This window comes from Rhipicephalus sanguineus, chromosome 11 (assembly GCF_013339695.2).
Source record: "Rhipicephalus sanguineus isolate Rsan-2018 chromosome 11, BIME_Rsan_1.4, whole genome shotgun sequence".
Taxonomy (NCBI): Eukaryota; Metazoa; Arthropoda; class Arachnida; order Ixodida; family Ixodidae; genus Rhipicephalus; species Rhipicephalus sanguineus.
This window is the reverse complement of record NC_051186.1, coordinates 90,166,778-90,238,866: the sequence shown is the minus strand read 5'-3', so window position 1 is coordinate 90,238,866 and position 72,089 is coordinate 90,166,778. Positions and strand designations below refer to the sequence as shown.

General features: G+C 44.6%; 1 protein-coding gene across 1 annotated transcript; it reads left to right on the top strand.

The window, feature by feature from the left end:
* The first annotated feature begins 22,308 nt into the window (after window positions 1-22,308).
* LOC119373735 (uncharacterized) lies at window positions 22,309-67,536 on the top strand. The gene is made up of 5 exons (XM_037643800.2): window positions 22,309-22,495; window positions 38,313-38,449; window positions 38,515-38,597; window positions 51,172-51,264; window positions 67,267-67,536. Exons 1-5 carry the CDS (start codon window positions 22,319-22,321, stop codon window positions 67,407-67,409), a joined length of 633 nt encoding a protein of 210 aa, XP_037499728.1. The 5' UTR covers window positions 22,309-22,318; the 3' UTR covers window positions 67,410-67,536.
* Window positions 67,537-72,089: the final 4,553 nt, after the last annotated feature.

Below are 72,089 nucleotides of genomic sequence, written 5' to 3'. Positions count from 1 at the left end.
GACAATGCACTCATTGTTGTTTATGTGCACTGCGAGCAGATGACGGATTTACTACTAGTACGTCACGACTTTCTATATCCCCGTGATGTCACACTGCTATGAAACGTCACCGACAAGCAGCGCCCTCGTTATCGAAACTGAAAGCATCTGTTTAAGGTCGCGGTTATATAAAACATTGTCATGTGGTCTTGACGTCGACGAAGGCAGCAGTCAGCACGTCAGAGATGAAACTGTTTATTTGGCCGAACTTGTGGCCGGGAAACTGAAAGTCAAACTACAGCAATACACTGATAGCGGCGAACAGAGCGTCAACCATCGATCAACTAACTAGCGGTGAAGCGCGTCGGCGTTTATACATGTGCCGTCGAATATTCCAGCGTTACCGCTCGTTGCCGCGCAAACTCTAGATAAGCTCGAGTGTTCGCGTCTTGTGCGCAATCTTAACAAATCGATCTATAATAACCGTGAAGCTTCTCGAACAATCAGGCGCGGTTTGCGCTGAACATTGCTGACAGTCTTTGTGGGCGAAAACCGAATGCAGCAAGAGTGATAATAAGAAAGGCACGTGGCAATATATTCGATGCATTCCCAGGCACCAAAGTGCTCGTTTTCGCGACGCCAGTATTCTTGTTTAGAGCAACAATCCGAATTTTTTTTAAGTCGTGTCAGTACTCCTTTAGCACGATGGTTTTGGGTTTCTACCTTAGCGATGAGAATGTTGCTTCATCAAGTTTAATTCACTTCAATTTAGGTCATTATTCATAAAGAACACTTAAACCCTACAAATCTTGTCCCGTATGCTTTTTGGTTTAATTGTCTGTGGGGTTCGTCTGTTCATGCCTAACATAGAAATTAGCCACTCGAGCAATTTCCTGTTCTTGTTGATGATATGTGGTGTTTAATGGCGCAAGGGCCATTGGATGCCCAGTGAGCGCCAATTGATGAGACAAGGAATGTGAACAATGGTTGTGGTCAGTAGCTGTATAGGGGCCTTAAAAATCCTCGCGCTAAAGGCGGGCAAAACATATATATATATATATATATATATATATATATATATATATATATATATATATATATATATATTAAAATCATGAGAGTGACGTGAAATGTGTGTAGTGAAAATGAATGACAAGTCGTAAGAATAAAACGGTGAATATGTGAGTGACATCAGCACGAATGCCTCGTCAACGCCCTTCAGTCCAAGGGCAGCGAGGCAAGTTCTATCGTTAATGTATTCACCACAGCAGTGACCTCTGTTCAGAGGCCGTGCTACGGATCGCCTTGATATAAGACGTGAAAACTAGTACATCGTCTAAAAAAGCAGACAGTGACTGATATGTAAAAAGCGGATCCCTACCGATGAACATTGAAGGATGAAGTGGAAATGGCAGTCGGGAGGGAAATGAAAAGTGCTTAATTTCCTGTTCTTTTGTTAATAAAAACAGCAACGCATGAAGTTTTTTAGCTCAAACTTTCAAACAGAATTTGCTGTGCCAGTAAAGCTGGCTAATATGAAGAAAATCAGCGATGTAAATAGCGTCAAAGAAATAGAGGCGACCGTCAAGAAGGGGACAGTAATATTTAAACTATAAGGGAACTTGCCTGATAAAGGACAGAACTTCACTCTGCAAAAATAAGCAGGATAATGTTATCAGCCATTGCTACTACACAGTGAAAGAAACACATGATTTCCGTTCTTCACTGTATACTTTGGAAATAATGGGGCCATCCTCAAGCGCATGCAAACTCGAGGAAGACGCTGAAATTAAATTTCTAAACCAACTCCCTAGGAGGGTAAAAAAGCCATGCGTGGTAGACGCCGTGGTAAGACGCCCGTGGAAAGCGGCATATCAATGTATTTGATCAAAGCTGCAGTGCATTTTGCACGGAATATTCTTGCGATACATCTTAAAAGCCTCAAGCACCAACACTGCTACCAACTAGCCACAAGAAAGAAAACATAACGTCTTGAATTAATATTACTCTATCAGCTTACAGTTATTACTCTTTACAAACTGTTAGTATGGTGATTTCGAGAAATATAGGAGAAACACTTAAATTTGCCTAACCAAGCGAGTAAAAAGCCAAGTGGTTTCACAAAGAATAAAGCACGACAGATCACTGTCCATATGACGAACCAGGTAAATGAGGAATCTGTATGTAATCGGATGCAAGGTAAGTCAGCAGTAAAGCCCCTCCCAAAATATCGTAACTGCGAGCCACTGTTTCACCGCGAGACTGCAAGTAGTACACAGCTAGAACATTCCTTGCTCAAATATTAGCGGATAATTGCGAAAATAAAGTTACATGTGCAAAAATTTATGTTTTTACTAGTCTGTAGAATGGAACATGGAAAGCCTAATGCATCGATGCACTGAAATGAATGTCTACATAAAAACGGGCGCGCTCGACAGGTTTTCGCAGGACGCAAGAGATACTTTAGTGAACTTTTCTACAACAGTAAAAATAGCCTCACATTCTCAAGCAAAAACATATATATGGTAAATATAGCATTCCTGCTAGAAATTAACACTAAATTAACCTCAATTACACTGGTGGCGTCCGCCTTTCTATTCTCTCATCTTCCCCTTTTCCACCCTTATTCCACTTATTGATGAAAATTGTAACAGAAATGCGTGGTCTCTAAAAGTTGCTGGCTGCACCGAAATATTGCGTTTATACTAGGGACTAAAACTGAAAAGACATCAATGAGGCAGGGCCCTTCTTCCACATTATTCTCACTTCTTCCCCATCTGCCTGTACCTTTATTCGACATATCCATGAAAAATGTCGACCACATGTTTGGTCTTCCAAAGCAGTTGGCTGCGCCAAAGAATAGCGTGCATACTGGGAAATAGCACATGAAAGACGTAACCTCAATGTGACGGGTATTATCTGCTACTTAATTCTGACTTCTTCTGTCTTATTCTCCACTTATTCCAGTTATAGGTAAAATGAGGGCAGCCCACATGCTTCGCCCTCAAAACCGGTTGGCATCGCAAAAAATATGGCGTTAATACAAGCGTCTGACGCATAAAAGGCAGCCTCAAATTGACGGGTGTTGTCTGCCATTTTATTGTCACGTATTTTCCCTCTTCTCCCTTCATTCCACTAAGCGATGATGAATATAACGCACATGCTGCGTCTTCAAAAGTTGTCGGTTGCATCAAAATATCAATGTTCACACTATGAACTAACACAGAATAGGCGTAACCACAAGGGGAAGGGTATCGTCCACCATCTTATTGTCACTTCTTCCCACACTTCTTTCCCATCTTTCTTGCCCTCTTATTCCACATATCGATGAAGAAGGTAATGCACATGCTGGGTCTGCAGAAGCTCTTGCCTGCGCACAAATATACTGTTCATACCAGAAACTAACAGATAAAAGACATAACCTCAACTAGACGCGCGTCGTCTGCCATTCCAGTTAGTTCCTCCTTTGTTTAACCCGATATTCCACTTATCCACGAAAACAACCAGCCAGCTCTAATTCGCGAACACTGTCGAAACAGCGAAGCTAATGCGCCTGCTTCATCAGGCTATATCGTACTTCTATGTTTTTTGAAGTCTTCCCTTCGTTGGCGCTTATCTACTGCCTTTCTTGCGCCAATATCGCAGATCATTCGGCGACGACACGCCCTTTCTCGTGTCAGCTCTAGCTGACGCTCACGTTGGGCGGCTTCTCCAGCTCCAGCTTTCTAATTCCTAGCCATCGGGCAGTGTACAATCGTTCCTTCACATCGAGGCCTAGTTTTATTGAACCACGTCAAATATCAGACCAACGTAGAACAATGTCGTGATTGGAGTTGACCGAAGCCTTACTGCTTTTCAGCTTTTACAGAAAGCATTTTTAGGCTCCTTCGTGCGCAAAGCGGTGCGCCACTTTCAACAGGAATCTACCATAGCCTAGCACCGAGCCTGAATAACCATTTTTGCTAGTTTTAACAGATGTTATCATCACAGGAACCGTCTGTCAGCAAGCTGGTTAAAGTAAAAGTATCTTCACGTAAACAAAGAGCATTTTACTGCGCTAATACATGAACGTGGTCTTCAGGAAGGTATAAAACCCTACTTTTCTCACATACGCTGCAGTTATTAGCAATGTGGGAATATTCGTCAGAATAACAGTACTGATTCTTGAACCCTATGAGCTGTCATCATGTTTAGCTGCCTTTGAATTTTATTCACACATTTGATAGTTTCATACAGAAAACAAAAAGGGGTGAGGGCTGAAGGTGCAAGCATGCGCCTGATTGAGGCCCTGACCGCTGTACAGTCATTGCTCGGCGAAGCAACATAATTAAAGACAAAACACATGATCGAGTAACATAGTCAACAAGATTAACATTAGTAGAATAAATAACATAAGTGACGGAAGTGGCATATTATTAATGCGAAGTAACACACTATAATGCCAAGGAAAGTATAGGAGATGTTATTTGTAATAATTGGGATATAAATTTGAAGAAAGTAAATTGGACAAAAAGATAACTTGCCGCCGGCAGAGACCGTACCTGCGACCTCCGAAGAACGCGTCCGATGCTCTACCACTGAGCTACGGCGGCGGTCATCCCCCCGTCCACTTTATAGGGTATATATGTGCATTTAAACCTAGGAGTGTAAGTCAGCGCCGATCGCAGCCATGGCGGCGAGTGTCGAACACTCTTTTCTATGCATGTTGGCGTCACGTAGCACGTGACCTTTTTACGAACTGGCAGCTGACCAATAATACCTCGCATACCATAATACCTCGCAATACCATAATACCTCGCAAGCCGGACAAAATTTGTCCGGCTTTCCTTAACTTGCGTGAACATATAAAGTGAGAGCTCATCTGTGTAAACAACAGCTTGGTGAAACTAGTTTATATTTAACTTTATAAGGAGATGTGGTATCATTGAAAGGGGTGCGTTCAAGAGCACGAACGGCTATCTTTTGAAAAATTTCTAGTTTACTTAAATTAGTTTTCGTAGTAGATCCCCAAATCAATAGACAGTAGTGCAGATGTGACTGAGCTAGAGTATGATATATAATTGGTTTCACTCTGTTTGGAATTAAAGATCCTACTTTCCATAGTGCACGAATTGTACGAGGTAGTTTGTTTTAGAGGTGAGATATGTGGTCATTCCACGATAAATGTTCTTGAAAAAATACTCTCTAAAGTTTAACACTGCTCATCTTTTCAAGCAATGAGTCTTGAAAACGTAGGCTGAAAGTAGTATTTATACGCGAGTTTCGAGCTCTGAAAAAGAGATATTTAGTTTTACAGCGAAAGCTGCTATGAGATCATTTCAGCGGCCGTTGTCCGCCGGCGCCGGTGTCCGTAACCACTATCGCTCGAAATAAGAAAAAAATTCCAGGATGGAACGAGGTTCTAACCTGGGCCTTCTGCGTGGGAGCCCAGTATTCAACGTCTGAGCCATGCCGGTGCTTGAAACTTTGCAAAAAGGTCCTATACAGGCTTCATGCCGGGAAGGAACCACATTAACATATACAATATAGCTTGGTAGAAGAGTAAAATAAGCACCAAGCGTCGCACAACGCGGATGCTGTAACCAGGCGCCACACAATGCGAATTACGCAACGAGTGGGTTGTTGAATGCTTCCAACCCATTACAAAAGGCTCAGCCATAATTGTTCATCGTCATCAGGCACAGCATCAACAAAGTGCGCATAATGCCTTACATGCGTTTAGCAGGTACCATGGCTCTCCGTAGAATGAAGAAAAATGGCATAGTGCCTGCTTCCGTAATTCTCAAAAATTACAATGTTTTATAGCGTAGCTGGTTCCTCGCAAGTGCACTTGTATTGGGTGCTTCTATTTCCTCGGGGTCGCAATAAAGTTATTCGCCCCCCCCCCCTCTCTCTAACACGTCAACGTATGTTATACAGCATGGCGCGAGAGAGAAATAGCGACCTGGCGTCACCCGGCAAATGCAAATTACATAACTGCTGGGCCATTTAAAGCTCCCAACCCATTACAAAGTGCGGAGCCATAATTATTCTTCGTCATCAGCCGTCGCTTCAACAAAGTGCACATAACGTCTTACAGACGTGTAGCTGCTGCCTCGGTTCTCCGCAGAATTATGAATAATGGCTTAGCAGGTGCTTCCAAATTTCACAAAATTGTGATTTATGGCGTAGTGGGTACCTTGCTAATGTACTTGTCTTAGTAGCCCCAAGAAAGCTTACAAAGGGCTCTAGAAGTGAGTGTGCTGCGGTTTCAGCGCGGGTCTGGCATTTTTTTTTCGTGCTTAGCTGTAACTCATTTGCATCTAACCACAGGGAAATCTGTCTGGGCTATATATTTGCTTTTATTCCGGCATCTTCCAAACTTCTACTGCGAAAAAAAAAACGTTTGTATCTTGAGCGAAAAGTACCATTTCCTCAGTGTGGCGTATATTGCAGGTGTCATTCACATACAAAAGAAATAAAAGGGGATCGAGTATCGAGCCCTGTGGAACTCCCGCAGTGATTAGACTGTGGTCTGAAGAACAGCTGTTTACTGTTACATACTCTTTGCGATTTTCTAGACAGCTGTTTATTAACAGATGAGCCTGGCCCCTCAATCCAAAATAAGTCAAACGCCTGCTTTAAAGCTCAGAATATTTCAACCGTAAACTGCTTCTTTTCAACGATTTCAACCGATTTTTCGTTAATGCATACTAGTGCTAACTCAGTGGATTTCATTTCATCAGGGATAGTAACAGTGCGCTTTCAATAAGAGATTTCCTTAGATACATGCCATAGTTTGATCGCATGTTCAACACCATCAAATTTATTACAATAGTAATTGTCTTTTGCTTTCCTGATTGCCTTATTTAGTTAATTTCGATATTTTTTGTACTCATTGAATTTATGAACATCTTTCAGTCTCAAAAACTTTGCAAATGCTTGTTCTGTGTTGTATATGTTTATAGATTGAGGGGTCATCCATGGTTTTCTAACTTCTTTTTTCGTTTTTTCCCAAATAACTACAGGGAACGCCTGGTATGACATCTTGAACTAGCCCAAACTAGGCCAAATGGCGCTCTTGGTAGTACAAGTCCAGTATTTTTCCATAAAATCTTGTAAAACAGACCGACGCGCATTCCTTGTTCAGGACATCGGACCAGTCTGCATCATGCACGCTCCGCTTGAACATATCAATTATAAATTCGTCTGTTCTTCTAAATGTATGACATTTGTAGTAGTTTTTCCTTCTCACTGTTTTTTTCTAAAATACAAAACATCGCAAATGATCACTGACATCGATAGATAGCACCCAAGAAGCTGTGTTTTGGCACGCTATTTGTATAAAAAATATGTAACATAGATTCATTGGTAGCAGTGATTCGTGGAGCAATTTTCACGAGATTTGCACAACAGTAACTAGACATAAGGGTTGAAAATTATTTTGCCGCAGAACATTCTGACAAGACATTTATATTAACCTCAGCAGTAAGTAAAACTTTTGTCGATGTAATTGACAGGCACGCAAAGACACGATCAAGATGTTCAATTAGCCGCATGACATTTCCCGATGGAGGCCTGTATACATTCATAATGTAAGTACCACGAACAGTTATTGTAATGATTTCATAGTCCGTTGTCATCACTGAGTATTCTTTTTTCACAGAGCAGTCAACATCGTCCTTTGCGTAAACGGCAACTCCACCACCCCGTTTTCGTTTGCGAAATACACTGAATTCTTTGTAGCCACTGAACAAGCAGACATCTGTATCACTTGTAAAGCAGGTTTCAGTAAGACATAACTCATTAAAGTTCAGAGATACATTTTCTAATTGACGCTCGATTTGCTCCTTCTTGTTTTTCAAGCTTCGTGCATTGAAGTGTAGCACAGACAGTGCGTTGTGTGTACATGCATTTTCTCGTGTGTGCTGGTTGTGGTAATCTGGACTATACACTAAGCCCTGCATCGTATTCACTTGATCATCGAAGGAACTGCTTTGTTATACAGAAGCGAATACTTATACCATCTTTTCAATTTCCCTCTCACTTGAAATTTTTATTGCAGAGTTCCGCGGTTTCTTGCACGCTAGAACTGTTCCGCGATTTTCCCAAACGAACTGGTCGCCTCTTTTCGCTGCCTTTAAAGTACAAGATGCAGAGGCTTCTTATTTAGCGGAGTCAAGTTTTTAACAAACCTGATATCTTACTCTATCCCTCTCTTTCTCAGTACCTCAGCCTTTGCCTTCCAGTGTTCCTTTGTTTTACGTGTGGGAAAACGCATGTTGATGAGTGGCACACAGTTCGGCCGTGAGGGCAAGCTGTGAATCCTGTCAGTATCAGATTCAGTCAATTCCTGTAGCCCCAGTGGCTCACCCACGGTGTTTACTACAGCCAATAAGTTCTCATTTGTTTTCACTTGAATGCCGTGAATCTCGAGGTTCTGCCGCCTACTATACTCCTGAAGTTCATTTAAATCTTTCTTCAACCGCGTTACTTCTTCCCTTAAATTTTCTGCTTCGATTTTGGTCACTCTTTTCTCAAGATTATTTATTGCCTGCTCTTGCTTGTCCAATCGCATTACAAATTCATCATACTTATTAGAGAGCATTTCCCCAGAATTCTTATTGCTATCAATGGTTTTTTTCATTTCAAGCACTAATTCCATTTGCTCGGAGAGGGCCAGCAAAGCAGTTGGCATTTTCTGCATATCGCTCAATTTATCAGCACTATTTGGCTCTTCTGTTGCCTTATGGTCACCATATGATGGCCTTCTTTGGTCAAAATTTGCGCAAGCACTGCACTGCCAGTCATCTTGTACCTGCGTGTTCATCTGCTTGAACGCCCTTGCTGTCACTCCCGAGAATTTTGCTACATGAAAATGTTTTTCATACTCACTGCATTTCAGTGATTGCTGATTATCTGAACATTGTTTCATTCAAGGTGGTAGGCCACCTTCAAAAATCAAATTTTTTTCACGAGGTCGATTTTTAGTTTTTTGCTTTTTGTGAACGCCCGAACATTCAAAAATAGGCTGCAACAAAAAATTGTCCTCCTATCATCATTAGTTTGCAAGTTACACCAAGTTTTACATACCCCATGCTTGTATAGCGAAACCGAAATAACACAGTGTTTTTTTTTCGGAAGTACGTGTTGTTTCGTCTATATTAATGATATTCAAAATACTTTATAAATTTTATAGTGACTGTTACATAAGAGGATGTGATTTAATATAACTTTGTGTTTCTAATTGTTTTTAAATCTCTAAAAACGGCCACAGGGGGACGCACGCCTCTTGCAAGCTCAGAAATCTTTCTTTGCGTTTTTCTCAATATAAGAATTTGCTCCAAGTCATGTGACGCCAACATTAATAAATTTTCTCAGTGTTACTTCGAACTGAAATTTTGTAGAATAGTTTACAACGTATATATTTGTGCAATTAACTAGAATAAATGAAATTGATGGAATATATTTAAATTCACAGGCAATTTTGCAAAAAGGTTCTGTCTAAACTGGCTGTTTTTTCCCGTCTTTTTGGTTATTTTAACATTACTTCCTTGATATTTGCTGCATAATATTTATCCTAGTTCATTTCACAGCTCCATCCTTTAGTTACACAAATACCAAATCTTTACTGAATTAAGCCACCCATTAGTCACTTATCACTGCTGGCGTGACTACCACTTTTAAGGCTATTTTTGACAAAGATCACCTCCCAAAAATAAATAATCCATATTTTGTATTATAAATGGCTGGCCAAGTTAAATAAGACATGCTTGTTTTGAAGAAAAAGTTACTTGAAAGCTGGCTGTTGCTAAAAAATGTTTTTTTGAATGGCCTACCACCTCAAATGCCACAAACATCACTTCCCTTAAACGAACCTTCTGCCCCGCCATTTATACATAGAAATGACACTGTTACAATATCCCAATGCAACGGCAGAGGCAGCAGCAGTGCTGTGTTGGAACTGCCTTACGAAATAGCAACCGCAGGAAACCGGCGGTATCCAACTACACGTAGTTTTAGCAGCCCCTTAAGGACCTTGCCACTTCAAACTGCATACATGGATAAACAACTGGCTTAGCTCACCTTACGCTATGATGACTCGAAGTTGGTGTTCCTCGTACGGCAATGGTGCTCGTCAGTGTCGACCGCCTTGGAAACTTTCAAACCAATCAGGGCAGTCGCTGAAAAAGGTGTCGCCACCAGGCCTACATTAAGCCGCCTAGTTTCTCTGTTTTCAAAATGCGTTGAAGACAATCTTGATTCGTATTTCTCATGTAAAAAGTGACAAGTGAATGACACGCGCAAATATGTGAAATTACCGAATGCGCCAATCCCAAAAGGACGGAGATGTTACAGAACGCATCCCGCCTCAAAGCTAGTTTTTTTTTTTGGTCTCTTGTTTGGCTGTCGTCCCAGTTTCAACTTTGGGACTAAGCTATCATCAGCTATCCAAAATTACACTGTGTACAATCTTGAGGTTGAGCATGGCCTCAATATGCTCGCCTGATTGCCAGCTGGCGATCAGGAGAGCATAACAGGGTCATTTGTATGTATTAATGGCGGGGTCAGAAGGTTCAGTTAAGGGAAGTGATGTTTGTGGAATTTGCATGAAACAATGTTCAGATAATCAGCAATCACTGAAATTGGACAAGCAAGAGCAGGCAATAAATAATCTTGAGAAAAAAGTGACCAAAATTGAAGCGGAAAATTCAAGGGCAGAAGTAACGCGGTTGAAGAAAGATTTAAATGAACTTCAGCAGTATAGTAGGCGGCAGAACCTGAAATTCACGGCATTGAAGTGACAACAAATGAGAACTTCTCGGCTGTTACTGACAGGATTCATCTGATACTGATACTGAATCTGATACTGACAGGATTCACAGCTTGCCCTCACGCCCCAACTGTGTACCACTCATCATCATTCGTTTTGCCACTCGTGAAACAAAAGAACACTTGAAGGGCAAAGGCTAAGCTACTGAGAGAGAGAGTCAGAAACTTCAGAGATATATATTCTAATTGGCACTCCATTTGGTCCCCGTGTTTTTGAAGCTGCGTGCATTGAAGTGTAGCACAGATAGTGCGTTGTGTGTCCATGATTTTTTTTCGTGTGTGCTGGTTGAGGTAATCTGGACTATACGCTAAGCCCTCCATTGTATTCACAAGTTCATCGAGGCAACTGCTTTGTTATACAGATGAGAATACTAATACCACCTTTTCAATTTCGCTCTGACTTGAAATTTTTATGGCAGAGTTCCCTGGTTTTTTGCGTGCCAGAACTGTTTCGCATGGCCATTCCAATAATTTCAAATGTTTCCGTATCTTACGGAAACATGGAAAATATATGGAAAACATACGAAAAATATATGTATTCCGTATGGAACATATGGAAGTATTGGAATGGCATACGGAACGTTTGAATAGGGATGGACTGAATTCTTCAAAATCGGAATTTTTTGGTGCGGCTGACAAGGTGTATGTATCGCCAGGTGAACGCCAAAAATATTAAAATTTGCAGCAGCAAGCTTGTATAAGCTTGTACTGCCTCCTTTCTATGGTGGATGGCTCGAGTACACGAATGCGACAGGCAAAATGACTTGGCAATGCTTCAGATGCTGAGTCATCTCTTGATGCACCATACAGAATAGGGCATTATTGTGTAGTAATCGCGCTTGATGCAAGCCATAATATAAGTTATTCGCGAATTGCAGGTTTTGGAGCTGTTATAGAAATAATTTCATCGAAATGGGGGCAAGAGTAACGCTGACGAACACCATAGAATGGCTTTCCATTTTCGAGATGGAACACTTAAGGCTCAAACTCTGATGTCAACTGTTTCATTTGTGCCCGGGCCATCCAGAGCAGTTTATTGGCGAGTTTCTATTACGGTTTTGGGAGGCCTCCTAACTCTGGCGCGCGAACGTGCAGATGTCTGCGCACAACTGGCCAACGCTTGTCATCGTAATGCGCGCTTCGGATGATGAAGACGTGCGGTTACGGGTACCGAAGAAACTTCGCATCACGTCAAGAATTATTCGTGGAGGAAATGACGACGCAGCGCTACATAGTAGTCCGAAGCCAATATCCGCAGTATCACGCTATTGATACACAGCCATCACTTACACGGGAACTACACAGCAGCACCCGTTACAATAAACTGTCCTTCCTGTTGGAACTGTTCTTATACTAGCTCCTGATTCACGATAGACATTTTCTCGCAGTGGATTGTATTCGATCAAAGTACAGAGCAGTCCTCAAGATACGCTGAAAATTAAAAACTGCAAGCTTCGTGGCGAAAACCGAGAAATAGAGAAAAACACATACTGTTCATCATTATGCTTACGGATGTCCTGAAAATGGCTCACCGCATCCCAACAAGCGAAAAATAGTTCCTCGTACGCAGTGTATGTGTGGGATGCCGTATCGATGGAAGGACGCATCCCAACATAAAACATAACGACTGTTTATTAGCGTAGTAGCATCAGCGGGGCGAGCATACCGACGCTGCGGTCGCATGGTTAGCGAAGGTATGATAAATTCCGAGCTTGGCAGCTTGGGTTTATAGCCACCGTCGGTGACGTAAGCCTCTGGTGACGTTGCGGTGGCGCTGTCCCTTATCGGAGGCGTGGTGCAGCATGCAGCCGTGTCACGCCTGGCTAGCTAGTGACGAGGCGGAGGCTGCGCAGTGAGTCTCCACATATGTATTACTGGAATTGCAATCATAAGGACAAGCTCGGCTGGTTTTTGCCGTCAGCGTCAACATGATGTCCCCTTTGTATATGTATAGGCAAGTATGTACACATAAAAACCACAAATAAAAATGGTCCGGAAGACAATTTTTCCAAAGCACGCGGCCGGCGATTGGGAACAGCGACCCTCCATTCCGCGGCGCTGCGCGTTATAGCCTACGGCGACGCACACATAGGTACTCGCCAGGGCAAGTGGCGAGCTATTTTAGACATTTCTCTACAGTTGGCCGTACGCACAGCTGCGTACCTTCAAAACATCGCAGCGCCTTGATTACTTGCCTGCGAGATGGTGCAAATCATCTTAGGGCGCGGGAAAGTGCAGTTGCCCTTCGCGTCTTTCGTAGCGGCGCTTCGAGATGGGAGCCGTACGGTGGGATGCGCGCCTCTAGGAGGAAATATTTCACCTAAAAGGCCAAGGTAGCGTGTGGTCGCTCGCATATCTCTAGAGGGGATCAGAAGACGGTTCATTGCTTTCTACATGTTGTGCTCTCATCACAAATTTTGCAATGAAGCCATAGGCAGCACGAAGATCACTCCACTCGCTGCAGTGGAAGCGTTTGCAGAACAATTCACCAGCTGGTATTTTTTGTGGAGCATTTGTATTCCCTGCTCTCGCATTCTGTTCTTCGCCCTTGCGGCTAAACTGTTACTTGTTTATCCGAAGGATAACGGTGAACTGAGCATTTACTTTTTTTTTGGGGAGAAAATTTGTGCATGACTTATTCTTGAAATGTATATTCTCAATTTCCTATGATGTTGATATTTTTTTCTCTACATATGGCGTTTTCTCTTGTTGGTTTTCGACAACGCACAAGAGTGCAGATTTTCGTATCACGAATGCACCTGTTTTTATTTTCACATTTGTTTTTTTTTTTCGAAAGAGCACATACGCTGTCTACAATTTGCGGTTCTACAGCGTGTGGGAGGGTGAAATATATTTACGTTACTTTTCATTTCTGAGCGTTGTAAGAAAAAGTACTCCGTCGCGGTGAACAATGGGTGAAAGTATTGAATATTCTTATGCAATATCATTTCCCAAATTCCCACTGCATCACACCAACTTTCGGTGATGGGTACTTCATTGATTTTTTATTACCTGAGCCCGTAACGCACTTGTTGAGTCTTCTACCAGAGGCGACATGCTTTTGTAATAACAGCAGAGCTGTTTGACGCCGAGGTGAATCCATAGGGTTCACCGTCCGCACTTCCTAGCCCAGCTGCGAGAGCGAAGCCTGAAGAGAGAGAGAGCATGGAAAATGCTAAGTGGATTATAGGAAAGTCTGGCGTAGCGAGTTGAGCCTGGTAGATAACGGGTAGCGGCGTGGAGAGCCACAGCATAGGCATAAAACTCTTATTATTTATGCGAGATTGTTGTATGTGTCCGTAGTAAAAAATAAAATTGCAGTTTCGTCGCATTGTCGAAGCAATGAATGCGATAGCAACAAATTGGAATGACATACGAAGAAAGGCTAGCGGCTCACTAATTTAGCAAATGCCGCCGCTGTAGCGCGCGAAATGACTTTCATGCGGTCTATAGCTTCAACGCAAACGTTTCGATGAAAGCACAGCATGTACGAAGCTAGGAGCCGTCTGTTGAACCTTCCTCAAGAGATGCGCGCGCACAGGCACCAACGCCATGTAGGTAACGTACAGGATCACACGTGCGCAGTACAACTCCGGCGAAAGACGAGCCGGGCGACGCTCTTCAAAGCGAGCACTTTGGCCCTTTGAGCCACCTCGCAGGTGATGCTGAACAAGTTTCTGCCACACTGGAGCACCTCAGAGACGTACGTACCACGAACGGTAAATAGTGTACATAAATAGCTCATCTGTAATGTGCTGGCGGTTGTGTGGCTTCTTGGCATAGTCGTTGCTTGCGTCTCGCTGGGGGGCGAGGGTTCGCATGTTCTTATTCCCGGTCGCGCGCTTCGGAAAAGTTTTGTCCTGGGAGATTTTTCTTTGTGGGTCTTATATACAGACACACATATCTCTCCATATACGGGACAGCACGGCGACGGCAAAAAGCCGCCGAGGGTGTCCATATAATTGATATTCCTATAAAAATGTAGCGTCCGGCATTAGCGACACGAACGGTACCAAAAATGCGCCGCAGGTCGTGATCAGTGATATTTGATGAAGTCGTAAGATCGCATTACTCCAACCTCACTCCTCACCAGCATTTATGACGTCATCACGTGACATCGCCGCTTAGTGAAATAGAGATATAAAGCACGGATAAGAGGAAGGCAGGGTGTTTAAAAAGGCTGAATCCGATGCGCAGGAGGAAGGGAAATAAAAATTAAAGATGACGGAAATGTTACTATTTTTTCCGCCTACACGGTCATAGTTCTGTTTCATGTCAAGATGGTCAGTTAGCACCGCAGCTTTCAGAAATTTCAGCATCACTTTCGCTCATTTCACAACTATGAAATGCTGTCCCTTGTTCCAAGAATGTTGTCGATCATAATGGCTTATGATTTTTGGGAGATGGGTTTCACAAAGTTTAAGCCTTTCGTCTTCCAGCGATGGGCAGTAGTACAGGTGGTGCTTGACAGTACCATTCAAGGGAAAGTCATTGCTCGTGGTAGTTTTGATCACATCCAGCTTCAATAAGTATGCCTTCATGAACGATACACCCGGGCGTAGACAGTACTTGACGAAAGCACGCAAAAGAACGGGACACGAGAAAGAGGCAGACACAAACATCGCTGGAACTAACAACTGTGACTTTATTGAAGAAAAACATTCATCCAAGAAACCTCGCAACGCATGTGCAGCACGTCTGTATCACCTGCAACGTCACCCGATAGAAGAATACGCAATCATCTTTCTTGTCATCGTTACAACACACTAAATTGTGTGTCAATGAGGCAAATTGACGGTGCGCTTATACATCTATCTCCGCTTTTCCTAATGTAGTATGCCTCCACAATTTCCCGTTCTTCTTTGTCCTTTCATCTTCCCAGATAAATGACATTAGTGAAGAGCGGGTGGCAGCCGCATTCCCGACAGTGACGTGCAAGATTAGCCCCATCATTTGAACTCAAAGAAGCGTGATGCTCACGCAGTCTAGTATTAATACATCGGCCGGTTTGGCCGATGCATACCTAATCAAAAGTCAACAGAATGTCGTGGAGGCCTTTGAGGCTTCTTCTGACGCTCTTAGCTTCACCCATCAACTTCCATGTAAACCGTCCATCAGATTTTTAGAGCTTCAATTAACCTTCCATGGTGATGACCATCCTTGTTGGTGTTTTATGCCTAGGAGTAAGAAAGCGCTTTTGCCGTTTCGGTCAGCACATTCAAAGATCCTTAAAGAGGCATTACATCAAAGTGTTTCGGTCAGCACATTCAAAGATCCTTAAAGAGGCATTACATCAAAGTGTTTTTTAAATGCTCTGAAAAAGTTGCCCTCTCGTTACGAAGACCAACTTAGACAACCAGTTCGGAAGGCTGGAAGCTGCAGCTTACCTTAAGGCTCTGCTGTACGTGGTGGCAGAATCTGTACTACAAAAAATTAATGGCCGCAAGATAGCATTGGTCTGCCAGCACAACGCATTCAGGAGAAACCGTTTGAAATCCTACCTTACGTACATAATGTTTCACATATCAAAAAGGTTACCGCGCGACAGGGCATAAATATTGTTCTTTCAGCTCCCTGCAAACTTGCTAGCCTATGATCACGTGTGTCTTGTGTAAAGAATGGCAATCCGGTGTGCACTACGAAACACGAGCGTTGTTTCACGAAATGTGCGACACGTGTTGTGTATAACATTCCGTTGACTTGTGATAATGTATACATCGGCCAAACCGGCCAATGTATTATTACTAGGTTGCGTGAGCATCACGCTTCTTTGAGTTCAAATAATGGGGATAATCTTGCACGTCACTGTCGGGAATGCGGCTGCCACCCGCTCTTCAGTATTGACACTTATCTGGGAAGAGGAAAGGGCAAAGAAGAAGGGGAAATTGTGGAGGCATACTACATTAGGAAAAGCGTAGATAGATGTATAACCACGCCGTCAATTTGTCTCATTGACAAGGAATTTAGTGTATTGCAACGATGGCAAGACAGATGATTGCGTAGTCTTTCACCGGGTGACGTTGTAGGTGATACCGACGTGCTGCACATGCGTTGTGAGGTTTCTTCGTTGAATGTTTTTCTTCAATAAAATCACAGCTGTTAGTTCAAGCGATGTTATAGTGTCTGCCTTTTTCTCGTGTCCCGTTCTTTTGCTGGCTTTCGTCAAGTATCATGAACCAAATGGCCCAGATCTCAACTCTTCTGCAGCGTAGACAGCATAACGCTGTTTGTTCACCTCATGAAACATTGGAAGCTCAAGTTTCTAAGCAACAGTACGTTTCATTGACACGTAACAGTCCTTATTGGAACCCGTTTTAGTGTATTAGTGTCAGCGTCACCGACCGGGGGAGCGTGGTTCTTCAGGTATCCATCTGCAGTATATTCAGGTTCTGAATCGCCCGGCTGCTGTACGTCGATGTGCCCACCAGGTGTTCGGTGCTGTTGGCGCTTCTTGATCTATCGGACTCTGCATCGGCAAAGCGCATGGGAAAGCGAAAAACAAGGAAAATCTTAGTGACGAAAGTTTGCTTCGAAGGAGCGAGCCCAGGCATACACGGCCCGCTGCATCTTCGTTTCATCCCACGCACGTAGAGAAGACTGGAGGGAAGATTGGGCGTGTTCCCGAAACATTACCTTTTCTCTCTGCGGCGCCGTTACTCAGGCGCCGTCTATAAGTGGGGGTAATAGTAACGCCATAATAAGCATGTGAGCAAGTATCCCTATCACTTCCGATAGACTTGATTATGGGTTGAAATATGCTTCAAAATGGCCAGTTGCTTACGAGACCAAGTAAGCCTGACCGTATGCAACTTACGAGACCTCCAGAGCTCGTTGCTTAGTAGGTGTGAACGGCAATCGTGGAGCATCATCACGCTTAGCATAAGTGTGTAAAAACTGCTAGATCATGTTTAGGTAAGCGTACATTTTTCAGAATGTGCTGCACGTTTACTGATACAATAATGGTTTGCAGTTCTGTGAAAACGCCCCCTTTTATCTTCGAGCCAGGTACTTCACTTTGCATGCAAAAACACCAAGCGCTCCAGATTATTGTGGACCACAGAACCCTTGCATTCACGCAGATTGTTACCTTTTGCAACGTACCTTTTATGCGAAGCACTGCATGACTCAATCTTTGTTGTTTGGAGTGTGCAGCTTCTAGACTATTTCGGGTCGATCTAAACGCCAATGAGGAAAGGCAATGGTGATTCCACTTTCGTTTGAGCGTCTATTTTTAGGCAGGGCAGCTTAATGTTTTTTTTCTAATGAGGCCACGAATACATTTTTCGTTCTTCCCGTATGCTATGTCACACTAGTGCTCATAAGCAACGAATAAAGAACACATTGTCCACCTTGAACAGCACAAATAAATACTTTGCGCAAACGATTTTCACTTTTTAGCTTTTCTTATCTCGACAAAACAAGCATTGTCCCATGCTCATTCAGCCTACGCCGTCCATTGCATGGGCTCTGCATACGCAAACAATTCCTTGCAGCTGCGTGATTGCGTACTGTGTTTCAGGGCACCAAGGTCGCAAGGTTTCTGCGCATTTTCGCAGAAATGAATACTTGCCATCTGTATTGCCCTCACACAGGCAGTCTTATTCGAATGTTTACTTTCATTGGACCACATTGATGTCCTCATGTGGGAGCTACAAATATTATACATGATTTTTTTTACAATTTGAACGGCGAAATTAAGTCACCGAAAAGAAAAAATAAATAGAAATTTCCGTACTCAATATAGCGAAATTATTCGGGATACAATGCAACTGCAGGCAGCGCCAAATTTGTTTAAGAGAGCGGAACGCTATAGAGGACATTTGCCTGCGAATAAAAGAAAACGCTTGTAGGCTTCCCTTTGTAAATTTGTGGTGTCTCTTTCGCAGGACAAATCTCAGAAGGTAACAAAATGAAGTTTGTGGGGCGCAGAAAAAAAATAAAGGCATGAGATATTTTCCCATTTTCTCAAGTCTATACGAAACACGATTCAGGCAGGGTACGATTGCGCCTTCTTCCTTTCTCCCGGCTTTCTTCACACATTCGACGGTCTCACAGCCGCTGTCTTAGTAGACACCGGGGCTGAGAACTCTGTCACGTGTCAAGCCTTGCCGGTACAAATCAGCAAAGATTTGACTTCACGGGAATGTCTGCAAAATCAGTAAGTCTGGAGGGCTCCTAATAACGTCCACTGGAATCTGCACTGGAACAGCCACTATTTATCAACAGATTTATCCTGCCACATTTCTTGTCTTGAATGCGTGATCATTAGGCGTAATTCATGCCAAAAAATTCCTAATCTACCACGGCACAGTCATTAACGTCAATAACCGCTATCCTCAGTTCGAGCATTCACGCCAGGCACGACACCGGATGCCTTGGCTTAAGCATGCATGCAGATCAAATCATTGGGTCCAGTTCGTTTCAGCATCGTAATCTTCGTCGATGCACGTATCAAGTAGTCCTGTAATACCTCACTGAGGGCGCCTAGCACATTCAGCTCAATCATAATATTTGCATCACAAGAGGCACAGCTGAGTAGCACTGACGAAAAGCGAAAGTGATGCTGACATCGTACAGCCAGTAATAGTACGACTAATACCACCATACTAATACTCACGCACTTAAGTACGAGCACCACAGTCGTCGTCGTCTTCCTCTTCTGACAAATGACACAGAGACACTATGAATGTTCTGCGGCAACATCAGAGACGACTTCGGACGGCCTTGGCCGTCCGAGGTCGTCTCTGCAACAGACGCATACTGCAAGGATCACGTGCGCGTCAACATATGCGTGCGCAGGGTTCCCTTTCAATGGTGGGAGGCGAAGGTTCATTGCAGCGTCCCCCTCCCTCCTAGGTGAAAGTATTGAGCAGATTTTGCGCCTCCCCCGTCTTAGATGACTAGAGGGGGGCACATGCGTCCCCCTCCGTGCGCACGCCTATGCTCGTCACCACATATTGTCGACGAGCCACCGCGTAGACCGTTAAATCCTGGGCTCCACGAGAGAGATAGACGGAAGAAACAGCGACGTGTCAGACTACGTTATATTCTCGTTGAAATTCTAGGAAGGGGAAGCGCGTATCAGTGGAGCTACCGTGCACATGCGGACAAGTGCGTCTTTGTTATGAATGGCTAGGTCGCCTTCGCTGTTTTCATCAGACGAAAATGGCGCCGCCTTTAAACATTTTACGGCTAAATTTTGATTGAGGTACATTAAAAAGCAAAATAGCCATTTAGTCCTCTTTGAGTAAAACATCCTGCATTTGAAATACGTTTATTTGCTGCCATAGTAACAGCGAAGTGAAGATCTGGAAGCTCTATAGATTACTTAACTTTCACAAATCGCACCGCTAAATCCACTAATCCTTAAAACCCCACTTAACAAGATGTTGCTTCACTGTCGCCTGCATGTGCCGCGCATCTCGAGCAGTCATTTTAATAAAGTTGCACTGAACTTCCAAAGTGTAAGAAGTGCGGAGCAGTGATTTACCTGGCCTTCAGCGAGGCTCGCGTTCACGGGCAAGTGTGTGCTGGCGTTCCAAACGAGCAGCCAGCCAGGCGTCCATGGCAGGAAAGGAAACCTTCATTTGGGATGCAGTGGCGCCCTATGTCGTCCACAGCACGCTCACATCTCTCCTCCTCGCCCTCACTTCCCTTTCCAATCCCCTTCCTCTACTGGATTCTACACGGCTCTGATATGATATACTCTCCCCTCCTCCTTACCCTCGCACCACTTCTCACGCTCACTTACCTTCCCACCCCATGGTATATTGTACTACTCATCAGATGCCTTACCCTCACCTCCCCCTTTACTTCCTCCATACCCTCACATTCCTTTCCTACCCCTTGCTTACTGTACTGCACATGACTATGCTTTGCTTTACCTTGTCTTCTCCTTTCTGTCCTCCTCACCCTTACTTTCCCCGCAACATTGCTCTGCCGTACTATACCTGGCTATGGTATACATGGTTTTGCCTGCGTGACGCCTTACATGGCTGTGCATCGTATTACCCTGTTTCTTCCTCCTTTCCCTCCACTTCACCCTCACATAGCTCGTCACTGTCACTTTTCTTTGCAGCCTCTGTGCCATACTATTCCATACATGACTATGTATCCTAGCCATGTATAAATGCCCACGTATAGTAACGTACGGGTAATCGTATGAAGTGATCCACACATAACAGGATTACCAGTACGTTACTTGAGATTGTAACTGTAGAAGAGTGCTCTAAATTTACCATTAAAATGTGGGAATTCCAACGTATTATACGAAGAAACAAATTTTATCAAACTTCATGCGGTAATATACAGTTGATATACAAGTTGCTCGAAATTATGCTTTACGGTTCTCTCAATATTCACTATTGGGAGGTACGTGAAAACTATCTTTGGAGATAAGGTATGTATTCAGGGGAACCCCAAGTGAGGCCTTAATTGCCGCTGTCAGCCGTTCAATCATTTGAGATGGAATAATTACATTTTTCTTCACTGCTGTAAGCGGGCATATATATATTGAAAAGTTGAGGTAGTCGCGTTTTTGCAGTTACACTTACAATAATTTTCCTAACATGTCTGTACTACGAGGTGCACCGCTGCAAAGTTTTATTGCCTTGAGTGATTACGCATTCAATACAGTGTGCACTGGAGCAAAGCTTACCTTTGATGTGCCGCGGCAGTTGCGTGCGGCGTTTAATGTGACAAAAGGTTGAAGGCGCAAGCAAGGATGATGACGGTTTGCCCATTTACTACCCAATGGCGATAGCGAGCAATGACTCCTCGTCACAACAAGGATAAACATTGCGCGGATGTTCACCGTCTTGCATGCGCAATCATGGAAACCGCAATGAAACGTTCCAGCGGGATATGTCGGAACACAAATATGGTAGAATTCCCCAAAGTGGAACTGTGTAGAAATGCGACTGTCTCCAAATTTTCTGTGCAGACATGCTCGCTGCTGCAGTCACTGAAAAGTTTATTATTTATTCTTAGTTAAATGGGCAGCGGACAGCGATAATTATTGTACCTCTGGACGCAGAACTTGCAAGGTTGTATCTGCAAGGTTGGTTTGTACTTTCTCCCTAGTGCTGCAATATAAGAAAACCATAAAGCTCAACTTTGAACACCCGGTATAACGATCAGTTTTTCTAATTTCACGAGATCGTAAGCTTGATGCCATTGCAAGCTGTATCTTTTTTTTTTATTGGTAGAAGAAGATGAAAATGCTTACAAGATTTGCCAAAAGTTATTTCTTTTTAAATACGAGAGACTTCATAAAAACATATGCAGTAGTTGGCGATGAGGACGAGTTCCTGGCGTCTGTGTTTTTAAATTGCACGTACCAAGAAAGTTACTTTAAAGACAAAATTGTGCCATTGTGCAATTTTGCTATTATTTCACGTTTTTAAATTCCCTATACGTACTGAAATACATTATGACAAAATCCCAGGTGGAATCGTTGCGCTGAACACCTGTGTCGGCTGTTGTAGACAAATGACGTTTCATAAATTGGAGATAAAAAGCGCATAGAATGGCGACCTGCGTTTTTGAGCTTAGAGTGCAGTTCTCTGTGGTATACATGAAAAGCAACATGTCCAAAGAAACTGAAAAACCAAAACCTGTATTTGTTTTATCTGTGCTTCTCATTTTGTTAAAATGCAAATATTTCTCCTGTTTGCCTCAGACGGAACCTCCAGATGTCACGAAGGTAAGTTCGTGATCTTCACTTCAATCTCCAAATTTACTACTATACTTCCACGACCTACTATAGATACTGGCTGTGATGCGAATTATGGAGCTTACAAAACGTTTAAGGGGACTGCTGTTGTATTTCGGTATATAGGTCTCTAAGCTACCCTAACAAAGCAGTGAGCGCTATTTTCTTCTGCTTTTTGCAGAACGGGGCTTCACAAAATAAAATGCTTATGAGTAGTATGTTAAGTAACGTGGCGTTTTGGGCGTTCAGTAGTATCTATCCGTAAACTTCAGTAGTATGCTAAGTCACTATGTTGCAAGGTGTGACAATATTACCATACTACTGAGCAAATAAACACCCAAATTCTGAGGCCAACCTTTCCTCACTTTTAAGTTATTTGCTGCGATGTCATTGTATCTAGCATGCTTAGAAATTCCTGTGGTGGTATCACATGCTAAAGAAGTGAATGGCAGCAAAACTAGTAATTACCGCGCTGTTTTTTGCATACTGCGAATAAAATTGTTTTCGAAGAGAAAAAGTTTTTTTCCAAAAGGATACTTCATGATATATGTTTTATGTGACCTGTACTAAGCAACACCGCTTCCGACCAACGTATTGTACTCGTACCGAAGATTTAATATAACACCAATTAATGTTGTTGCCTTGAAGTGGAAGAAGCCATGAATAGAATGAAGAATATGCTGTTAAATAAACTGCAGCATTACGCATTTATTCGGGCAACTGAGACCCTGTCTACGACTTACGTGCAAAATCGATGCAATCACCAACATAAGGCTGCATCGACCGCTGCGCCAAAGGCCGCGGGATCAAATCCCGGTCGTCGCGGCCGCATTTTGAAGGTGCCGAAATGCTACAGGCCCGTGACACTAGATTTTAGTGGAAGGTTAAAAACCAACAGGTGGTCGGAATTTACGGAGCCCTACTCTACGGCGTCTCCTATAATGATAATGTGGTTTTGGGACGTAAAACCCCAGCAAGTCTTATTGTGTTCATATAGATTTCAGGAGAATCCGAACACGATTTTCTCTTCTTGGCGCTACTGCACTCTTTGTGTTCGAATAATCCACCTTCTCCAGTGTGCTGAAGTACTAACGTATAGCGAAAATATATGCTTTGTTAGAGCAAGAAGCGTCGTCGGATAAAGAGCACAGCCCTAAGAAAGTGTTTAGAATAGTTCATTGTGAGGAAACTTAATTCAAAATACGTTTTTTCGCAAGAACCGCTTGAGCAATTACCATAGATATTTTATTTTTGAAATACGATCCTCATTTACGCACCGGGATTACTTTCGATGAGGTTGTGCACGAACAAGTGCATATTCACAAATAACCTTTCCCAAATAACCTCAGGTTCCAAATAACCTAAGGTTCTTTACAGGTATGCAGTCTCTTTATTGCTTCGACAATTCCACAGACAGTATTTGAATCTGCGCATTCATTAAACGCCGTCTGTCATAATGCATTGATTTGAAGTTTAGCACACTATAGCTTTGTTCGCATTCATTTCTGCACAATTACTTTGCAACAGCGATATCCCAATCGAAGAGGACTGCAAAATAACATAGGTATTTTGTAAAAAAAAGTAGTAGTGCTTGCTAACTTCGCGTAGTAACTGCTTGTCACATAGGTTGCTACCATGCAGTTAATAGCGGCAAAGGTAGCAATTGTTCCCACCCTTGCCGTCACTAGCAGCAAATAATAACAATTACTACCCTAGTCGTTACTACCTGCAGGCACTAAAATAAAGGTTGTAAGATAAAAAAGCAGTAACCGTTACAAACGTGTTAATTTTCCCAAACAATTCTTAAAAATAGTTAAATTCACAAGGTCGACATTCCGACACAAACTACGGGTAATGATGCACGGACCATCATGAATAGGAAGAGCACACATGCGTAACGACAACTTCACTATGCGACACACATTTATTAAGCGATTCCAGGACGGTTTACAGGCGTATCTTCGGGGTACACATCTGGTACCACTGAGAAACTGGTTTCAGGATGAATAATTTTAAATGTTTACCTAGAGTACTATACCCCATTACCTGATTACGAGTGCTCGGGGACGTAGAAGAAAACTGTTATTCAACCCTATGCAAAAAAAAACACCACCTCATATCTACTTACCACGAAACTACCAACACAAGGTATTGCATACAATGGCCGAGGCAAGGTATTGACTATGATTTTTGTTTGATCCAAGGACTGATCATTATACCTATATGGTTAGGTAGTGCACGTTGGACGATCCCTTCGTTCCTTCGTTCCAGATCCCTTTGTTCGTCAAAACTCCGAGGCGTTAGTTGCGTATTTAGGCACTCATAATCCGAGTAAATGCAGTTTCTTCAGTATTGATGTGCAGGATATGTATTACAACATTCCGCATGGTCCTTTATTGTCAAGTGTAAGACACTGTATAACAGATGAAAACGATGAGTTAGAGTTCGTGAATAATGTGGTGTGTCGGTTGATGATTTTCTTGAATTGTTATCCTTTTACCTGAGGTCGCCATTTGTAATGTGGAACAATATTTTGTACCGTCAAAAATCGGGCATTACTATAGGCTCGAAAGTAGCCCCGGTTTTGAGCACAATTTACTTAGCTAGCCTGGACAAGACAATAGATTTGAACCTCAACGGACTTACACTCAGGGTGTTCCGCTTTGTCGATCATTTTTTGGTATTTGTTAAACCGGGTGATCTAGAAAAAAGAGCGTCAGAAGTTTTAAAAATCTTTGGGAACAAGAATCATGGGCTGGAATTCACTGCTGAGTTACCAAATAATGACAAACTGCAGTTTTTGGATGCTGAAATAGCTGCCACAGATGGACATGTATGCTGGTCGTACAATCCACGAACGGAAAAACCGTTACTTAGTTATAGTTCGGCTCATTCTAAGGTCGTAAAGAGTGGCATAGCATTTTCATGTCTGAGAGCAGCCCTGACGAAGTCGTGCCCAGAAAAGATTAGTGAAAGCTTCCGTCAACAAATTAGCAGGTTAAAAAATGCGGGGTATGAAAAACACGTGCTGTGTAGATCAGCAAACAAGCTGATTAGTTGCGTACGAGATAACTCCCGGAACAAAATGAAAATAAAAAATGAAAACAGGAAAAAGATGGTGTCTATACCATATGCGCACAAGATTGCACATAACTTAAAGAATGTAAGCAATAGGTTTGACCTACAAGTAGTTTTCTCGGCACCCAACAAGCTTGGTAAAAGATATGCAAGATTAGACCGCAAGCTTTCCTCAGCAGAAGAGACTAACAACAGATGCACGATAAATCACAAAACAAAGTTTGTTAGATGTAAATTATCCGTTGTATATTGTTTACCCCTATCTTGTGGGAAAGTGTACATCGGCCAAACAGGTCGGTGTCAGAACACCAGGCTGTCAGAGCATAAGAGGGCCTTGGAAAAAAATGATCAATCCCACATAAAGAGACACTGTTCTCAGTGTGGCTGCTTGCCACTGTTTGATGACACCTCCGTCGTTTTCCATCATGTGAACCAACTAACCAGGGAAATAGCTGAAGCGTTTCACCTTAATAAAAGAAAAGACTGCTGCATTAGTCAACCATGAGTTTCATTAAGTCATCGGGAAGCCACCTTCCTGGAAAGGACTTAAAGTTGTAGGATTGCTTCTGTTACGCCCTCATTCTTGCTCCTATTTCTGTTTTAAGCGAGTGTAGATTTCTTGCTGAGCGTCTTGCAATAACCCTAGATTGTGCATGGTTTTTTTTAAGTGTAGAAGCTGCACGTTTTTCGTTAACTTTTGGTTTTTGTATCGCTTGAGTGTGCGCAGATAGTTAGGTCGTCGATAAGAATACATGGACCGTCGGTTTATCTTCACACGTGCATAAATAATCCTTTCACAGGAGTGTGCAAAATTTTGTCTTTGATCAGGTGATATTCAGGGTTGGTTCATTTCTGTGTCGCTCGGGGGTGCTTGGGTGCATATATATTGAAGTATTTTTCCTGAAATAAATTCAGTTGCAAGTGTAGCGAGTGTCGTGTCCTTCTTGTTTCTTTTGTCCCCGTCCAAAGTGCGCTACCTAACCATATAGGTATAATGATCAGTCACCAACTAGCCCAGTTCTCAACCTTATTGATCCATGGACATTTTCTTCAGCAGTTCCTGCCTAAAAGGCATATGTCTAAACGGTTCATGTGACAACTTCTACACTAGGTATTAACTACAATTGTCGGTAAAGTATTTACCGGCTGGGTAGCAAGAAGTTTGTAACGGTGCAACACAGGTAGTAACCGGTGCAGTTGCTACCTGCTTCCTTGCAGTTGCTAACCGTGTACTGATGTAGGTAGTAAACAGGTAGAAAAAAGTCAGTAACTGTTGCCGCTACTAACTCCAAAATGATGTAGGTAGTAAATGGGTAGCGCTGGTGACAAACGCGGCTGAGGGAGCGATAAAAGGGACCAGCCATCTACGTCTCTCAGAGGGCGCATGCGAAAACAATACCCCGCGCGCGATGCCTGCCGTCGATTGCTCCTCCTTCATAGCAGCTAAATAAAACAAATTCCCCCACCTCCCCGAAGGGAATCGTGAGGAAATGCGAATGCATTTCTTGCGCCGAGAGTACACGGCGCAGTAATTTTAATGGCGTAAATTAATGACGAGACGAGGATTTGTACCGTAACCATTTATTTACACATTCATCAGCACCTGTTTGTGTTGTCATTGTACCTGACGGCCATAATCTCAGCCTTGTGGTCGCCGTTGGCGTTTCACAGCGGCGTCTCGAGCACACATTTCGAGAGGCGCCCAGCCAGCGGACGGGAGAGTGGGGCGCAGGGAGGAGAGAGAGCGAACGGCGAGAGAAGGAGCGGCGAAGCACTGCACCCAATGCCACCTAGAAGAGCGGTGCGGAGCAACGCCACCTAGACAAACTTCTAGGTGGCGTTGGGCTATGGTGGCTAGATGGGGAGGTGTGCGAAACGGAGCGCCGTGGAGAGAGCGGACCTTCAGGACGCTGCGGCGGCGCTGCTGTCGGCACGGAGATGCGAAAGACGCGCGACCGGTCGCCTCCGCTGCGAAATAGCGGACTTCGCACGCTCTGTAATCGAGCTATCTGCCAGAAATTTGTAAGCTCAATGGCAGCGCGCATGTCGTACAGTTCATCTTCCACTAAATACACTTTCACGTCGACATCATGCGAGGTAAAAAAACATACGGTCGCCTTCTTCTCCGTGTGTTAGACAACGGTGAAACAAGGTGGTTGGAACCCCGTCGTAACTTTCAACTTCGCATGAGTATATATACACGCACGGACCATTGGCGTAGCAGGGGGTGGCACACCTGGCCCGTGCACCCCCCCCCCCCGATTTTTTTTCTGCCATGGGATGCGGAGCACAAAATGACGCTCGACCACATCTGCCTGCCCGGTACGCACATCATTCAAGGAGGTGCCTCCCCTCCTGGCACGGACAAGGGTGCTTGAACACCCTTACCCACCCCGGAAAAGGTTTCTGGCTACGCCACTGGTGTTAGACAAGCTGGTTCTGTACACTAGGGCTGTCCCTTGAAAATATTATAACAGGGTGAGAACGCCTGTTAGCCATTAAAGTGGTGAGTGCATGCAATTCTCATAAAATTAAGTTCTGGCAAGGAATGGCTGCCTTACCTTTCAAAGTACACAACGAGCAACATGTTCGCTTGGAAGAGCTCAGGACAGGGCCATGCTTAAAATGAACATTTATTCAAAAATCTATAAATCTTCAGCAAAGTACAACTACATAACATGAAAAAAAAATATTTACAAATTCACATAATGCACAAAATTTTAACTTTTACAACTGGAATAATATAGCAAAGCATCACATTTATGAGGTAAGACTTCACATTCGCAGTAAGGAATGTTGAATGCTTCTGGGCAGCAGAACTTCTTAATTATCAACTCTTCGAGTTCACATAAAATAAGGCAAAATGGAACTTCATATTTATACAAACACTGAAATGTTCACAAGATAAATGCATTCCATCATGTTGTTCGCCTCATCTTAAGGTGCTTCATCTTGTCTCTTAGCCTGTCTTGATGCGTTCTCATCTGCCACTAGAAAATGAAGCCTAGTTATCACATAAAATATGATCACTTCATTTGTGACCTATACATTGTGCTGTGAGCCAACCGTGTTAAGCTTGTTAATAGAGAGGCAGGAGATGAGATCTCTTATGCTGTTGCTCTTCAGCTTGTTAAAGCTAAAGCAGTGCGTAAAGGCATCTTCCATTTTCAAGACCAGCTCAGTGCTTGTGAAGGGTACATCAGTCCTCTATCCATGTGATTTGTTAAACATGACTATCTTGGACGCGGGCCCTGGCTGACCCCTTGTAGCAACAACTCTGCACAGTCACCACATTTGGTTTTCTTTAGCATTCTTCGAGCTACATACCCACAAACATAGTATGTTACACGCGAGTCACTTTTTCCCCCAACCAAATCACGGTGGTCTGGAAGGACATCACATGCATTTAACATCTCATGGACCTCATTGAGCTGCCATACATCTAAGAGATCATCAAGCTTGTTTTGCACAAATTTTAGGTCGCAACTGTTGCTCGGACCCAAAAGGCTATTTAACAGGCCCTCTGAAACATTGCCACGCGAGGGAGACCGTGCCAAGGTCTGAAAACTGAGGCAACCATTCGAAGCTGCTGTTTTCCTTTTCGGTGGGAGCTTCTTCGTAAGGTACGACGGAACATTCGTTAAAACAGTCCGTATGTAGTCGGGAGTCAGGCAGGGATGGTCTCGGCGAATTTGTACGGTTTCACCATTGATCACATGTTTGTACGTCCGAACGATTAATCGCTCATCTAAATGCGCTTCGCAAACGACACAGTTTTTCTCCAGTGACTTGTCTACACGCGGGATCAAGCCTTGCTTCGTTCGTCGTCTTCAGGAGCGGTGAAAAGGGACGCCTTGTTACCTTTCTTTCTGGCGGAAACATACCAGTGCATCCTGGAGCAAAGCAGTGTCTCTGTCTCTTTTCAGTCACCGTAGCTATAAACGAGCACAGCCACATTGCAAAAAGAAATCACTGAAGGCAGCGGCAGCACGGCAGCATTTCGCTAAAACATACGTGTTCCCCGATGCACCACGAGCATGAAGGCATCTCCGTGGCGACAAGCGCGCCACCTAGCAGCGTCATGGAGCACTGGCGCGCCTCCTCTCGCAGCGCAGGCTGCCCGATGCTGACACCTCCCCATCTAGCCACCATAGTTGGGCGGAGCCGGCGCGCGCCCGCGCGCAAACCACGGTGAGGAGGCGGAGCGCGCGCAGTCACGTGGGGTGTGACGTCGCTGCGCCGTTGCTACAGACGCTCCTCTCCTTTCCTCGCGCCGTTGCTATGGGACGGCGGATTCAGGGTCGCTTATAAAGTGCATTCGCACTTAAAAAAAACAGTGGTGCCTGCCGAGCGCTCTTTTGCGCCGGTCAGAGCGCTAGTTCTTGATCTCACCGCCGCAGCGCTGCACAACGGTAAAGGAAAACCGCTTGCACAGGCAGCCAGCCGGCTGCGCGCATTCGTTTTTGTGGTCAGTATAGCGGCCTTGCCTTAACCTGTAACTGCATATCGGCTATTTATGTGAAGAGACAGCAGATGGCATTCCAGTATGGTTTTCATTGCGGTTATTGCTACTGTACGCGAGGAGATATTGCTCCCGTGAAAAAAAAAAAAAAAACTTGCAAGTGCGTGGCATAGCGCTGTGGCCGAGGAGGGATGGATGAATGAATGTATAGGTAGCGGCTGTGGTAAAACTTTATTGAACAATCGACTTTTTGTGCTGCTGGGAAAAAAAGTGGTTCACTGCTACTCGTTGATGTTCTCAGTCGTTTGAATGTTCTATCTTTTGTTATATGCGTGGACGACTTCATCATTGCGAGGGCTTCTTCAGAAATAGATGGACAATTACTTTCTGTACTTCAAAATAAGATAACGTGGCATGGAATATCTGCCACGCATATAATTGCAAAATCTGGCGTATTGCTACTTCGCACTGCACTAATAAGTGGCATTTTAAATGACACCCGATTCAAACATGAGTTGAACCACTGAGCTACATTACTGAAACACAGTAAGTGCAAACGTCTTGCCTAAATATTGATACCAAACAGCGTGGCTGTATGAAAGAGGAAGACCACGTCGCTTTCTGGTTGTTGCTGGACTGCCGCCATCTTGTCCACCCTGCGCTGTGCATTGTGAATAGTTATTAAACAAGCTACCCGTAACATTATTGGTGGAGGTGCGGGGTACGTAACATTATTGTTCCAAAATGGCAAGCTGGGCGAGTTGGTGCGTACTCACGTCTTGAAGAAACAGCGCAGATGAAACACGAACACAAGAAATGGCGGGAAGACACACAGCGCTGCACACCGAACTGAATGCTTATTGGATTTTAACTCGCGTTTTAACGCGGTCTCCCACGGCAGGGCTGCGTAGGCTGTCGTCCAATACAGAGAATCGTTTCGCGTTCCACGTCGTTCCACTGACCACGCTTTCCTTTTCAGCAAATTTGCACGCAAGTGATAGAAAACGTCTTACCTTGAGCTTTGCGCTCGTCTTCTCAATCTTGTTTGCTATTCGATATGGAAGGAGTAGCCGAAAGACGAACAAGTGGTCTAGCTTTCAATGACGGCGCGCGTAACTTATACGCTGGATAAGATGAAAATATGGTCGGCACGGCTGTCAGTCCCAACACCTTCCGCTCTACCTTGAAGTCGTCCTGCTTGAAGTGAACGAAGTGAATGTCCGGCTTGTTCGCAGTTACTGATCTTCAACGCGGCACACAAGAGACCTTGGGAATCGCGTTTGTCGTGAAATGTGCCATCACATAAAGCACTCACTGATAGAGCCAACGCAACAAAAAGCACATTTTTCTACCTCGTAAACAAACTTACGGCTCCTTCTTTCCAGCAAGAGTGTTCGCTTGCGCTCGCCCAAGCCAATGTCCAGAAAGTTCGCTTACTAGCGGCCGTGGTTTACCGATGTGCAGCGCCCCTTCATTAGCACATCGAAACTCTGCATGTCACGCGTTCCCCCGTTGAAAACGCACCCATTCGGCAGGCCGCACCTTTCTTTTTATTTTATTTTATTGTATTACATATACCTACAGCGCCCGAATTGGGCATTATCGTAGGCGATTATTACACGCATAATATTGTAATACAAATATCACAAAAAATAATATAATAACTATACACTAGCTGAACAGACATCACGGCAAAAGAGACAACACAGTATTACCGAGCTTAAAACAGTCTATTTTACTGATTTTACTTATTTTATTTAGCAGGCGTGGCTCACCATACAGAGAGGAAACGCCCCGCCCGCCTTTCGTGCCTAAAGAGAGCAGGGGGAATGGGATGGAAGAGAAATTTCGGGAAATCGACAAAATGAACGGAAGCATGAGATGGTGCGGCTGCCAGATCAATATATTTGGACAGATAGTTCACAGCTACAATGATGTAGCGCTTTCCAGCAGGGGTGGCGGGTAGCGGCCCTATGTAGTTGATGTCAACCGTATGAAACATTCGATCGAATATCAGAACGGGTATTACCACCCCGCGTCGCAGCTGGCGACGTAAGAGCGCACATTGCTCTGCATCTTCGGACACCAGAAGCTTCAATGTAGCTTGTGGAGCGTGGCTAACTTCGCATAACATACCGATTTGTTGCTATCGCATTCATGGCTTCGCACTTGCGGCGAAGCTATTACTTTCTTTTGGACAATCCACAGACGTTGCTGGTAGAAATTATCATTCCACGATTTTTTTATCAGAATCACTTGTACAACTTATAAAAGCTTAGGCCTTGTACAGCGCACTCAGCACCAGGTGCACGCCGCCTTTTTTTTTTTTTTTGTACGAGCTGCTGAAGTTGACTTCTGTTGATCGCTCTTGGCGTATGTGTGAAGGAGACACTGCACGAGGCGAATCTAGTTCTCGATGATGCCGAGCCGTTTTGCTGTTCTGTAGGCGGAACTATGCTTCACATCCACGGACGTGCACAGATAGCGATGTTGATAAGGGGTAGCAGTCAACAAGCGTATACCAACGCATTTTCATTACAAGCGTCACATCCTGAGCAAGGCATTTCGTTTGTTGCGTCACTAAACGACAACGGTCTTATTCTCCCGACAAAATATTTAGTAGATATCTTCTTTCGTTCCCTCTCATCACTCCACAATGGGTGCAAATGGTGACGAAGCAGTTTTATGGCACATTCAGCTGTACAATTATAATATAAAAACAAGGACGCATAATTCTCTACCGCATACGCGAAGCCTATATACGTGCTTCGTGCGCGCGTGACAGAAGTCGAGCGTCGCATGCTCCCACTCACATTACCAAGCTGGTGCCGGCGGTTTTAATGCTGCCTACATGATGGCGCTGCGCGTAGCGCAAAGCCCTATTCTAATCACGCAGATGCGTCTCTTCTATTGTTTCTTTACATTTATTGGTGTGTGTACTTGTACGGATATATACATTTGCACTAAATGCTCATCTCCATCAAATGAACCATTTAGATATAACCGTTCAGTAAACGCAAAGTGCGTCCATTTTAAAACTATTAATGTTCCAGCCACCCTCCTATATAGCAGGGCTATTCAAAAAGGAGGCGTCGCTTGCTAATATTTAAATATTTACACGTCAGAAAAAAGATTAATTTATGCAGCGCAGTCTATTAATTCTTCGCTAAGCTACTGAAGCTTTTGTTCTGGTTCAGTAGTCTTCTGCTTGCAGAGAAATGCAAACGACAATGTCTACGAAAATAAGTTGCTCCCGCCTGTTGTGAAGTGCGAGCTATCGATTTACGCATGCAAAAGGATCATCAACTTATCAAATTAATGGGAAGTTGTGCCTAGTTTATCGACCTAAAGTGATTAGTGATGGAAATGTCAGAAAATGATGTCGAGACTTCACAAATGGCAACGCAAATGTGCACGGCGAAGAGTGGACTGGCAGGCCCAAAATCCAGACCGATGAAACTGTTCAACAAGTGGACCGGGAATTGCGATTAGATCGACGACGGACAGTAAGTGATATGTCGGATGAATTTCCTCTTGTCGTCCGCACTACAATTGGCACGATTGTATCTGAAAACCTTGGATATCACTAATAGTGTGCAAGGTCGGTGTCAAAAATGCTTACCGACCAATTGAAACAGCGAAGAGTTCCCAGGCGGGGAATTTCAATGCAGAAGGACTAAAGAAACTGGTGCAGTGTTATGAAAAGTGCTTGGAAGTTAACTTTTGGAAGTTAACTAAACCAGCCAATACAAATTTTTCCTTACGAATATTTATTTTATGAAGAAAAACGTCCCTTACTTTTTGAATAGCCATCGTATTTTACTTTCATACATTGACAAATTTAATATCTAACGTTGCACTCTAAGCAATTCAGGAACTAGCACTCCAAAATATGTATAGTTAAACGAATACGCTTAAAACTCAATATTCTATAAGTACTTGCATGAAATGAAATGGGTAGTTAGTCGTTGATGAGGGTAACAATATATTCTGCAAGCCATTTGTGTACTTCAGAGGTAACTTAAAGACATACGAATAACGCAAAATGATTGAGCCATTTTTGTTCTACCTTGCGACAAGTCATCATTATGACTACGTGCAGCGATGAAAGCATATATCATACCGATCTGACTAGCGCGTGGTAATGTATATGCGCTCACAACGCCTCGAATCTGTTCTCATGAAGTTACACCATTCAATATTGTGGCTCAGACTGCAGCAGAAACAATACTTTTAAAATGCGCGAAGTGGCACATTGAGCGTTTTATCTATCTATCTATCTATCTATCTATCTATCTATCTATCTATCTATCTATCTATCTATCTATCTATCTATCTATCTATCTATATATATATATATATATATATATATATATATATATATATATATATATATGTGTGACGTATAAAGGTAGTGATGTCTGGTAGAAGCCGACGAAGAAGAAGTGCGCGTGAATGGAATAAATGCATGGCGTATGAGCCACGGCACGTCTCTCATTCATAGCGTCACACAAGTCGACAGGATGAAGACCTGGCAGCCACTTCATCAGCCGCACATCATCGACGAGCAGTAACAAGACGCCCTGACCACACATGGAATGCCGAAGTAGGTCCTAGCTGCACACGGCGACCACCACCATGGCAGCATCATCGACAGACCTTGCCATCCCACAGTACGCCGGATCAGCGGGCGATGGAGCCGTCGAGGACTGGTTCAACCTCTTCGAACGCCACGCTACCGCTGCATCATGGACAGAACGGGACATGGTCAAAAACTTCAACGACTACGTCACCGGTGAGGCCTTCCGCTTTTACCTCACGCACATCTTCCAAAACAACGAATCTTGGAAAAAAATCAAAGTAGAAATGATCATTCGATTTAAAGACTACAATGAAGATTTGCTTATAACGCACCGTCTGCAGACAATCGAACTCAGTCGTCCTTTTCACAAACAATCTTCATGCATTCGAACACCGAGCATGAATCGGCCACTCCCACAAGACAAAGCGAAGCATCAGCTGACTGAAAGTAACCCAAGACGTTTTCCCACAAGAACCGACCCTCCACAACGCTTTCCTTCGGCACAAAAATCGGGATTTTCTACCTCTTCAAAGCAGTGTAGGACTCGAGGTGTTACTGACCCAACCCATGCACCTGATTCTTCGTTTAGCGTACGCGGCCCACCACCGGGTTTTCCATCACGCAGCTCTTCAGTTGTTCATAATGCTCACCGCCTGCCTTATAAGGTCGCTGCTTTAATGATAAGCGAGCTGAAGCATCGGGAGAATATCCAACGACGTCAGGACGAGTCCAAGAGGTGCTTTTTACCGCAAGGTTCTATTTCAGTAGTTCCGCAGCCTTGCCAAAATTCGAAAATGGAACCTGATCAAGCCATACCTGTTGCGGTAATTTCCAGTACTCAACTACCTGAATGTCGAAGCGTTACAGACTCAATATTCAGCACGAACTCCAACATCGAAAACGAATGGCCACCCGTTACGTCTGATGACAGAAGGTCCCTTCAGGAGACTAGCTGTCAAGAACCTCGTATTAATACCAAAATTTCCAATGCAACAGACCTTGCATGTTGCTGGGTACCAGAAGCGTCCGCAAATGACATCGCAGAGGCCCTTGAAGAGCGTGTCAGCAATTCTGGCCCACTATCTTCACTGCCCGGCAAGCATCACAACAGCCCACAGTGCAACTGCTGCCTCCTGGACACCACATCACATTGCCAAGAAGATCAATGTCCTGTTCCAAAAGGGCTGCCACCTCAGCAATTTCTGCAGAACCATGAGCAAGGCCAGCACAAGCAAATCGATCGACTTAAGCAACGAAAAGTACTCCGACAAGGACAACTGCAACCATCGAAGCTTAAAGAAAAGCGTCTGAATGCAAATCAACTGAATTTAAGAAAAATTCAAGACGCCTCGCTCAAGACAGAGAGGACATCAAATTCAAGACAACTTCGCCGAAAGGAACGTCGCCAGAGACGCCTTCAATGTCAGGTATCAAGACTGTGCCTACGAATGAACCACCTGAGACAGAACCACAGAAAACCACGGAAGTGGCCAGAAGCTATAACGCAAGAACACAGAAATCACCCTATCAGCCTTGATCATCGCACACTCAAACTGGAAGCAAAGTGTCCGTGCCAGCCACGGCACAGAATCCGACTCATGCGATATCCGACCATCTACTACAAGGGCTCTCAACCTTATTCGTTCTTCCCAAGAACCGTGTCATCATCAGTGTCCACGAGCCGGGCCCACTTATGTCATCCAATGTGGAACAGCCAGCCTCGCCCGCCAGAGCTGTGTTTAATATCACCGGACTGCTGGACTCGGTTTGAAAGTTTTAGTGGTTTTACGGAGCTCTCTTGTGGCATGGAACTACTCCGCGTTTTGACATTTTAGCTTTAACACTCTGCTTGTTCATGTTTTGTTGTTAAACTCGCGCATTCTTTCGGGGGGAGGGGGAATCCTGTGACGTATAAAGGTAGTGATGTCTGGTAGAAGCCGACGAAGAAGAAGTGCGCGTGAATGGAACGTGGCTGCCATGGACAACCTCCTAAACTGGGTTTTCACCAAAATTGGCATGGGGGGGGAAAGAGGCTTTACGAATATCACTGTCGGGTCACGACATTAATAACACCAAAATCCTGTCTTGTACGTCGTCAAAGCCTTTCCTCCTGACACATACCCGTTTACCACGGCCGCGATGTACGGGTATGCGCCACAGGTGATTGACAGTTTATATCTACCCAGGGACGTCGAGAACAGATATTGGTAATTTACACCCGAGAGTGTTAAGAAAAACCGACATCGGCACCGTTGACCCGACGAATGCAAATGATAACAATAGCAATCGCAGCAGCAATCAAACCCAGGCATTCTGCGTAGCAGTCAGGTATTCTACCACAGTGCCACGCCAAGTCCGTAAACTGGTTTGGAAAAACAGCCTATGCAGGCGTAATGCCGGTGAAACGTCAATAGTGGTGGTGGTGCTGGCTATCTAATTTTACAAGAAAGCAATGAACACCACACACGTACTCCTACGATACAGGCGTCATACCATATTAACGTCGGTGGTTCCAGAGTTGGCTCCGCTTTTCAAGCAGTCAAATGAACATTACATTTGTATTCCTATAATTCAGCAAGCTATATTCAAGCATTGCTCGACCCCGCAGGAGTACATTAAAGGAAGTTACGCATGATATTCACATGATTGCACCATACAGTGCACTTAGTGTCGGAACTGACGTGTGTGCTCTAACGTGAGGGTGACTTTACGTCGCACCACATGCTACCCTTTAAATATGACAGTGTTGTCGACGTGCCTGGTAAGCCCACGATGTGCACACAGCTACTACACGTACAAAAACACGTTGATCGACCTCGTAACGCTTGGCTCAAAGCCATAATATCCAGCATACAAGTACTCGATGACTGCCTCGCATAAAACCAATTCCCACAACGCGTCGGATCTGCTGAATTTTTTCGTGTAGTTTATTTTACAAAGGAGCAGAAACAGTGGCAAATAGCAGTACAATAATCTTGCTTTTGATTAAAATGACATCTATATTCGTTAATAGGTATGAACTACACATACATTTCTGCCTATAACTTTTGCTTGAGCCGGAGTGGACCTACCACGGCACAGCATTATTATGAAAGAGCACACTTCATAAAAAAGGAATTACTCTTCCCAGGAATCTGTTATCAGCTAAAATTCGTTGTATGCTCTTTGATTATATTAAGTATGGAAATCAATGCCATAAAAAATTGAAGACATACCTCTTTTTGTACGATCCGATTTGTATGATCCGATTTCTGTCGGAATCTTTTTTCTATGGTTAAGGGAAGTCACATTGAAAGCCACAAGGAATAAGATAATTTTTTGATAAACGCACTCAGACAATGATTTTTCAATGTGAAAAGGCGCAGTTGGCTACAGCAGCTTCGGCAATGTCTCTTTGCTTCGCATGCAATAAAGATCATGCTGGAAATAAGAAAAATAAGAGTGCGCGTATGGTGATGCTAATGTACAGTAAATTAGGCACATTTCATGGGCACACTCGAAATGAAAATGTTTAACTGTTTACGAAATGCCTTCATTACGAAAGGCGCCTTCCATTGTCTTCTCAATGTGTTGTCTATATATCGTAATATTTGTAGGCTGAACATGCTACGTAAATGTGCATTGTATGATACGACACCCTGTGCACGTGTGCTTCATCGAAGGGAATCTTTTTGTGTGATTTGCAGTTTTACGTCAAGGACGCAAAGATATGGATAGTAAACACGACGATGTTCACATCTAAATTCTGTGAAATGGATTTCGTTTGGACAACAAGCATGAAATACGCCTTTTTTGACAGAAGCTATTTAGGGAATCACACCACGTAAGCTTCAAAAATCTCACCTTCAAAATTTTATGTATATGTACTGATGCGAATAATTTAAACAGGCACAAGGAGAAACTATTGGGACAGTTTAAGAAGACTGATATCAGCAAAGTGTATGACGCAATGATGGTAGCCCAGTACCATGGTAATGTACTGCCACAAACTTTGACGTTTCCTTGTAGAAATGATTAGATTTTGTGCGAAAATGGCGCAACTATCGTTTTTCTCAAGTATTACTCAGTGACATAAGCAACTTACGAACTGTCAAGTGCCTCCTAACAGACAGCAGGTCTCATAAATGAATTCTGAAATGCTATGGGTTGTCATAAAAAATCACTTCGTCCGTTATGTTACTGCAGACACATCAGACCACTGTCCATTGCTTTTTGTGTTTCTTATTTGTGCAACACAATAGCTACGCAATCAGCTGTGCGAGACGCCACGAGCGAGCACCTGTACGCACACTGCAACCGGAAGTAATAATGTGCAGCCTGCACATTACGGCATTGACTCATCATTTCTCAATTATTCAGAATTATTATTAAGAAGCATATTATTATTATTTATTTATTAGTGGAAATAGTACCCAGCAACACCCTTTGCAATCTTCCAGACCACCTTGTCAAGCGCCAATGCGAGTCCTTCGAAAACCATGATAATGTTTTTAAAATATTTAAACTAGAGGCAATGGGTTAACCTAAGGATTTATATAATAGCCTGGGCATTGGGGTACGCCACGAAATAGAATTAGTCATATAGCTAGTAGAAATTAGTAAAAACGGCGATTACGTAAACACTTCAGCAAACTGCTACGAAATTCGAGGTTTTCCGGATTAAGTGAAGAGTTATTTTTCAAGAAAGAGGTCTTAGATGCATCGTCAAGAGGGGAAAAGTAACCATCAGCGTCGGCGGCGGTGTCCGCACAAATGACATTAGAACCCACGCGAACAGGAATTACGACTTCATAAAATCACAATTTCACCTCATTACTACGTCATCTTGAAGCCACGATGACGCCACATGACATGAGATCACGTGTCGAAGTCATCGCACGAAATCGTTGCATAGATGCACCGATCCCGGAGCGAGCGCACTACCAAATGAGGTGCAGAAAGCTTGCAAAGCTTCCGACAGTGGGGTCAGTGCAAGACCACGTCAGGTGCAAAAGGCCTTCGAGAGGAGGGGGGGGGGGGCGATTGCAAGGATCGACTGAGCAAAGAAATATGGCCGACTGGTAATCAGTAGTTTACCAGCACGGTCAGTGCGAGTGACAGTCTTAGGCCCCTCAGTCTTGTATTAGGGTCGCTTTACATTATTTTTATTTAGTTAGACTCTGAACGTAAGAATATATCATTAGACTGGAATAAAAATAGCGAAATGATTAATACTGCCACAATACATTTCCAAGCTGCGAAAACGAAAACACTACTAGTGATATAGTATAAAAAACCAAAGTAAACTTTCGGCACATATCTGCCTGCTTCGAAACAGCGGAGATTAAAGGCAACTAAAGGTCAAATCATAGCATATTCGGAAATTCTTAACGTTTTCAGGACTGACCGGCTTATTCTTAAGGGGTGAGAAGGCTTGAGGTGGCAGCGCTTATATACGCTTTCGGTACATTCCACGTATACATGCGTCAAGCTTCGCATAAACTTGTAGCATGCCTTGACAATACGTTTCAATGTCTGAAAATACGATGGATGGCAGAGCTCCCGTGGAACAGTTGATATTTCCTGACGTCAGCTGAATGTCTCAGGATTCCGAAACGTGTAAGGGTAGGTAGTTTCTGTCTTTTGCCAAGACAAAAGGACCGCATTGGCTAATACGATGGTCAAACTTTTGTGCCTTCTCACCCCTGAAGAAACCATTCACACATGAAGAAAGTATCGAGTGAAAGTGCTGTCCTTCTGTGCCCCAGCAGTAAGTTTTATCTTGGTTGCTTGTGTCTAATTTCTTGAATACTCTGATCTCGCCACTTTCCCCTGAAGAATTCTATGCCACGCTGATATTGCTTAGAAGAACAGACTGTTGGACGAGTTGGTAATGCATTATGTGGAAACTGGGCGAAAAACTTGGACAAAGGAAGAAATGGACGACACAAGCGCTGATATCGCGCATTCTGTTTGTGACTTCGAAGTACCGGGCGCACGTAGAGGAAAGACACGCGAGATAGACGACGATTATTATTGCGGCACAAAAAGATATCTATTTTGTTCGATCATTTTTTAGTGTGCTGGCTTGGAAGCGCCGAAAGTTTTCAATAAACTTTGGTTGGCGTTTTCATTCCCTTTAAACTCAAGATAACTGCTGCACACGCACAGTAATATTTACTTTTTCCGAATTGCACGAACATTTCCATGGCTGATCATCGAGGTGTGGCTGCAGCGCCAACATCCCGAATAAGCAAAACACATAACCAGTGTGAATTTAACTAGATCTCATGTTCCAATTGTTTTTATGGCTATCACTTCTGCATATTTCGAGCAAGGGCTACTTGTGTACTACCGTGTTGCCACCTGGTGTGTTCTACATATGCGTGACCTTCCAAAAAATTCGCTCTGGAAACAGCGAAATCGGCCTTTGTACTATTGTGCATCAGTTCAGAAAAGAGCACCTTCCGTTCGTCGAGGTAAATGTCTGTAGATTTTAGTTTCGCTGTACTATTCGCCAGCCCATTCTCAATGTCAGCACTACCGAAAACAAAACAAAGTACAGTTGAACCTTCGTGTAACAAATATTGATACGGCGAACTATTGGTTATAACGAACTAAACACTCTTTCGCTGGTCATACCTCGTTTCAGCCTCATTTATTCTTTTAATTACGTAGCCAAAAACGCGAGAGTCACCGTGATATCGCCTGTAAGGAAGAAATGTTTGGTTCACATGCTCAATCCTCGAAAGGTAACATAAAACCTCAATAAATATTGCAATACAGTCCACAACTACATTTTTGATCGTTTAATAAGTTTCGGAATTTCGGCCATCCAGCTGAAAAAGCACATTTCTTTGGTCGCGTCATATATATGAATCGAAGTTTTAAATGCCACACGGAGACAGGTAAAAATGAGGTCGTTTATAGTAGCTTTGAAAGCCAGAATAATGCGTTGTCGTATCTTGGATTTTTGTGCGAGCCAGGTATTCGATTTTGCAAACCGATACTTTTCCCCACTGTTAAAACAAAGGTCGCATAAAAAGAACTTGTTTGGGGTCGCGTTGTCACTCATTTATAACCAACTTCGACTGCAGAGGTTTTTATTGGCCTTAGTGTGATCGTTGCTATGCATGCCAATGATATCTTGGATAACAAGACAAAGAACCATTGGGCTTTCAAACAATCTTTAGATCCTAATGTGGGCGGCCCGACACGTGTATATGTAGTTCAGAAGGGGAGTGATAACCTTCCAATTTTTTAGCAAATTTAGTGCATGCCGCTGGATAATGTGATATTTTATTATAGCAAAAATTATGGCTTGAATGAGAAAGACTGCATTTATATGAACCAGGTAGTTCTTATGGGAATATTTTCATGTGAATCGTAGAGAGGTTGCTTGGTCCTTAAGGGCGAAGTGGAAAACGCTTGATTGCCTGGAAGATATTATACAGGTCGTGGCTTTTTCCATTACTCAAAAAACACCCTAGAATTTAACGTACAGGAACGCCGAACAATGAGCACTCGAAAACCATGAAATGTAGTACAAAACCAGTCGAACTTTTTTCTGAAAAACGAATGTTCGACTAACCAATACAGATGTGTCTGCATTAGCTTGTCACATTTTTTTTTTCAAATGCCACCTTCAGTTGCGGTGTTTGGCGACATATAAGACAGGCCTGGATAGTAAAAGTTTACTGCTTCATCCCAAATGTGAGGCGTTCTGATGCTCCGCGTCAGAACTGACATACGGACTGACTTGACTTAAGGAAACTGAAACTGTAACATGCAGAAAAAAATGCATTAGGTATTTCATCATTTCTGTTGGCTCGTTTAAAGTGACCCTACGTTTGCCGGTAAAGAACAGGTTGAGCAATTATCTATGAACAACGCGTGAATTAGGTTTTACTCGTTCTCTTCTTTTTGTTACACAAAGAATGTCAAACACTAGTTTTGTTGGTATATAACCATGAAACATCTAAATATCTTTATTCCGCCCATAAACAGTGGAGACGTGGTACATGTGCTTTCAAATTTTTTTATTGCGATAACAATTATACGGACACTATCAACTTGACGCCGCTGCCGTTGGCGGCATGTTAAGTATAAAGTCCGCGTCGATCGAGCAGCAACTGTGCACTTCAATTCTAGGGGAACAGTCGCGCTCGCTCGCACGTGCGCAATCTCGGCAGGCATCAGCGGACTGCTTGTATACCATTCTACGTGCTGCGCTCTCACGCGAAGAGAATGTGCGACATCCGCTTCCCTCGCTGCAACGGCCGCATTCTCTTACAACATCGTTTTGTAGAGTTACGCGAGACTGGATCTCAAAGAGTTAGCTGCCAGCCTTACTTCGTGTAACGTTACAATGTGTGACTATCGCAATCATTGCTTCGCCCTTGCGGTGAAACTGCGGTGTTTTTTGTTCGCACTGCGAGATTCAGGGAATTGACGTGCCCTACATAAACATGCTGCTTTGCAATTTGCTTACTGTCCTGACGAAGGTGGTCAACATGCCGAAACCTCGACTGCAGAGAAATGTACTGGTCACCAATTTTTCATCACGTCAGGCCACATTCATGATAAATTATCTCATGTTCGCATGCATAGGTTGTTAGCCGCACAATGCAGATCTATATTCGGTGAACGAAAAGGGCTTCATCAGCATGATACGTAGACCGAATGCATGACACTCGATACTCAACGCCCACGCAGTGCCGTTTCGTACGCATAATTGCTATTAGAGCTAGGAAAATCTCTTCATCATGTCAGCTGACCAAAAACCGGTCGCATCTACTATCGCAAGCAGTATAAGTGGTACCACGCGAGCGCGTGGCAATGAACCTCGAACCTGACGTTGGACGATTTGCGGCGGCGGCTGACAGAAATAATGTGTTCTGCAAGTTGTTGGCACTACCGCCTCGCTATTACTGTTAGAAAACGGCAGCTGGTGGTGTGTCACCAGCCGCTTGCGATGATAAGGCGGGAAAACAAAGCAGAGGGCGAAGGTATACCACCGCTGACTGCTATCTCTGCTATTTGCTATCGATAGTTGTGCTGCGCCAAATACCGCTGTCTATATGTTCATCCATTAGTTTCGTCGTCTGTGTGTGTGTGTGTGTGTGTGTGTGTGTGTGTGTGTGTGTGTGTGTGTGTGTGTGTGTGTGTGTGTGTGTGTGTGTGTGTGTGTGTTTGTGTGTGTGTGCGTGCGTGTGTGTGTGTGCTTGTACGCGTGTACGCCTGTGTCACACAACAAAATCGAGACAGTAATATGGGAACAAAGAAGTGCAGTTTGCTGCGCCTGAGAACAACAGGCGCACAAATTTCGAGCCGTTATCTGTCATACGTTCACTGTTTCGTAAAAGCAAGCACGTGGTGGGGGTAGTAACAGTGCTCAGAAAAGCGCTGCCTTTCCATCTTATTTTTAACAGTCATCCGAGTGCCCATCGAATGCAGATTTCAGTATATTCGGCGCGCGCTGCTCGCGTGTTAATGCTCATACTGCTTACGATAGTACTGCTAAATCAATGAAATAACATCTATCTAATGCTTTGATTTTGCTATTCATGTAGGTTTTAACGTCCCACTATTATTCTATGTGTTATTTGAAGTTTTCTTTCCTCCTATTGAACATAATTTAGATAATATAGAGCGGTTCCCTGAGATGTGCGCCTGCAGGCCTATTAGATATCGCTCTGCTGAAGGAACAACCGCAATGGAGCATATAAAATAAGACAGCCGATTTTAGATGCGTAGCAGCTCTTTGACTAGTCTGTGTAACGCTGTCCGTCCGTCCGCACAAACGCGAGGCAACGCGCTTCCCTCGGAGCAGGTGTTGGAGCGGTGCCAAGTAGGTCACGCACCCCTCGCACGCTTCCCTCGCAAGTGCACGCGTACGTCACTCTCTCCCTCACCCGCCGGAGTGCCGCAGCTGCCGGCTGCCTCCCGTGTCTGCGTTTCAAACAAACGTTTACACCAGTAAACGCTACACCGAGTTTCGCTTCAAACGAATCTTCCAGCGCTAACCGCAGCAGCCGCGTTAGCGCCGTTCAACCCGTGACGCCACCCGTGCGCAACGCTGCTGCTTCGCATCCCATCAGCGTTCCCTTCGGGGAGATGGTCCAATTTTTTTTCTTCTCCTCTGAACGATGATCAGAGACCCCCATGCTCATTCAACACATGAGCACGTGAACGATACCAACGTTTTTTTTTATTCCCCTTGGCATTTTTACCTCCCTCCCGCAGGTTATTCCAAGCGGGTAATCATATATGATTGCGGGTAGGCTTAATGCAGTACCTCCTGACGACGGTGATGCCGATGTCAAATTTCAGCCTGACGAATAGCTATGACAGCTCTCCTTGAGGCGCTTATACGGGTTTTAACCAAAGGCTAGGGGAGGACATATGTGAGGCAACTCACCACCGTCGATGATAGTGGCGGCATAATTTTCTTGTACCACGTGTTTTGCAAAGCGTTCTGGTGCAGCTTACTTGTACCTAAGGATTCCGCGTTCAAAAAAAGAGGCAGCTAATTCGCAGCTATATGATACCGCGGAAGCGAGTGCTTGACGTGGTTGAATCCACAGAATTCCGCCTATGTTCAACAACGTTTCGGTATAGATGACCACGGCAGAGCACATAAAGAAGGACGCCCGACGCGTAAGCTGCAAAGCTCATAACTGGAGTTATTAATGATATTGGTCCATAAATTGTAGGCACCTACCCTTTTGAGATATTCGCCAAGAAATGTGGTCTACTTCTTCCTACACCCCTTAAGTGCCTTCGTTCTGCTTGCGAGAGTGTAGTGTATCTACCGCATCCAGGAGATGAAGACGCTGCACTACCTTTGATTCATTGAAATAGCTAATTGTTTTCGCAGTCTAACTCCTTTTCCTGTCTGCTACACTCAGCTGCAGTTAACTCAACACCTTTACAGGGATAGACGTTGCTTTATTAAGGCTACTAACCCCGAGGGGATTTTGACCGCCTGCTTTCAGCTGTTCTGGTAACAAGTTCGAGATTCAAGTTCTAGAAGTTGAACCGTGGCACGTCGCACAAATGACGGAAGTTAATTATTCGGTAAACACGCCTCACAGAGTCACTTGTCCGAAGCTACATTTCACTTGAACACATTCCAGCAGACCGTTCTCATGTTCTGTTCACGTGGTGTGCGACCCAGTGCGGCACAAGGCTTCTGCCAAGCAATATATTTGCATCGCTGCTAACATGACTCTTCACTACATATGACGCCTTGGTAGGGTTTACTCACAAATATTGCAAGCACAGGTGTGCCTCTGCACAGGCCTGTAGCCAGGGGGGGGGGGATTACTATCCCCCCCCTCCGAGATTTCGGTAAAGTAGGTGTTTTTACCAAAAATAATGAATGAAAATAGGTATTTTCCTCAGATAGTCGAGGTTTTCACCAGGTGCCCCCCCCCCCCCCCCCCGGAAAAAATATTTGGCTACGGGCCTGCCTCTGCAGTAGAATACCTTGCTTCTACACATTACACGTGGGTTCGATTCTCACTGGCACCTTGTTTCTTTACTGCGAAGCTGTTTTAGCTTGGCGTAATGTGTCATGACCCAAAATTGTCCTCATTATGAACCATGACGCCCTCCATTCGTCCCCTTGTTCCTCTTCATCCTCTTCACCTTATGCTTCGCTCCCAGAACACGTGCGCCGATTTGTATGGCGAATAGCAAAGGAGAAGCACACAGTGAAGGATATATCTGAAGGTCAGAATGAGGGCGAAAAAAGAAACGGAGAAAGAAGTAGAGAGACAACAAAGAAAAACAAACTGGGGAGGTGCGAATCATGCAGGCAAGGATGTTTCAGCTCCGTTAACGTGATATCTGGGGAGGTGCGAAGCATGCAGTGTTTCGAGAGATGCAGCGCTTGTGGTGCCCAGTCTGACACCGGTAATGTAGGGAAGGGTGGTTCCGCTCCACTAACGCCGCTGGAAAACTGGGTCTGAAGGCAGCATAGTTTGTTTAATTGTAACCCTAAGGTGTTTATTCTTCTTTTTCTTCTTGTTCTTCTTCGTTTGCTTCTTCTTCTTATTCCCCCTTTTCTTTTTTTCTCTACTTTTTCTTCTCTTCTACTTCTTCCCTACATGCTCGGTTTCAGTTCAGCACTAAAGTGCTTCTTCTCCGCACACGCCCGGCTTCGGTTCACTACGGCATGTAGGGAAGGCGGTTTCAGGGCCACTAACGATATCGGCTATTTGTTGGGCTTTACCCCATTTTGTGGATCAGGATTTACCCCCCAGTAGCGGGATTTACCCAACGTTTGTGGTGCATAACCGTTTTATGATGGACCGTGACTACATGACACACCGTGACGACATCAGTCAGTGACAACCCGAGCTCCTATGGTGCTTCGCACATAAAATATACAGGGTGTCCCAGCTATCACGCAGCACGATTTAAAAAAAGAGGAACGGCGTTACGCGAAGCAAACCTACTGCATATTGTTCCTAGTGCACTGGAGTAGCCACTACTATTTTTTTCGTTAATGAGGTTTAATGAATTAGTCATAATTATATTTGTGACTCTAGAAGTACTCACCTAATTGTCAAAATGTCAATGAGGCGTATGTAGGCATGTTCAAATGGCATCTAACTGCGCTACTTTCAACAACGTGCTAACTGCGCGCTCATTTTTTCCGCTTTATCAAGAAAGCCCACGAATTATGAAAAGTGACACGTGACTAGACTGTTGCGCGCATCGAGAACCAGCCCCCTCAAACAGGCTCCGTATGAGGTAGACAGAATCAAGGAAAAAATGCAGAAAGAAAAAAAAAAAACGCATCGCCCTATCGCCACTCACTCCCCGGCCTAAGAAACACACCGCTTGGTTTTACAGAGTCAGGCCGTAATCAGAACACCTGCCGCGTTATCAATGAGAACAGTCGGCCGTGAGATATGGATGATTGTGGCGTACTATTGAACGGAATGAATCCCAGCGAAATTGCGCGCATATCGTTGGCGCCCGACCTCTACCCTTGCCAAAATGCGGAACGCTGCCAAAATGCGGAACGGACAACAGGCAAAGCAGTTGTTTGCACTAAGCTTATTTGAGGGCGCTGGTTTCCTTTGCGGGTGGGAGCGTAGTCACGTGTTATTTTTCATATTTCGCGGGCTTTCTTTACCAGCTGGGAAAAATGAGCATGTAATTAGTACGTTGTTAAAAATTGTGCAGTTAGATGTCCTTTGAAGATCCCTACGTACGCCTCATTGACATTTTGACAATTCGGTGAGTACTTGTCGAGTTACAAATATAGTTATGACTAATTAATTAAACCTCAATAAATAAAAAATAGCAGTGTTTGCTTCATTGTACAAGAAGCAATATGCAGTACGTTTGCTTCGCGTAACGCCATTCCTCTGTTTTTAAATCGTGCTGCGTGATAGCTGGGATACCCTGCATAAGAAAAAAGATAATGTGGGCGAAAAAAATTCTTCATGATGCGGCGTGATTCGAACGCGCGTACCCACATCCGAAGGCGAGCGCCCTTAACCACTTGTCTATCCACATACGCTGACAGAACATAGCAAGCCCTTGTATCGGATAGCATAGCCTTATATAGTATCTTATAGCATGTGGATAGAAAAGAGAAGTGGTTGTGAGGAGGAGGGAGATATGAAGGGTTGAGAGTAAAGCATAGCGTACAAAGAATCCGAAAGAGACAAATAGATAGACAGAAATGCAGAAAGAGAAAGAAAGAGAAAGAATCAAGGAAACAGAAAGAAACAAACTGATATATAGAAAAAGAAAGGAAGAGGATGGAAGCGAGAAATAGAAGAGTCGGACAAAGATTGGAATGAAAGAAAGAAAAATAAAGATGGAAAGAGAAAAAATAGAAAGAAGTAAAAAAAGATAGAGAGAAAGAAAGAAATAGAAATAAAACAGACAAAGACGATAGAAAAAGCTGTGAGAAGAGAAGAAAAAAAGCGGGAGAAAGAAAGAGAGAGCTAAATGAAAAGAGAAGGCCGCCCAGCTCTATAGAGAAGTAAAGAGAAATAGAGAAATAGGTTTCCCAGCGCGCGCGGATGGCCCGTGCTTTGCTCTGGCAAACTTTGTGCGACGTCCCACATTTTTTTAGGTCATGGGGGTTTCCGTGCCACACACCACGTTTTTATAGGTCACTGCCTGATCTCACAATTAAGGTTTTCATCTTAAGAGAATTAGCTGAGGTGCGAGAACGAATAAAGATTAGCAAACATAGCGACGTACAAAACCTCAACATCAAGAAGGTAGATATAACAGTAAAGCAAGTATGTCGCTGTCTAACACGGTTACACCAAGTTCTTCTTTTTAGGGGAGTTCGTTATATGGAGAAAGGAAGTACCGGCTTGAACTGACACCCACAAGAGAAATGACACGTACACATGAACGCTACCCAGAGCTTGCGTGGGTTTATCGTTTGTCTTGTGTGTGTCTATTTGCGCTGGTGCTAAATTCATACACCAAGTTTTTCTAGGAATAGCACCATTTTGCTTTCTTTGGGAAGCACGAGATCATTGCTGCACAGATATTAAACTTTAGTGCATGTCTTAATTTACCAAGGACGATGAGAGGTCTACGCTCAGTGACAAGTGAACTAGCATGTTGCACTACAAGTCAACACACACGCTGATTAGCGCCATCGGCGTGCTCTGTGCGAAGGCGCAGTGAACAAGAATGCAGCCAGCGCATCTCGCGGTGGCGGAGTTTCGCTGACGTTTTTTTACCGGCGCTGGCCTTGGCTGAACATAGTTATATTCGCGGGACCAAGTGTTTTTTTTTTTCCGTTTCGCAGCTGGAGTAGTAGAGCCATGACTCTAAAGCAGTGGCAACATCAAGGCAGCTCAAGCACCCACTGTATGGGCAGGACAGTTACGCATGCCATGAAAATAAGCAATGTAACATTAGTAACAATTTTGATGACGCAGTGATAGTAATTCAAGACTTTTACTCAGAACTGCACAGCTGAAATGTATGTCACCGCACATCGAGTGAAACGAAAATGAAATGTAACACCAAACTTACAAGCGCAATCGAGGAGGTGAAAAAGACCGAACAAGACAAGCCGCGCGGAAAAGTGGCCGGAGAAGTTGGCATGATACGCCATTAGATCAAAGTTGGCTGAGCTATAATATTTAAGAAACTTGCGACATGCACATTATGCATTTCCAATTCGATTGTGCCAGCGATTTAGAAGAACGACGCGACATTAGAAATGCACAAAAAGGGAGACGTTAATGCCTTGAATAACTGACGACAGACTAGTCGTACTGAAGCAAGTATCCATTAAGGTAACTTGAAATAGGATAAGAGTAACACTTTACAATAATCCACATAGAGAACAAGCGGGCTTCAGCTAACCTCAAGTTACCATAGATGACCAGCATGTGATTAGTCAAATAATTACAAAATCTACCGAAAAAGAGAACGCTTCATACGGCATTCACAAATTACGAAATAACTTTCGACCAGGGTAGAGATATCAGCGGTTTGGAGACGTTACTTCGAGAAGGAGTATTACACCCTTATGCAAATGACACAGTCACTAGGGACCACAAATAGTATTTTCCACAGCTACGCTGTTTCAACTGAACAATAGCGTGAACCAATCCCAATCAAGAAAGGGGTCGGTCAAGCATTGTTTGTTCAGAAGAAGCATTGAAAGGGCAATATTGGGAGTAAAGAGGAACAATGATTACTGCAGTATACCTCAGCAATTGACGGTTTGCACAAAACATCATACTATCCAGCAATGAAGGTGACGATCTGCGAAAAAAAAGGTCATTGATGAATAAACTACGAACACTCTCTACTACTGTTGGAGATGCATATGCAGAAGGCAATGATAATGATAGCTGCACCGGCAATGGAGCGTCACTTTGTAATAAATAACCGGAGCATTCAATCATTAGCACAGTATGCATATCTAGGCAGAATAATAAGAGGGAAGCCTGGCCATGTAAAGTAAAGTCACCAAAGAATAAGGATGGAATGGTGATGGTAAGCATTCTCCAATACTGGCCGGTAAGTTACCAATGCCATTCAAACGGAGTGTACAATCTTTGTATTTTGCCACTAACACTAGCATATTGAGCAGAAACTTGGAGAATAACAAGAGAACTCGATATAAAGCTAAGGAACACGCACTTTATAATGTAACGAAAGAAACTAGGCGTAATTTTGGCGATGGAAAAACTGAAGTCTATAGGAGACCAAACAAGGGTTGTGGATATCTTAGTAGGTATCAAGAAACAAAAAATGGACCTGGCCAAGCGCCGTCCTGAGAAGGGCAGATAATGGATTGCCGTTTAGAATGTCGGAATGGATACCAAGAGATCTGAAGCACGGCCGACGAAGGGAAAAGGTCAGGTGGAGAGAAGAAAATAAGAAACTTGGAGGCATACAACGAATCACCTTGCGCATGATAGGGTAGGCTGAAAACGATTTAAAGAAGTATTCGTACTGTAGTACACATACGAAAGGCTAAGGACGATGATGATGATATAAAGCACCAGATAACAACTTGCGTATTTTGAAATATGTATATTTTTTCAATTGCAGGCACATCTTTTCAATCGATGGACCAGCTTCTTTACTCGTATCAAAGCTATACTTGTGGTATCTTCAATGTGACATTGTTCACCGAGCCGCGAGGTATGCGCGATTTCAAATATTCTTTTTATTCATTTGTTACAGGCCTCACGAAATATAAACTATGCACTGAGACGTGTGGCGATAGCATTTACGATCGTCCGGGAACTAATATTGACAGCACGATGCATGGGAGGCATCTTGTTTATATTTCCATTCTTTCGCGGCAATTAACTGCATTTATATACCAGTGATACATATCAATGGCTTATTTGACAAATTGATGTTCTGCATCACTTTGGTTTACGGCGACTCGGCCTGCTCACGCTTTTCTGGTGTAATTTATAGCAGAGCTGTTATGATAGAGGTTTGCTGTGTGTCGTGCAAACAAAATTGTCATCATCATGATCCGGCACGCGCTATCTGTCATCTTCTTCCTCTTCGTCCTCTTCTTCATCTTCTGCTTCGCTCCCACAACACGTGCGCCGATTTGTCCGCCGTGGGATGCAATAACTCTGATGGGCAAGATAACGAGTAGAGAAAGGGAGATAAAAAGGAAGAGAAGGATATCAATTCGCGGCGATATTCGAACCCGCGTACCCACGATCCGAAGGCGAGCATCGTAACCACTCGGCTATCGAGGCACGCTGACAGAACCTACAATAGTCTTGTATTGTACAGCATATCAAGGATGTGAAAGAGGGAAGTGAGGGTAAAGAGGCGAGATGTGGCGGTGAGAACGGGTACAGAGACAAAGAGAATGAAATAGACAGAATCAAAGTAAAGGAAGGGAGCACAAGATAGAAGGCGAGATAACTACTACAGAGAGAGAGAGGGGGGAGAGAAAGACTAGAAAGGAAGGGAAAGATAGAGAGAAATAAAGAGAAAAAAGTTCGAAAGTAAGAGACAGAAATAGACAGAGAAAGATGAAGACAGAAAGAAACAAAAAAAAGGACAAAAATATTTAGGAGCCCCCAAACCTTCAGGGAAACGGGGTCAAGCGGAACTTGGCGGTCTCTTGCCTAACGTACTGCTTTTCTTTGTAGAAAAACCTGTAGGTGGGCAAGTTGTTTTGGGTTCATAATGATATATAGTGATTCATTAGAAAGAAGAAAAAAGCGCTAATATCTGTCTCCTATGAAAGGGCACGGCTAAGTGCCTAATAATGATGGAAACGGAGCGCGAGAACGAATACAAATGAAACGAGAAGAACCCAGATGATGGCCTTTTCTTTCTGTCTTGCTTCAAAGACGATGCGCTTGAAACATGCGGGTGGATGGAGCATTGTCCAAGTCTCCTCTGCTTGTGAGACCACTACCTGTCTTCATGTCAGCGTATGCTTACCCCCCCCTCCCCTTTCCTCGGTAAGGGCAAGCCCAGCTCACTGTCCCCATTTAAAAAGCTATGAGCGTCAAAGCAGAGAGCCTCTCTATGGCTAAACACTTGTGATTGCCTCTCGCAATCTACGGGAGGGGGGGGGGGGGGGTCTGATTAACGTCTGGAAGTGGCGATGGTGCTGAAGGAGAGGGTTGCGGAACGGCTTCAACAAGGCTTCGTTGGGCAAAAGTACTGGTGTCTCTCGGCTAAGCTTTCTTTGGTGTTCGCCAGCTGTGAGTGAACAGGGTTTCTTGTTCATCGCCACCTCGCCAGCTTGAGAGGTCAGTTATTGCAAGCTTCGCATTAAAACACAGAAAGCATAGCCATGTATTCTAAAGTATAGCAAGGGGTAAAAAACATGGCTGATACCTCTGTCATAGGAATCGGTATAACACGAAAGTGAAACGTGTCTTCACAGACGCAGTTGAGCGTTTGTTGCGCATTCTTTCGCCCCAAGGACGAAGGATTGAATGCTACACCAACAAATTGTAATGTCACGCGAAGAACGGCAAGAAGCTCGAAACTTGCAACGCGCTGCTCAAGCAGAAAGGACGCGCGGAATGAAGATACACGGGATGAGAGCGGACTAACTGTCACATTTGTAACTTATTTCTGCGTGAGCACCGCGCTCCTTTCGCAAAAGCGGCCGCTACAGTGAGCCAAGTGAGCTTCGTGCTCTCAACGTGAGACGTACAAACCACCGCGATCACGAGATAAGCGCACGCACAAGCGTCCACGCCCTGTAGACGAGGGCGCTCGTCGCATCGGCGACCACCTTTCAAGCGCGCTCTTCGAGCCCTTCACGCCATCTCGCTAGTGTTAACGAAAACACGCTATAACACAGATCTCTTAGTACAGCCACCGGCAAATGGTGTATACAAATAGCTCGCCGTTAGCACTGCGAAGAACCTGCCGTCCGTGGCCGAATCGTTTCACGCTGCGCGCTGCGGAGCGAGGGGTCGTAACTTCGATTCTCGGTGACGGAACTTATTGTAGTGTTTTTTTTTTTTACCCACTGTTAGTCTTTATATTTTACAACGTCATATCCATGACGGAAATACGTCAGTGGAGCCGTCATGGACCCCGGCATAAAACACTTTCGTGTTAAAATGGAGCGGTAAGAATGTAAAGCCTAGCGACGCCAGGACCAGCAAGTTGCGCACAAGCTCTGCGGAGACCCAGCCTCGCGCGGCTTAGTGCACTCGGCGCTAATTTTTAGGAGCGAAGCTGTTTAGCAAATCATTTCATGTCCGATAAACAAAACAACTGTCATAATCATAAACGAATATGTGTCACAGAAATTGGGTAAACCTCTCTACTCACCACTGGCCCACGAAAAACGAAGAAAACAACAATTAGCTCAACATCAAGTGGCTCCGAAGCGATGGCGGCGAGCCGAACTCCCTGAGTACGTACAGCAAAATAATACTGGGTGACGGGAAAGGCACCGGCGGATGCGGCTGTCAGCGCCGGAAGAAGTCAACACTCCCGCCCGCTGCCCGTTGTGAGCCACTCGACGTTCTTATGGGCCGTTTCATCGTGTTGGCCTGGACGTGCTTGGTCCGTTTCCTACTTCTGTCTAGGGAAATAGATGGATCGCGGTTTCCGCAAACTACTACACGTGGGTAGCAATTACTCGCCCACTTCTAACCAGCTACACCACCGACGTAGCAGGCTTCTTGCTCCACAACGTCATCGTTCATCACAGGGCAGTGTGGCAGCTCTTAACGGATAGTTACCGACTTTTCCTCAACATCCTTTTGTGTCTCACTCGACCAAACATAAGCTAACCACGACTTGCCATCTACAGACGAATGGCTTGACGGAACGAATTAACGGACCACCAAGATGGGGATACAGCATTGCCTTTTGTCACATTCGCGTATAGCACGTCAGGGCAAGATACGGGTAGTTATTCACCTTTTTTTTTTCTATAATTCGGCTGAACCTCACCGGCACATACGGACATGTTGATGCCTCCTTCCACGTACACCCCTACTGAATCTGTTCCGCGCTGATCATGCACGTCAAAATGCGCGCGTTCGACTAACCAAGTCTCAAGTAGGCCAGACATCTCGTTATTCTAGCCATCACACAAACACCCACTTTTTTCCTGGATCTCCTGTCCTCCTTTGTTCACCAGCACGCTGTGTTGGGCTTTCTGAAAAGCTTCTGTTCCCTTACACCGGACCATACCATGCATGCCACCATGTCAACGACGTGACGTAATGAAATAGAACCATTGTCATTGTCCTCGCCGACTCAACCCCCGGCCTACATCGTTTACGTTGTCCGTGTGAAGCCATATCACGCACCGGAGCCCGGCGTTGCATGTTTATATTGAACAATCTCACTACCGACGTCGCTCGGGTGGACGGAGTCGGCGCTTTTGACGCCGGAGGGTAATGCTATAAGGTAAGAAGAGGACAACGGGTTGGTTCCTGTTTCGCCATCTTGGTTGTTGTCACCCTGATCACTGCGCTTTTGTAAATATTGTAGATACACCCTTCTGCCGTGTCTCCTTAACGATATATTAGTAGTTGTTTTTTTTATTTCTATCTTTTTTATTTTAACTTCCTACCTAATAAAAATTCCCGAAGATATCATCGAAACGTTACCATGCACAGTCTTGGCTAATCCCCCAGAGTCTGTATGTGCCATAGTTTTGAGGACGCCAACAAACAAACAGACAAACAATCTCAGCGGCACCTGAGTGTGGGGTAGATGAATACCATTGAGTCTACCGCTGCGTCGCCTTTGAATAAACTATTTGGTTGACGTCACGGACTGATATAAGGGCCAGGTACACGACATCGACGTACGATAAATCAGCAGTCATTTTAACATCGCCAGAGTAGCTGCCATGCCCGGCACTAGCCGTCAACATTCATCATGTCCCAGAGCAATGGACAAGACTGAACCACGATAGGTGGACGCTGATTGCACCTACGCATCCCTACAAGGATCCACGTTCGTTCGCAGCAAGAGCAGGAGAAAATATGAACGAGCGGCTAACGCATTATCTAGTCACCGAATAACGCCATTGGAACTGCATCGCCAAGCTGGAAAATATGGAGGTATTGCTCACGGAAACTTCCCTTATGTGGTATGAAAACCACGGTAGTCCATAAAGCGATACTGAAAAAAAAATGATAAAAAAGTGACATAGAAATTACAGTCGGATTGTTCCAATAGACTGAGTTTATTTCACATATTTTCAAGAGTCGGCTATAATTTTAGAGCATTGTGAACGAGCGGCGGCTGTACATCCGCCCACGTGGAGCTACATAACGCCGGCTTACGTCAAGCGTCTCCGCGGCAAAAGCACTTTCGTGTCCTGCTAGTTTCCTAACCGTACCTTTATTTTACATCCCACCTTAACAAAGACGCTGGGACGTGCGCCACCCAGAAGCATTGTTCTTTGTCAGCACCGTTCAGACTGGACCCAGGAAATGTAGTGGGGGCGGAGTGGCTTCAGGGACGTGGGCGTCGTCGGGCAGAGTTGGTACGACCGTTGACAGGTACGTTAAGCGTCACCCCCTTTCGTTCACGAAACGGCTGCTCCACGCTGTAGTTCGTCAGAAGCGCGTCGAAATCATTATCGTTCTCTACTTTATGCGTGAAAACAAAGTTGTGTAAACGAATTTCGGAACCGAAGTTTTCAATTACGATGAAAATATCGGCGGCAAAAATTTTGTTCAGTATCCCTTTAACAACCTTGGAGCCGTTTTTTTGGGGGGAAATGAAGACGTCTATTTTCGACTCTGACGCCGCAAAGAAACGCATGGAGAGGACACTGGCCAAAAGAGCTCGAACTCCGGGAGAGACTTACACAATCTAAAGGGAAAATTGAAGCTGTGCAATACACCGGCGGAGGTCCGAAGAAAACAGGGTCGGACATCTCCTCAAGTGAATTACAGAAGAGATTCACAACTTTCTTGAAGAAAGGAAATACCTAACGTCCATCGTCTGTGTTTCATGTCACTGTCGTACATTTGAGCGAAAGAAGGGGGATTGATCGACGGCTCGTTTCTTTGTGAGACAGAACGTGATGAAACAGAGTGAACATAAGGAATGCATAGGGGGCGTTATTTGTAGATTTGAACTGTAGAACGGTAATTATGACGTAAATGGAAAGGAAATATAGCGGATGAAAAATCAAGTTGCCACATGCAGGGGCCGAATCTACGATATTCGAATAATGCATCCGATGCTCTACAGATTGAGCTACAGGGGCGGTCGCTTTCCCATTAATTTTATCCACATGTAAACCATTTACCCGTCGTCAGCGCCGAGTGTCAGTTCGCTCACTAAATTGCTGCTACTATCCGGCGAACTAGCGAGCAGAACCAGGGCGACACGACGAACTGGTTTGCGACATCCCCCCCCCATCCAACATTCTAATTTTACACTACTCAGAGCCAGTAGCTCCTCTTTTACCGTTGCTATGATCACGGACTTCACTGAACCAAGAACCCCGCAGGTACGTTAGGACGCATTTACGCTTGGACAGCGGTATTGGCAACGCCTTCGTCCCCGCCCTCGTGCACAGGGCGGGCCGGGGGGCTGGGACCACGCTGTGACCACAACAGCAGGTTATGGCTGGGACTAGAACAGCATGTTGAGCCGCGGCATTCAGTTAGACGAGCCTTCACACCTGAGTGCTACAGAATGTGAGAGGGCCATGTAGAAGACCCGACCTGCACCATTAATGTATCGCAGGGAACATGAGTGCTACAATCAGCATTTTCTAGAACATCCTGTAACAGTGCGCTACAAGTGCGGCGTCCAGGGCCACATTGCGAGGTAGTGCAGTTGCCGCCAGCCGCCGAGGTACGACCGATCGATGGCATCTGACCAGTCTCGCGTTCCACATGCGTGCATAATCATAGCAAGCACTTGTAACGAGATCCCGTGGACGCCGCCAAACCGGTCTGCGGCCTCCAATCGCACCTGGACTCCGCCGCTCGCCTTTCCCGTAAATGGTCACCAGCGTCTCGTCCTCTACGGCAGTCTTGTCGGCCTGGCCATTAGAAGTGAGGCCGCTGGGCAGTCTTCGATTTAGAGAAAAATACCTTCGTCAAACTGTCTACTTAGGAATGAGGTACGTGTCTGCGTGTGTGTGGGCGTACAGATAGCGCCTGTGCGGTGGCTCCTCTGCCCCTAAGTCCCATAAAAGCCATTATGGGCACATGAGCAACCATTTCTGTAATGAATCTTGCGTTGAAAGGCTTTCTTCGACAAAAGTAGTATTTTGCTAGGACCGTGCAGATATGCTCCGCTGAGCGGGTGCAGAGGCGTTATATCCAGCTAGTGTGTTTGTTCCTTGTGTACGTTTATTTTGGTGATCAAACATGTAGCGCGGTCTTTGCATTTCTCCCTCATGATACGCTTGACGTAAACGTGGGCCTCGACTTTCTCAAGCGGTGCGTTGCCAATGTCAATAGCCGTAGGGGATAGATTACTCTAGATTCGTGCGCTCCAGATCCGCTTATGCAACACCCACCGTGTCATGAAAGTGTCCTTTGCCTATCCGTAGATATAATTATGCCACCGTTGTCTGCCAAGTGTTTTAAAAGTCGCCTGTTCCCCACCACCGGCACAAGAGTTGACGCTAGTGTAGAGGCAGTTGATCCCAGCTGCATTAAGAATAATGTTATGATACGCTACTGTACTTTTCAGTTGTTCACGGGCGTACTGACTTCTCAACATTGAACCCTTCCCGTGAACGTACGATACTGCCGTAGGGTATTAAACTTGTGGCGAATCGTCAACATCAGGTATTGTCTCTTGCCGAGCTTGCAGGGGACCGCGATTAGCTGGATGAAGCACATTTCGATAATGAATGTTCACGCCATCGAAACTTGAAAATCGCCTGATAAAGAAGTCGCTCAACATTAACGAACATCCTGAACTGGCGAGTATCCTGCGAAAATGTCCCGAGGTGTTCTAATCTTCCCATGGAGAAGTTCCGCGATCCTTCCATCCCTTTCGTGCGTAGCATAGCATAGATATTGGATAATCGACCTCTCCGACAAAAGCCATACCGTGTATCACCATCGGAGTGCAAGGTGATCAATGAACAAGATTCGCAATTGCCAAAGAAAGATGTGATTAAAAACCATGCAGTTAGTGGGCAGCCCCAGTCATTCTAGTCAAGAGGAAAGATAACACACGATGATTTTGCGTTGACTACCGCCGGCCCAACGCAATCACCCAAAAAGGAAAAGTCAAGCTTGCGCTAAGTCGCGCGAGGCTGGGTCACAGCGGAGCTGCTGGTACCTGATTAGTGTTGGCTAGGCTAGCCCTTTATCCTCCCCACCCCCGCCCTTTTTGACTCTTAACTGTACTATTCTGCACAAGGGCATGCTTGCACGATTTGTAATTTTTGTCCGTGTTTATTTCAATTTGGTTCTTTCTCTCTCTCTCTATTACTTCTTTTTCTCGCAGTTTCTCTCGTTATTTGATGAGTGGTGAAGGGTTCCAGCAATTTCAAACACGTATCACAGGAGGGAACAAGGACGCAAGCAGGGGATGTGGGAAAAAGCACCCTACCGTTTTCACAAAATGCATGACGTCTGTAGTGTATTAGATACCTCTCTCATGCGGTCGCTCCTACGCGTGCTAGACAGGCCGTTGCATCAACGACCGCATGCGGGAAAATCGCAATCTGCTACCAACTGGCACAGGAGGGCACTTGCCCTTGCATTGCAAGAGGTGTGGATGCACACCCCATTTTGAGAGTGTCTCGATTGTGGGGAGGGAACGCAATAGACTGGAAAGAGAAATATGCGAAGCTTTCCACATCAGGAAGTTGGGCGCTGAATTATGTGTCAGTGAACCTTCGGTTCTAGCTATTCACAAAAGTAATTGCTAACAGAATTAATAGGACATTAGAGTTTAATCAACCAAGGGACCAGGCAGGATTTCGTACAGGCTTCTCAACAATAGACCATATTCATACTATCAATCAGGTGATAGAGAAATGCGCGGAATACAACCAACCCCTATACATAGCCTTCATAGATTACGAGAAGGCATTTGATTCGGTGGAGACATCAGCAGTCATGCAAGCACTGCGGAATCAGGGCATCGACGAAGCCTATATAAACATAATGGAAGACATCTACAGCGCATCCACAGCCACTATAGTCCTTCATAAAGAAAGCGACAGAATCCCAATAAAGAAGGGCGTACGACAGGGAGACACGATCTCTCCAATGCTATTCACCGCGTGTTTACAGGAGGTTTTCAGGGCCCTAGATTGGGAAGAATTAGGGATAAGAGTTAATGGAGAGTATCTCAGTAACCTGCGATTCGCTGATGACATTGCATTGATGAGTAACGCGGGAGACGAATTACAGCTCATGATTACTGAACTGGATACGGAAAGTAGAAGAGTAGGTCTGAAAATTAATATGCATAAAACTAAAGTAATGTGGAACAATCTTGGCAGAGAACAGCGCTTTGCGATAGGTGGCGAGACGCTGGAAGTTGTAAAGGAGTACGTCTACTTAGGACAGGTAGTAACCGCGGAGCCGAACCATGAGAGTGAAATAACTAGGAGAATAAGGATGTGATGGGGCTCATTCGGCAAGCACTATCAAATCATGAATGGTAGTCTACCACTATCTCTCAAGAGGAAGGTATATAACAGCTGCATCTTACCGGTACTTACCTACGGAGCAGAAACCTGGAGACTTACAAAGAGGGTTCAACTTAAATTGAGGACGACGCAGCGAGCGATGGAAAGGAAAATGATAGGTGTAACCTTAAGAGACAGGAAGAGAGCAGAGTGGGTCAGGGAACAAACGGGGGTTAAGGATATCATAGTTGAAATTAAGAAGAAGAAATGGATATGGGCCGGCCACGTAGCACGTCGGCAGGATAACCGGTGGTCATTAAGGGTAACTGACTGGATTCCAAGAGATGGCAAACGCGTGAGGGGAAGACAAAAAATTAGGTGGGTAGATGAGATTAAGAAGTTTGCAGGTATAACGTGACAGCAGAAAGCACAGGACCGAGTTGATTGGCGGAACATGGGAGAGGCCTTTGCCCTGCAGTGGGCGTAGACAGGCTGATGATGATGATGATGAACCTTCGGTGCTGATAACTGATAAAGCATTTCATTACCTTGAGAATCTATAATTTCCATGAAGCACACGTGTTAAGGTCCGGTTAAGATAAAGAAAGAGGGGGTGGGGGTGCGTTCTAGATAGGATGTTGACATGATGGTGCTTTTTACGCATGCGTGGTGGCGTCCTAGGGAAATCCGTTTTTTAATAAACTTCAGTTGTAAGTCCAGCGTTGTCCTCTGCGTTTCCTTTCTTGTGCTCGTGTTTGAAATTGTTCCAACTGCCCCAGCAAATCACACTCCTATCGTTATTCCTTTCTCTCCATCTGTCACTTCGTCTTTCTTTCTATCTCCTTCTGTCTCAGTATATGTCTATCTCTATTTCCTTCTATTTCTGTCTATATGTTTCGCTCTCTCATCTGCTCCTTTTCTTCTCCTCACCCACACTTCCCTTTCCCACCACTTTGCTATACTATATTATACAATATCTATATTTAATTCTGTCATTGTTCTCTTTCTTTCTCTCTGTTACGCTCTTTCTATTTCTTTCTATGATTGACTCTCTTCGCTCCTCATATCCCTCATCCTCACCTCACCTACTTTTCCCACCCCCTTGCTATACTATACTATATAAGGCTATGTTATCCTGTGCTAGCGTGCCTAGATAGCCGAGTTGTTACGATGCTTGCCTTCGGATCTTGGGTACGCGGTTTCCAATCTCGCCTCGGCATAAATCCTTGTCGCCAAACATTTCTCTCATTCTTTCTAATAGTTCCTTTCTCTCTCTCTCTCTCTCTCTGTATTAGTTCTCTCCCCATCAGAGCTATTGCATCCCACGCGCCACAAATCTGCGATCGTGTTTGAAGCGAATCAGAAGAGGAATAAAAGGACAAAGATGAAGACAATGAAGCGAGGGTGTGCCAGTTCATGATGATGATAATTTTCTATCTACGAAACACGGCAAACCTCCACCATCACAGCTCTGCTGTAAAAAGACGTATACCCCTTCCCTGTAACGATGATGCAATGGATTGCCTTTCCTGAACCTCTTAATTTTCGTCAGTCTATTTCAGGTCAGTGTAATGCCGGATCCCCATGCACAAGGCAGACTTGAAAAAAAGGAACTAGCAGCTGTTCCGTGTACGAATACAACCGATGAGTGAAGCTCCCTAAAAATGGGAAGCAAACGACTATGGGCCTGATCTCGCTGCTCGCTTTCATGAAGACGATAGGGTGGTGGGGAGTGGGCAGGGAGAGCGTCTGCTGCGCTCGGTGGTGGGAACGACTGAGCGATTGAGTGCTGCGCGCGCAGCGCAGGGAGAGGAAGGACCGGTAGGAGAGGAGGGCAAGGGGTGATGTGGTGGGGAGCTTCGACGGCGGCGACGGAACGCCGCGCGCGGTCATTGTCTTTTGGCGCCGGCGCCTGGTGGGGAGAGCGTCTGTTACTACCTTCGACAAAGCGCCCGTAGTGTGCTAGAATGATGCTTGTTATTTCACAATCGACGATAAAGGTGGTGAAAGTGAAGGCGACCATTATAACCACTTGTGCACAGAGCTTATTTCTTATAACCTGGAATTTTTGGTGCGCTAGAACCAAATCGCTCAAGGCCTAAACATTTACTCTTAAATTATCAGCCACTGCAAACCAAAGCGATGCTTAAAGGGCCCCTCACCAGGTTTGACAATTTTGAGCTAACGAGCGCAATTCATACACTGGGCGTTCACGATCACGTCTGCCAAAATTTGCAACGCTACGCGCCGCGGAAATGGGTCAAATTTCAAGGTGAACGCTGCTTGCCCTTCCTCTCGCGGGCGCGCGCTTTAGAGAATGAGGGGATGACGTACATGAGAAAATGGCCCTACGTAGATGGTAGTGCTGTGACGTCGCTCCTCTACGTAGCCAACTGTGCTCTGACGTCGCCAACAGTAGCAGGTGACGCTGCGATAATTATTTGACACGACATGTGCAGTTTGTGTAATTTGTTGCTTGAATAGATTAATAAAACTTGAGAGAAATAATGAGACACACAAAGGAAACGTGTGCGTCTTTTTCATTTTTTTTTCGTGAATTGCAGCGAGATGCGGGGCTAATGTGCCTCCCTTTCGTATGCTTTCGTGTCCAAGCGGTTAGCGCATCGAGCAGACGCCAGCCCTGGAAACGAAAGTAATGTTCTGGCGCGTTCCAGCATTCATTATGCTCGTTTATTCTACCGCGTCCAAGTAGACGTTAAGTGCGGCACTGGCTCATGATACCGCCACTCTCGTGCCCGTACAAATGTCTCAACTTTCATGCCCGTCCCGCAGAAATAGGCAGTACACCACAGAGAACGCCGACAAAACGCCCATGGCCGCTACATAAAAAAAAATGTAGCGGCCGTGCAACGCCACTCGCGTGCTCGGGCTGGCTCGGGCACGTCATGCGTACGTGACCATGCATGCGCATGACGTGTTCATACGTATGTGTCGAGTGAAGAGGGCAGGGAAGGGATTTGGCTTGCGAAGGCTACACGGGGCGAGTGGCAAGGGTTTGAAGCTCGCCTTCTCCCGTCATGGTTTCGCGCCGCTACAAATTAATGTTTTTCTCGACTCGTAATGAACTGATTTGAAAAATTCTTGCAGCATACTGCTCTTCAATCGGCACACAACAACTTCCAGCGTCTAACTAAAATTTGCTATGTGGCCTGGTGAGGGGCCCTTTAAGAGAAGGGAGTTTCAAGGGCGACGGTGAGATGCGGGCCTAAGAAGCTTCGCTCCTAAAAAACGGTATTTATCACACCAAATTGCCTTATCGAATTGGATGTGGTGCCGTTCGGGCTTTGTAATGTGCTTCTAAATTTTGAGCGCTTCATGTAAAACATTTTGCTTGGTTTGAAATGAGAAGTCTGCATGAGTTATTTGGACGTTGGAGCGATTTTGCGGTGCATGTTCCGTGGGCAAAACACTGACCTCGTTCTTGCGTTAGATTGCCTGAGCAAAGCACGTTTGGTACTAAACTCAATTAAGTGTCATTTGTGAGAGAGTTAAGCGCTCGTTTTAGGCCACCTGGAGGAGAAATAAGGCATGCGACCTAATCCAGCGGAAACGGCCGCAGTAGAAACAATCAGCCAACCTCGCTTAGCAATTACAACGGCTCAGCTTTCAGAGGCGTACTTCAGTCGATTTACTCCGAGATTCACTAACATCGCCTAACCACGAACCTGCCTGCTTCAAAAAATGTAGTTTAACTGGACCCTGGAATCGTCGTGGTAGTTTACAGGTTAAAAACGCTCGAAAGTCATAAAACCCCGCCGCGGCGGCCGCATTTTCGGTGGGCAAAAGGTGATTGAGGCCTGAATTTAGATGCACCATAAAGAATCCCACGTGGTCGCAACTTCCGGAGCCCTCCACTACGCCGTCCTTCATATTCATATCTCTGTTTTGGGACGTTAAAAAACAGCAATTCTTATTAAGTGGACCCCGAATGTGCGTCCGCATGTGCGGCCGCTTAAATGGATACTAAAGAGAAAAAATGAACCAGGTTTAGATCAATAAATTGTGCCCTTAAACCTTTAATGTCGTTAATTTCGCCATCATGATTTATTAATAGAAGGGAAAATCAAGTTCAAAGATTCATTTTTAAATTTCGCGCCGAAATCTCCCGCGTGACGTTACGGATTTTTAAGTGTATTTATCGTATTTTGGTGCGATTGGCTCAACGAAATTACCCCAAACTTGGTATGTTAAGTCTATGGCCCCCTCACAGGACAATGTACTTAATTTTTACCGATTAGGAACTACGTAGTCCCTAGTAGGCGCCGTAAAAAAATGTGACGTCACCGGGAATGGTGCGGAAACTTCAAGGTGGCGTCGCAGGGGCGCAGCCAGAAATTTTTTTTCGGGGAGGTTCAACCATACTTTACGTATGTTCGTGCGTCCGTTTGTATGCGTGCGTGTATATATACGCAAGCAAAACTGAAACATTTCGAGGGGGGGGGGTTCAACCCCCCCCCCCCCCCCCTTGGCTACGTCCATGTGGTGTCGCCACCCACATTTTGTTTTTGCCCGTTTTCTCGCTTACTAAGCGTCTTCTCGCAGCAAGCGTTATGTTTTTGGTATCGTAAAAGCAGTACTTTACTAATATGAGAAAAATCGTTTTGCTCTTTAGTGTCCCCTTAAAGCGTTCACCTTTCTCTCTGCCTGTTGTCACCCTGACGATTCCTTTGATTCTGACGCTGTAGCAACTGCCCTATCCCAGAGGTTCCATAGGTACAAAACTTTGGGCTGCCGATAACATAAATGATGGAGCAAGTCTGAAGGTAGAATGAGGTACTTTACGTAAGGGCTCCTCTTCCTAACACAGTGTGCTTGTCAATTTTCGTGCACGTCGCTTATGGCGGCGTTTTTAACCAGAGAATATGGCAGCTCACATGAGCGCGTCGTTATAATTCCGTACCTCTCAAATCACTTCATTTGATATTATAGCAGGGTGTGTGTCAGCGTCTGTTCTTGACGTGTCTATTTCCTTTGAACATCAAGGTATACTAAACATATCTCGGTGCTACAGTTTGTTATAACTCCACACAAAACGCTTAAGTCGCCTTTACTGCAGAAACGATATCCGTGTTGTACGTGTTCTTGCTCGGAAGCAGTTCAATATGTCAAGCGGCATTACTTAAGGACAGAGGAAATAAGCACTTGAGGGCTTCGCTTAGCGTCACCTTTAATGCGACGAGATTGTGTCGGGAAGTGGCGCTTGTCGGTACCGCATGCATTGCGAGAAGAACATTCAGGGAAAAAATAATTTCAGTATCTTAATGTGTCGCTTTAAAAATCGACAACATTGAAATTAGCCTTCTATATTAATTACCCTGATATTTTCCACGCAGTCATGTGCCACAAACACAGAAGGAAAAGGGCAGTTGTTGCGATCAGAATAAATAGCCAATGAGCTATTACATTTCCAGTCCGCAAAGAAGGTTTTTCACTGACGCCGCTGTTGCTTGTGCACATTATCTGGGCCTGTTTTAAGGGCATTGAAATAATAAAAACGCATTGCTATCATTATATTGAAGCTTGGATTTGTTTTATGTAGAATTTTTGGTTCTTCGCATCTTGAAAGGTGTCAAATATTTACGTTTATTTGCACCATTAAAAAAGGAAGATGTTGAAAGGGCGCTGCTTGTAATTTTCGAGGCAACGAAGCTACACTGCAGAATCGTCTATTAGGAGTCGCGATCGTGATTTCGATTAATATACGAAGTCATTTTTTTAAAGCATGCCAACGGCACTGTCACTAGTGTCCTTGCTACTCCATAGAGTAACGCCTAAACACGAAAGTAGGTGTACCGGCTTTTTCATAATGAAACGCAAGCGTGATATCCAAATGAGTCGACTTCTTGGACATCAGAAAAACTCTACGTACTTACAGAGTTTCGAAACTTGGGTAAGCGGCAATTGATACAAATGATGCGTTTTAAGGTACGTTATTCCTAAATTTCAATATACAGTACAAGCTCGTTAATTCGGATTTTTCGGAACCGAACTCCGAATTAACCGAACGCCGAATTATCGAAAGTATCAAGAAAACATTATACAAGTGTCTTTTCATCAATGCGTTTTCATTTTCTTCGTGAATACGTAAATCCAGCACTTATTGTGTATAACAGCAGTGTAAAAGCAGCAATTTCCGTCATTTGCGGCTTCGTTCACAATGTGACTGCCTCTCAAAACCCACGTGTCTTAAACAGATACCTGTTTTCAACCCATCCCTTATTACGTACCGCGACCACCAACACCACCACAAACACGTAACGATAATTTCTTAGCGCGAAAAAATGACCAGCAACTGATCGTTCATCCATCACTATGTAGCGAATGCATCGCTACAGTTGGCACATGCGCCGAGTAAAATCGAAAACGAAACAAGTTTGCCGAGACGCTGAAATATTGTTCGCCAACAACGAGATTGTGGTACGACTGTGTATGGCGACCACGCCTTCTGAAGGCCCGCGGCTCTTTCGGTTTTTCGCGGACGCCATTTTGGCTCCTTTGAGTTGCACAATTGCGTCCTGATCGTCCGAATTAAGTAGGTTGCGGCCAACTATGACCGAATTAAGAAGAGTTTGATGCCATTAAATAGTACGTATGGCGGTTGAATTAGCGATTTTTTACTGTATTTGTGCAATGAAGTAGCTGAATGAAAGCGCCTGACTTGCGCAAAGTAAAGTAGTGGACTGCCGTGTTAAGCGAGAGAATTGCTGAGTATTTTTTTTTTCATTAGAAAGCAGCAGAAAGCAGTTAGTTTTGGAAAATATTTCGTGAAAAATTGGATCGACGCAAAAGCTTTTTGAAGGTGCCTTCATGACAGCGGTTATTTGTGAAACAGGTACCGGATGTTTCAGGTACCTATAAAATACGGCATACGTAATGGGACGCTGCGCAATAAACGATTGCACAAATACACTTATAGTTATTCACACCTAAGTGAGCGGGATTTTCCATGGGTCCCCTTTAAAACGTCGTCTGCGTGGTTAGTATCGAAGCTGCCCAATCGTTTTAGAAATGCATAAACCGCTGAGCCACCGAAACACTTGCAATTGAAGACGCACATGCACGTTTTCTTTTTTTCGTTCCAGGAAGCTACTATGACATGCGGGTAAAACAATCCGAAGTTGCACATCCAAACTCAAGCTGTATTGAAATGTTTGAGCAGCTGTCGGAAAGAAGGAATGTTACTACCCTTTATAACAATACTTGTCAAACCATCAGCCAGCACTGAAGAATCGTAAAAATTTGTAGCTTTAAATACCGAGTGGCAAGATTCACGGGACAAAATGCGATAGTTTGGTATTACGACCAATTATAATCATTTCATGCGGCTCAAATAAAGAGTTACAGCTACGAAGGTGAAAACGTTGTGTTCTGAGCCTCCTGGCAGTCTTATCCACCCGAGAGTCACAGACCTGTCCCATCACCACGACAAACATATTTCAAGTTTCAACTTTATTTCAATATTTGAGTGAATGTAAATTAAGAGGACGCACTGTATCGCCCCTTCGCAGAAGGCTGTAGTGGGGTCATTTACAAATATGCACAATATATGCGAATACAAATGTGTAATTGGCAGTAACAAGTCAACGATACAAAATTGCATAGAATGAAGGTCTCGAAAAATAACAGAAAAACACTGTTTTAACCTAACAACATTAGAGAGCCCATGTCTTTAAAAATGCCATGTCGGCGTTGGCGCAATGTCGGGGTTGAAGTCGGGATATAACCCCACCGTTCTGCGGGGGAGCAAAGTATTACTTTACAGAACCATGCCAGTGCTCGAAGCTGCTTCGGAAAACGCCCTATACAATCATCATGCCGGGCAAGGATAATAATATCTAGTGTTTAACTTCCCAAAACCACGATATGATTATTAGAGACGCCGTAGTGGAAGGCTCCGGAAATTTCGACCACCTGGGGTTCTTTAACGTGCACCTAAATCTAAGTACACGGGCCTCAAACATTCTCGCCTCCATCGAAAATGCAGCCGCCGCGGCCGGGATTCGATCCCGAGACCTTCGGGTCAGCAATCGAGTGCCATAACCATTAGACCACCGTGGCGAGGCCGTGCCGGCAAATAGTCGCGTTAGCAGACGTATTATTGCACGCCAGAAGCGTAGAATCCCAGCAGGGTTCACGCTATGAAGATTACATAACTAGTTAAAGGCTGAAAGTTACCAGACTATTTGAAAGTGGTGAGCTATAATTCAGCCACCTCACCAACACAGGTTACACCTACGTAGCTGGCAGACGCACCGTGGCTACTTCTCAACTCTATGTACAGTAGACGCCTTCAGTGTCATGCGCACAGACGTTCCTTCTCTCACAGCATGGTTTAGATGACCACCGGGAAGCGAAGCATAGCAAGCCGATAAAAAGGAATGCCAATGCAGTCTGCTGACACTACTGCGTTGTACTTTGAAGAGTGAAGCTTCTATATCCTCCAAGTCCTGAACGGAACTTGAGGTGGAACATTCACTGTCTTTTCGGTAGAATGGTTAGCCCGCACAACAACCATCGCATCTACATTGTGGGCAGGTCACGAGCCCAAAATATGTGTGCTTTTGTCACCTCGCTTGACGAAGGCTTCTTTTACTTGCAAGAAAATGAGAGTCCACTCTTGGCTGTGGAGCTGAAGCATGCGTATGTTTTACCGATGCTGAACCAAGCTGCGTCAGAAATCATGAAACGTTTTGAAAAATGCATGCTATACCCGGCGCTTCAGCTGCTATATTTTGGGCTCAAGAGTTGCCGAATTCAATTTACGCAAGCAGGGCCATGTTTTCTACTACGGCACATCACGCCGAAGAAAACGAGATACCTGCGTTGCGTAGCTTCTCTAACCTCCGACATACTCGACGTCGGAGGTTAGAGGTTAGACGACATAGCAGACAATGTGCCTGCACGTGCGGTCTTTGTCACAGTATGGCACAACCTGCAACGCATGATCCTGTAGGTCCGGCGGGAGCCTCAACAGAGCACTTACCCCGCAGCTCGTTTTCCAAGAGCATTCGGTGATCGAGGAACGCCACAGGTGTGGCACCCGATAGCGCGCCGCCGTCGCACTGGCATGAATGGACGCCTCCGTTTCACATGTCGTTGTGTATGTGAGAACTGTTTGTACGTGTGCGCAACCTGCACTCTCCGGACGCTCAGCCCCTCCTCTTTTGATGGTGGTTGCAAGGTGCCACTCAGTATGAGCCCACAGGGCATGTGGAAGAATAGTCCAGAAGACAGTTTTAGGGGCGAAGCTCCTTAAGGCGGCACCCCTTCGTCCCTCGTAGTCGTCGTCGTCGTAGTAGTAGCAGTAGTAGTAGTCGTAGTCCGTAACAAGTCTTACGCTTTGACCTCCAAGGTGGTGCCGGTGGGAGATTTTTCCTGTGCGTTGTTGCACAATAAAAAAAATCACAGCATATCCACGGGGTGAATGATGATGAGTGGGGCGAAGCTACGGAGGGAATCATCTGTAAACCGTGAAACTCTTCCGTGAAATGCGCCCAGTACATAATATAAAGAGTGTGAAACATCGTGTATATATTAAACATCAAACTTTTATTGTACTGTTGGTTTACGTGGTACCTTCATTATCACTTGTGATCGGTGAAATGCAAGGAAGAAGTCCGCTCCCGAGCGAAAGAGCGCCAAGAGCGACCGCATTCCCCGCTCGCCCTATGCGAATTAAAGGCAAGGCTAGAGGGAAGACAGGACGCGCGTTCCACGACGCGAGGTCGGTAGCATGCCCAACGAAAGCCAACGGAACGCGATCGTGCAAGTGCTCCGGCTTCGCATCGCCTCATGGTTCCATTTAGCGTCCCAAAACCAAACATATTGCTCAAGGTGTGCCTTGCGTTTTTCGTAGAAATAATTTCTTTATCATGTAGATTAAGACGAAAAGTTGAAAGCTCACTAGAGTGTATCGGCCGCAAAGTATGTCTTTTAGTGTGATTTAACTCTCGTACGGCAGGGTCCTCGCGCCGTTGCCGGTCCACCTCGCCCGTTGACGATCGGGCGAGGTGGCTACATGCAACTACTACTACTACACTTTAAGAAAAACATCTGGCGTTCTTTCGTTCTGCTTTTACAAAACATCTGGCGTCTTTCGTTGGTTTATTTCATCAATCAACGGCGTTTTGAACAAAATTTTTATTGTTTAATCACGCACAGGAGAAATCTCACCAGGCACTACCTTGGAGGTAAACAATGGCTGCTAATGGCAATGAGAGACAGAAGAAGCCGGCTTTTAGCTAACACTTACACTTCTACTTCTACTAACGTTTCCTACTGGAACATGCCAATGGCTGCTAATGGGGAATGAGAGACAGAAGAATTCGGCTTTTAGTTAACGCGCACGCTGCGAATTTTTTATTGTTCAACAACGCACAGGAGAAATCTCCCACCGGCACCACCTTGGAGGTCAAAGCGTAAGACTTGTTACTCACTACTACGACCACGACGACTACGAGGGACGAACGGTGCCGCCTTAAGGAGCTTCGCCCCTAAAATTCGCAGCGTGCGCGTTAACTAAAAGCCGAATTCTTCTGTCTCTCATTCCCCATTAGCAGCCATTGGCATGTTCCAGTAGGAAACGTTAGTAGAAGTAGAAGTGTAAGTGTTAGCTAAAAGCCGACTTCTTCTGTCTCTCATACCCATTAGCAGCCATTATTTACCTCCAAGGTAGTGCCTGGTGAGATTTCTACTGTGCGTGATTAAACAATAAAAATTTTGTTCAAAACGCCGTTGATTGATGAAATAAACCAACAAAAGACGCCAGATGTTTTGTAAAAGCAAAACGAAAGAACGCCAGATGTTTCTAAAGCAAAACGAAAAGACGCCAGCTGCTTAACGAAAGACGCCAGATTTTTCTAAAGCAACGGTTTTCTAAACAATGAAAATTCACAGCGTACATGTAAAATTAAAGTGAGCTGCAAGTCGTCATAACTCATCGAGCCTTTAGTATAAACGCGCCCGATCTCACGTAGGTTGGGCAGAATTCACGGAAGATTCACGGTTTACCGATGAACCTCCGCAGCTTCGCCCACTCATCATCATTCACTCCGTGGATATGCTGTGATTTTTGTTACAAAGGGCGTGACCAATGATTCGAATCTGTGACGTCTGGCTTCGCGTTAAACCACTCAGCCACTAACCCATGCACCATCCAGCATACTAACGGCGAGCACCATTTACCCTTCGTGATACAGCTGGAACCGATTATAAAAATTCGGCTTAATCGAATTATCCTTTACATTGAACTATGTTCGATCGAGGCAATGCTTTAACGTCACTGCATAGGAAAATATACGGCTACATGAGACGAAAAACAGCCGGAACGATTTATATATTGAGCAGCGAGAAACAACCCTATCGGAAAACCCAGTGGCACTGTCCCAGTGCCATACCTGATTATTGGACCAGTGTGGCGCTGGATACTGGGACGCTGGCACGCTGCACGCGGCACACTGGACGCTGGCGCACTGCACACTGGGCCACCCGTTACGGGCCGAAATCGGGCTTTTAAATTGTTTCTAGAAGCAGTGGTCATACCCCGATCGTAATTAGGGCTAATACGCGAGCACCGCGACAAAAAAAAAAGAAAAACCTCAGAAAAAAAAAGATACCGAGCGGGTGTCGAACCCACCACCTCGATGCAGCATACATCCTGAGTCTGACACGTCACCGCTGCACCACACCTGGAAGACGAGACATCGACACTTTTTTGTTCATGTTATAACTACCTCCGGTAGCCAGTATTTTCATTTTTCTCGTTTACAAACGCAGATTTCAGTTTCTTCGTGTTAGCGAGAACCTAAGGGAAGGTAGTTGATTTGTTTTTTGTGTGCTGCCTAGGATCGGAACGTCTGTCTGGCCCGTTCTGCCGCAAAAAATATTAGCGTAACCGCAGATGTGT

Excerpts from the sequence above, each read along its gene's own strand:
- LOC119373735 (XM_037643800.2), top strand. The coding sequence starts at position 22,319 with ATGGCGACCTGCGTTTTTGAGCTTAGAGTGCAGTTCTCTGTGGTATAC. Across the intron at positions 22,496-38,312 it reads AACCTCCAGATGTCACGAAG|TTTTACGTCAAGGACGCAAA; the intron begins GTAAGTTCGTGA and ends TGTGATTTGCAG. Across the intron at positions 51,265-67,266 it reads ATTGTTCACCGAGCCGCGAG|GAAGCTACTATGACATGCGG; the intron begins GTATGCGCGATT and ends TTTTCGTTCCAG.